We start from the raw sequence: 72089 nt of genomic DNA on the forward strand, positions 1-72089 counted from the left end.
CGTACCTTACTTAGACAACTCAGCAAGCTTCGTTGTCTAAACACGGTACTCGACTGAAAAGCTCTCTATTATATCACGATTGTATAAAATACTATATTATTATAAATAAAATCTCTTGTTAGTGGTAAAAATAATAACTTTTATTATTTGTATGTCTTTCCCATCACGGAACAATGGTGTTCCGGACCTTTGGGAGGCGTGCGCGGAGCCGAAGCCAACACGTAGAGGCCCTTTTGACACTTTAATGAAATGTAAGGGGTACACCGAGCGGAGGCTGCCCTTGCCCGTGTCATGGGACGCACGCAGAGGCAGCACCCGCCAGGGTGTAAGGACTATTGAGAGTTGATGGAATCTAAAATGAACTAGGTTATTGGGTGAAAGCGATGGACTAAGAACTGAGCTATGGGGTAAAAAACCGGACGCCTGCCTAATAAAACGGTATGCAATTTTATTTCCGGCAGACGGTGACTCGCCCTCACAAGATGGGCCCCCACAAAAAGCGACATCTAGGATGGCTCAAGGGCAACACCGGTGTGAGCGGCTCAGGGGTGTCGAGAGGTGTGCGCCGCTTTCTACAAAGTGGCTGTTAACAGCCACTGTGCCAACTCGCGTCTTATGCATATTTCACTTCCACCCCTGGAGCTTATAGCTCTAACGACTCCACTCTGGCCGGCCGGCTAAGGCAAGCCAGAGGCAGATAATCCTGTCCCACCCACCCTCCTTGCGGGTAACAGAACTCGCGTCGAGGTCGCTAATCCCCAACAGCTCGCCACAAGCTGCCCTGCGTTGACTGATTGCACTGGTAAAACCAGCGGGCGATGGGGTCGTCAATTTATTATTATAATTAAAGTAAGTAAACAGTAAACAAATCAAATTTGGCTGTTTTACTAATCTTAACAAATTCTAAGAATATTAATTTATAACATTAATTAACATTTTATTTAACTGGTTTACATTATATTTTCCTCTTTCTATCTTTAATATATATAATATATTCTGCTTGTGTTTTTTTTCACAACATATACCGGGTGTGGTCTGTAACATGAGCAAAAAATTAAACTGTGGACTGTACTCCTCATACTGACCAACATTTGTTCAGCGACTTTAAAAAATAACTTGTGGTTTGATTTTTAATACACTTTAAAGTTTATTCTAAGACGCAATGTATTGCGAATTTTGTTATGTTTAAGGCGTGACAAGCAATTCCATTACAATGATATGGCGTGGCGATGGCGTCCATTGAAGATAATATTTATTTTGTATGAAAAATAGATAGTCTAAATACTTCATAATTTTTTAAAGTTGTTGAACAAAAGTGTCACGGTTTGAGGAGTACAATCTATATTTTAATTCTTTGCTCGTGTTACAGGCCACACCCGGTATATGTTTTTAATTAATTATTAAGTTTCACTTATCCTCTCCCATATAACCATTCCGGTCGCAGAATCATCAAAGTGCATGGTAACTAAATGTCAGATGTGTTGTAACAGAGTGCACACAATGTGTCTAGAATTGTTCCGTAACTAAGTGCCGTCGCCGTGTGTACACTTTTCCGTAACAAGGTGTCGACACATTGTGTGCACTTTGCGTGCGGTTTGTGACCAAATCTGACAGCAAATTTGTGACAGCAAATGTCAATATAAAATCCCTCTTGAAAACCAAGGTTTGTCAAACTACTACTACTACTATTAGTGTCTCGTGTGCTTGGAATTCTAGTAAGTCATCATGGGCGATGCAAATGATAATAATCGACCAAAACCATATAAACACCCAACACCCGCCAACCTTTTAGAGAAAATTTTTTAAAGAAATGCAATACGCTACTTACTTAGGTCAGGCAACGAATGCTCAAAAAAGTTGTAGAGGGAAATGTTCGGAACACAATTTTTGACTCCGTAACTTGAATAGTTTTTGAGATATCCGCTCTTGAAAGTTTATTTAGGGCTCTCAATTTTATCTTGATATATCTGCATCAGTGAAGGTGCTAGTTAGGCCGTGTTTGGTATCGTTTTCGTATAAATCTGGGGTGCTGAATCCATTTATGGTATCACATTGACACCATTCCACAAAATTAACAAAAAAAATCTTTTTAGGGTTCCGTACCTCAAAAGGAAAAAACGGAACCCTTATAGGATCACTCGTGCGTCTGTATGTCTGTTCGTCTGTCACAGCCTATGTTCTCGGAAACTACTGGACCAATTAAGTTGAAATTTGGTACATATATGTAAATTAGAGACCCAAAGACGGCCATGTAACGTGAACAAATTAATTTTATACCCAAAAAATTACCATTCCCCCCCCCCCCATCCCTTATCTCCGAACCTACTAGGTCTTAAATTTTGACAAAAATACACAAAATAGTTCTTTACCTATAGATGACAGGAAAACCTATTAGAAATGTGCAGTCAAGCGCGAGTCGGACTTAATGTACGGAACCCTTAATACGCGAGTCCGACTCGCACTTGGCCGGTTTTTTTTAACTCCTCTTGACGCTTAACCGCTGAACCGATTTCGTTGAAATTTGGTATAGAAATAGTTTGCGTCCCGGAACAGGACATAGGATAGTTCTTATAACCAAAATCATCAGGTGTGAAAAGTGGCGTGGAAATTTGTACTCGAAATCAATAACCGCTGAACCGATTTATATGAAATTTGGGATGGTCTACATCTTTGATTTAGTTGAAAATGATAAAAAACATGGCTTCAAACCTAAACTTAAACAGTATTAACTTCAAAAATACAATTCTCAATTCCCCCCTACACCACATTTCACACCTTTAAATGATGATTTTTGAGATAACTTATTATGTCCTGTCTCGGGACTCAAAATATGTGTACCAAATTTAAATTAAATCTGTTCAGCAGTTTAAGCGTGAAGAGGGAGGAGAGGAGAAGAAGGGTTTAAAAGAAAGTATTTTAATAAGTTTATATGTTTTTACTTCGGAATGGTGTCAATGTGATACCATAACTAAATTTGGTACTGCGATATTATACGAAAACGATACCAAACATGGCCCCGTAGCTTTACTGATGTAGAAGTCAAGATAAAATTGAGAGCCCAAAATTCTTATTACTTGGCCAAACTTGTGTAGAAGGACAAGGAAAAATAAAAGTCTTCGGCAGGAATATAAGACACATAATTTTTATTGAGTTACTATTTCAATCATCAAACATAAACATACCTTGATTATATTATTCTAGTGAGATCCTCATAGATAAACAAAAACATTTAAAAAATTACAAGGTCGAAATGTCACGGAACTTGTGAGAGTTATATGTGAAAAATAAAAACTTTTATGACAAAAAAATCTGGACACAATTTAAGAATCACCCAATTGCGTCGAGGAATCATCTGTATTTTTGCTTGTTTCATTACCTCCTTGCTTCTTTTTTGTCCTTTGTATTCTGTAGCAATTGGTTAGATCTGAAAATAAAGATAACTTGCGTCGTCACGGATGTCGATTTATAGGTTTTAGGGAGTGCAGAATTCGAAAATGTTGACCATTTTATAATCCAAGATGGCGGCTACGCATTTTGTCATAAAAGTCGTCATGAATATCGTTTTATAGGTTTTAGGAAGTGCCGATTTCGAAAATGATGACCAGTTTGGAATTCAAGATGTCTGCCGTGCACTTTGTCATAAAAGTCGTCATGGATATCGTTTTATAAATCGAGATCCATGACGACTTTTATGACAAAGTGTACGGTAGACATCTTGATTTCCAAAATGGTCATCATTTTCGAATTCTACCCACCCTAAAACCTATAAAACGACATCCATGTCGACTTTTATGACAAAGGGTTTGGCTACCATCTGCACGCAAGACATTTCTATTATTTTTACGTACAAAAATGACCCCCTGTCAACTTTCAATCGAGATTTAATCGATAATTTATGAGACTATCTGAAAACGAATGAACACAAGGAGCCATTTTGCAAATCCAGTAACTTTGTTACTACTTTTGACAGCGCGTGTCATGTGTCTACACAGAGTCTACACAAAGTCGAAACATTGCGACTACTTTGTGACTGGAATATTTCTCAGCCTTAAACCATATTTTTACATCATAATTAACAAGTTTAGTAGTATGTAAAGCGTTATTTCTGTTATTTAAGTATAGTATACGCATCGAAGTACTAAAAATGCATCAAATAATATAGTTATGAACATCACAGGCACTGAGAAGTAAACAATTCATTGCCGGCTAAACTAAAACAATGTGGTGGCGCGTTGCTTATATTACACTTAGTTTATCAAATCACTCGAGCAGTTTAATTCCCCATAGTAATTTAAGTCCTATTGTAATATAAATGCAAACAATAAATACTTACGTTTTGTAATCCGTTTTAGAGATGGCGTATTAATGTCACTTATTTTTATTTAAGTATTTTTCCATCTGACAGTTTCCATTTAACAGGAACAAAATGAACGAATGATTTTGGGATAAAGTAGTCGCAAACGGCGACTGAAAATGGTTGTATTGGCTATAACTTCCCTTTTATGATAGCATTGATAACGAGCTAAATGTATTGTATTGAATTTTCCTTTCAATTTATTAGTTTTAGGATCTATCAATATATAAACATTTTGGTACGGAACTGCAGCTACCACATATGGTCCCGCATATAATTTCCCAAACTTCTTTGTTAACTTCCGATTGGCATCTGATTTATGGATTTGTCTAACTTTAACGCAGTCTCCTATAAGAAATTGAATCAATCTGTATTTCTGGTTAAATGTCTCTTGCCTATATTTAGCTGCTTTAATCAAATTTTTCCTAACTTCTTCCCGTACTGAGTCTACCTCCAATGTTATATTTACATTCAGCTCTTTATTAAATGTAAGTTATTCTGACTGACCATACATTATCTCACTAGGACTATACTATGCACCTGCACTATTGTGATAGGTATTATTATATAGTTTCTCTAATTTTGGTAAAATTGTTACCTAACCTTTATGATTCGTACTACAATATAATCTAAATAGGCTGTTAAGTTCCCTATTAGTCCGTTCACAAAAATTTGGTCTTGGATTTCTCACAGTTGTATAAATCAGTCTAACTCCTTCTTTAATCATGATATCCTTCCATTTTCCTATATGTAATTAAATGCCCATAATTTTAATGAACGATGACAGAGGGCATCCGTCTCGTTTCAATACTTAATTAAAACTACGCATACATGATATGACAATAAGTAAAATGACCAAACCTGTTGAAGAAGTACGTTCTTTTCTAAGCAAAACTATTTTTGTGATCGAGTCTTGAAATTTGGTAAGTATGTATGTTAATAAAAGGCCCTGTTTTCATGTCCAAACCATGTCTGGGCACCTCGAGAAACCGCCGCCATCTTGAAAAATGTGTTTCATCCTTTAGAAATTCGCTTTTTACTCTAAATCTACGCACTCTATGAAAATATGGTCTAAAACAACATTAAAGCTCATTAAATTCTACGCAAAAAAAACGTTTATGGAAAAAATAAACCTTAATAGAGAAAACACTTAATTAAGGGAGAGTTTTCGTAAATCCCTTTCCAGGGCAGATTCTCTGGGTGTCCTGGAGTAGGATACTTGACATTTTTAACAACTTCTCTCATTAAAATTGGCAACATTCGATCTGGCCATCTGGCATGGACAGCTCCACAAACTTAAATTAATTGTCGACGTCGCTAAACCTCGGCCTTCAAAAAGCCCCGTCAAAATACTCTATATGTCACGGTCTATGTTATAGCAGTTTTTTTTAATCGTAAATTCGCATGAATTATTTGTAACAAAAAAATGTTATACATTAGAACTTTGATAACTATGAACTACTACTTATAGGGGATATTCAGGGGCGTGGTTCGGCGAACGGCACTCCTTTTCAGCCTGGCAACATCAGGTTTCTTGAAACATGGGAGACCTACTACAAGGATCAGATAGAAGTTCACCAAGACAAATGAATATGGCACCATTTCCTGAACTCGGTGAAGGACGACCACTGCAGATCCAAAAGAAAATATTTTTTTGTGTAGTACATACAAATATTTACAAGGGAAACATTAAAAATACCCATAAATAAAATCTTACCGAAAACACGCATTACCTACGGTTGACAAATTCAAACAAAAGGTGACTTTAATAAACTTCATGCTGTAGAGTGAGTTATTTATATGTACAACTGATATTATACCTATATCTACAAAGCTTATTATATAAACAAACTGTACACAACTACACGCAAGAAGGGCTTTATTCAAGATTTTCACATATGTACCTACCTTTTTATAAAGGTACGAGTAGGAATGTTTCGATAGTCGAAATTAAATCACTTTCCGTGCATTGTGTTTAGTCTTTTAATTGATATACCTATTGTAAAAAAATTAAACCAACACCTAATAGTTTCGTAGAATACAGCGACATCTATCTGAAGCGAATTGAACTATTTGTAGAGCTTTCCCACAATCTGCCTTTCATCGACGCCGAGAGAGCAGAATACTGGAAAACCAACTTTATTTTACCGTTACCTATTACGCTAGCGCCTACGCGAAATGTTTCAGAATGAAGGTTCGCCCATTAGTTTGCTATTTTGCCACCGGTTACACATATATTGGTGTTGAGATTTGGATTTCAGAAGTGTTACTTCAGTCCGCGCTCGTCCGCGCTTTCGTGAAAACGTGTAAGAAAACTGTTGACGCTTTGAACAATATATAAAATAGATTATAACAATAAAAAAAATCATGATACATAAGTTTCTACTTCTGACAGTTATGTGCTGATAAGCTAGGTTTTAGGAGCTTTAGCTAACCGAAAGTATATTGTTTTTATCGTAAGCAAGGAACTCATTAAACAGCATAAACAAGTGAAGAGATCATGACCGGTGTAATTTAAAAATTATGGACACCACGGCAAAAATATGTGCAACTTCAAAGAGGTAAAAAAATAAGTTTATTATTTTTCAAGTAGTAACTTAAGTGGTTTTCGTAATATTTTTTTTTTTTATATATTAACCTGTTTTTTTATTATGTATAATTATAAATATTTGCATGACCGAAGAATTTTTGTTAGTAGTTTACATATTTTTGTGTTTTACTTCAAGGAAAACACTGGCTGCCATGCGAACTACCTATTTATTTATAGTAAAAAAAATATTTTGTAATATACCCACATTTAATTATAATGTGAATAGGCAAATACTGAAGAACGTGCAATGCGAAATTAGAAATTGCACCTAGTCTATATATTTATTTGTCAATAACTATTGTGTAGGTCTGTAGGTATTGTGTAAAGTTTTAGGAATCATTCAACACTTTGTGATAAGTCATACTAAGAATTATAAATATTATGACTGTTTTTACAAAACACCAAGTGAAGAGCTTAAAAGCGCAGTAAGATCTTTATTTTTATTACAAACTTTTATTTAACCTGCCCTGTTTGTATATATGTAGCTACATATGTTATTTTGTTAGTGTGGGTCAACTCTTGGAAGCTAAATTTGACCCACTTCGCGATTGAGCTGAAATTTTGCATACGTATGTAAATTGGATGACAATGCAATCTTATGATGACATGGAGCTGATCTGATGCTGGAGACAGGAGGCTGCCAAGGGAACCCTGTGATGAAACAACGCAAACTAATTATTTGGGGTTGTTAGAATTGTTTCGATCAGTATTAATTGCATGTGAAAAGAAAAGTACGGTCACCGATAAAAAAAAGCTTGTAAGTACCTACCAAAAATATTTTTTTTTCAAAAACCTAGGTACCTACCTTTACTTACAATACTTTCTTGTAAGAACGCCAGGAACACGTAGTTGCAAAAAAATACACTGTGAAATGAAAACGCATTACTTTGTATAGTATTTTCAAAGTGACCCATTTTCATTGTCGAGTGCATGAGCGAGAAGTGCGGCAAATAAAACGTATACAGGTAATATAATGATATTTGTTCGCTGCGTGTTAAGATTTGAACAACATTATAAAAAGCTACTGCGTTGGCAAGAATTGCGAGTGGGCCAACCTGGCAAGGTATCGGTAGTGTTACCTATATATTGGACTCTTTCCCCTCAGGTCACATTAATTTTTTAGCTCGAATTTGTGAAATCAGAAAAGCGCAGTAGGTACTAAAAAATTTACAAAGTCGAACGTATAAGAATTAGTGATGTACCGACTATTGATTTGGCCGACTAGCCGACTAATCGGCGCTCGAATGGCCGATTAGTCGGCTAGTCGGCCAGATCAATAGTCGGTACATCACTAGTTCCTATACGTTCGACTTTGTAAATTTTTCATTATATTAGCTTGGCTAAAAGATGCTCTCTACAGGTTCAAACCCCTATCACAAGAATCCTCGTTAAATTTTTGTCTTTCTTTTATTTTGCGATCCTGAGCAGACCGTCAGTACAGCTTGTACGAGGTATTTCCAAGGCTCTATTTCCCGTACGTTGTCGCCAGTTAAGAACCTATCCTCTGTGGTTAGCGTCTTTACGAGCAATGTGCCCTGTCTAAGTCTCTCAATTTTGCAATAACATTAATAGTTCCCCATGGCTCCACCATTAAAACAAACCAAAAACTTAATAATAATAAAATTATTTTACTATCGATATTGCCCATGAAATTACACGAGAATCAGTTGAGATCGACCTGTAGAGGAAAACACTAGCCCACCAACAGACGATAACGATCAAATGGTCAATAATTTGAACAAAGTTTTAATTTGCATCCTGAATAGGTATTTTAGTAAAAAAGACATAAAACATATGGTAAATATTGACAGTTGATTTCTTTTTCTGTTTTTCTGTCAATAATAAAGTGCCGACTAATCGGCCATTTTTGCCGACTAGTCGCCGACTAATGGCCGACTACAAATGTGGCCGGATAGTCGGCTTTCCCGACTAGTCGGCGACTAGTCGGTACATCCCTAATAGGAATCGAATCAAAATATATAGGAAAAATTTTAAAAAGCCGTATATAGCCGAATATTTTATCTACAACAGAAAAAAAAATCTGATATTGCTGTTGCCCCCACTATTTTATATCTTTGTGTAGGTATTTGCAATTTTATTTAACCATTGAGTCGATCGTTGTCAATGGATACTTCGCCGCGAACATTATTGACCCATTTAGGCCCTACAACCAATTTTTTGGAACATTGTCAAAGTGTTATCTTCATGTTTGCCCGGTATTCTTGATAGGCCCCTCCGGGCAATTCGGCCAACTTCATCAATATAACTTCATCACTTCTTCAACTATAGTGCAGGTATCACTTTGACAAATCGGACGCTTTTTCCATCTGCAATGTTCTGCCGCCAGAGTGCAGCACTAAGCTAGCTAGTAAACCATAGAGTAACTTGTACATACTGTGCCTTAAACAGTGATTTAACAAGTTTTCACAGACAATAAAATATGACATTGATGCATCAAGGCGGTTTGTTAACAAGAGCCTACCGGGAATAGCGAAAATTTAAATTTAGTTATCTGCCTCTTTATCGCTCGAATATGCAATAATGATAGAGAGGTTAGATAACGAAATTTCGATTTTCTTGTTTCGCGGTAGACCCCCAGATTGTGATGGATTGTGGCAGTAGCGCCCCCTACGCAGAGTTTCGCGTGTTTATTCCCTATTCTGAGGCAGGCTGCGTACCAGGTAATAATTTAGGCCGAATTAAAAAAGGTAGATTATACCTACTGATGAATGAGTTTTCCAACTTAACTTACTTTCTTAGTGAAAATATCAGCTGGTTTTGTGGAAGGGTGATTAATCAGTTGAACCCTATAGACTTTAGTCCGCTATTTAAAATCCATAACACGTATGTGTAACCCAACTTTTCGGCTGTTCGATGGCTTATTATTAAAAGACAACCTTTTCCTGTAATTTTTAAATAAGTACACATTGTAAACAGCAGAACGAGTAATATTGTAAAAATAATATCCATTTACAAACTTTTATTTAACTTGCCCTATTAGTATGTATACGTATGTAGGTACGTACCTATTTACTTTCAAAATTTGCGTTTCAAATAACTGACTTAATATAACTAGTCAATGTTTTATACAAAGAGAAATCTGTCTTAACAAAGGCCTGTCGACGTCGACTCGCGAATATTAGATGTTATTAATATCATTGTCCCTAATATAATTAATTACGTACATTTCTCATTATATTCTAAAACAAGAATCTTATTGAGTGATTTTATTCTACGTTTACCGGAAACCTTTAAGAAGTAAACACGGTTGACCTGTGTTTACTTTTCTATTTACAAATAATTATTATGAACCTTCTCTAAAACTTTCTCAATTTTCAATTACATGTGTGTGTGGTGTAAAATGAACATTTTATTAACATTTTATTTTAGACGAAATAATAGTATTACAAGCTCAACCAGTCCCTATGCGAAGCAATTAACTATCAGTGTTGCCAGTGACGAATATCGGCGTTACAGTACTTATTCCTACAGTTCTGATATCTATAGTATACATATTTGACTCATCTAAAATCGGGTAAATTCTTGAATTCCTTCAATAATTCCACAGGCTTGGACATTTCAAATAAAGGGTATCAAAGCAAAGATAACTCTGTAAGTCTTTAAATCCCCACAGATGATCGAAAACAATTTAAAGATGAGAAGCCATCGTGCGGGATTAGATAGACGAAGGACCTAACTTAAAACATCTGTTGCCCCATTCTATTCGCACTTAAATCGTGCCTATAAAAGTACAAAACGACGCCCCAGGGACCATCTCGCAAATTGTTCCGGCGATCTCTTGTCCGACCCAAAAGGATTTACTTCTGATGGCCAAGTGAACCTTAATTATATAATTCGTAGTTTCGTTTACTTTTTCCTTGTTTCTGTTTTTGTTCTGTAGCTTTGTCTGTGATTACCTACTGTGTTTCATCATTATTGTTCGTTATGGTTATTTAGTTTATCTTTATTTTTCGCTACTTTCAACATTGGGTTTACTTAGAAAAAAGTAAAAAAGATTCATAAATATAATGTCAAAAGTCTTGGTTTGGACTTTAGACATAATCGCTAATAAATTGAATAATGTCGTAGTTATAATTAGGCCCCATGAATGATTCAAAGTTTTGTTATTTTAACAAGACAAATTTAATATTTAAAAAATCGGTCATGTGCGTGAATGTCGGCACACATTCTTTTGACAAAATTTATTTCGTTTCATAAAATTGCTTGACCTTTCTGACCTTTTCGGAAAGAAATATTCGTTTCGCCTTTTAAACCGACTTCAAAAGAGGAGGCGGTTATCAATTCGACCTTCGGCCGCCATTTTTTTTGTTGTATGTACGTTAGAATTCCATCTGAAACGATATGGATGTTTGTTTGAAAGTATATTAGTTCCAAGTTGGTCATATTTTTGTCAAAATTATCAGCACTGGCTGATGATGGTATTCATGAAGATTTGAGGGAATTCCTCAAAATTAGCATACATATAGCCATTTTTGTATTTTCTGGAATTGCTGATGAAGACCAGAGCGGAACTCTTCAAAGACGCTTGGCGATAAAAATACATATGTCTTTTTCGGTAAGTTTCTTAAGCAAGCAAAGTTTTTAAAGATTTGTTTTGTCAAGGTTCGGTTCTATTGATGGGTGTCACGAGGAATAGAGGGAACACCTCAAATCGTGATGGATTTATATCCAGACCTTGAAACTTAAAACATATTACCCGAAGCACGAAAGTTTGTAAGTAGTATTGAATGAAAACAATTTTTTTTATAAACATAAAGAAATGTTCTTACAAAATTTATATTCTGACAATCCAAAAAATTTTCGCGTCAAAACATTTTTTCTTCTACTTTTTCCTAATCAGAACACGATACCAAATATGCCCTTAAGCGGATCCCCACTATTTTTGTTACAGCCAATAGATCTTTATTAAGGATACAGAGTAGGTACTCAGAAGGCCTAGTGTGTTTAAATTCCTGAGTGAGGTATACGATAGTATTTATGATGCTATTAAAATGAGTACAAAAAGGCATTGCGAGCCTTTTCACGTCGTTATCCATTCCTCGAAGCCGAACAGAAAAATGGCGAACTATTGTATTTTTCGAATGCCACTACGAAACAAGCAGTACATTGTCTGAAACTCCTCAGTTAGCATACAAATGTTTGTCTTACGATCAAATGGTATGTCCCTAAACAAAGATCTACGCCAAACTAGAAAGACTACTGAATGTTTTCAAACTCTTACAAGTCTTACAACACTGATTTTGTTTGAAAGGTATCGCTTAAAATAAACATATGTACCTAACTGATGCGCTTTGAAAACGAGCTCCATGAGTGCCATCGTTTGTACGTACCTTTCAACCGATAAACTATCGTCTTATTTTGATATTTTGACCAGTCTCATATCATATTTATCCAGTTCACTATTTGAAATTAAGGATGACTCACGCTAGATCGCGCCGGGGCCGGACCGGAGCTTCCGGCGCTTCGTTTTTTATGTAAACTATCACGTGATCACCGATCAGTCGTCATAGACAATGATAGTAGGACGCCTCGGTTCCGGCACAGCCCGATCTAGTGTGAGTCATCCTTTAAGCGATAAGTAATAATAATAAGTACATGGAGTTTTTTTGTGCCAAAATAAAATAATGTAAATTTCTTAAATATTACTTTTTATATTTGTTATATAAATTATTTTATTGATAAAAACAAAGAAAGAAATAATACTAAATAAATAAATGACATTATAAATAAAATAATATCCTAATTATTAGTATTAGTTTAGTTTCTTAACAGCAGCATCTCAATATATTTACGAGTGTATTGTTTATGCTCTAAAGCACATAGATTCGTTTAAGAAAATGAGTAGTTCTAGACATAAGCATAAAATTGCAATGCACAAGTTTCGTGTGCGTAAAATATATAAATCTTTTTTGGGGCAATGTATATTATTCTATAACAAATTGCCCAAAGAGGTGCTTAATTTGCCAATGCTCACTTTAAAAAAATATTTAAAAACCTCCTTAATGAAAAAAGGATACTACAGTGTCGAAGAGTACCTTAACGATAAAACTGCTTGGCCTAAATTGAACCAAAATAAGAACGACTGCATGAGGCTTAGTAATTAATTATTTTTATAGAAATTAGATCTTTAAATAACTGTTTAATGTTATGTACCTAAACTTCTTCTCTTGTTTGTTTTGGAAATTATTGAAAATTGTTATTATATGTTAGATTTTTTTTTGATTATTGCGCTTATAATTTTGTTTTTGACGATGCAAAATGCTGATTCAGCCATTATACAACTAGGTAGGTATAATTTATAATTTGTATATATTTTGATGTTGCATGAAATTAAATTATTGTAAATACACAATGACATAACTACCATTAGGTAATCGCACTTTTGCATGTTTTAATTTTTAGTTTAGTATTAAGTAGGTACTTTCCTTTCATAATTTCCAAATTGTAATGTATTTATTCTTATTTGCGATTTTCTTGACATTCCTTTTAATTAAATTTATTGTAACTGTGCATGTTTAACATAAAATGTAGACATTGACGATGCAAAAGCGATCCAACAGATCCTACTTGAATAAACTGATTTTTATCTTTATCTTTATCTGTTTTATTAATCTCATATACGGGCACTTTCACTTAAAAGTGTACCAATTCCTTTTTTCGTAAATCCATCAACTTTTGGGTTATTTCTACTCAGGATCACGGCACTATCGATTTAAAAAGAAAAAAAAATGTGGTCCAAAAAATGACAGTTTTGTAATGCATTTTCACTTACATTTTGTATAGACCGTTTAACTGGCACCCAAAATTTGTATGAAAAACTGGGGACACTTTTTTCTTTGTCTCATTTAATAGTACTCGTGATTCTGAGTCATACAAACTCAAAATTTTATGGTTTTTTCCCCCATACATAAATTCACATGATTTAAATATATCTACATTTTTGCTTACATTACTATTTGTATGACTCACTTTAGACCGGGCCGTGTCCGGGCCGGAGCTTCCAGCGCATCGTTTTCAATGGAAAGCATCACGTGATCGCCTGTCATGTCATAGAAAAGTAACCGCCGGAAGCTCCGGCCCGGACACGGCCCGGTCTAACGTGAGTCATCCTTTAGTCTGCTATGTGAGGTTTCGTTTTGCAAATTATGTTTGCCTCGCCTTCCTACTTTTACTCTTTTTGAGCCAGTTCGGCATTTCTAGTAACTTTTAATCAAGCTGTGCTGTATTGCTACCCAATAGCCTGCCCTGCTATTCTATTCCGCGACACTGCGATGCCTCGAGGGCTAACGATGAATAAATTTTCCATTATCCCACGTTTCCCTTAAACTTTTTCTTTAGCAGGTCGTTCAACCGGCTTAGCATTTTTTTAAATATTTATAATTGTTACAATTTTGTACAACAATTTATATTGCCCAACGCGTCACATTTCGGTAAAAGTGGAATATTTAAAAACTAGTTGAATTTTTTTTTTTTTTTATCTATGGCTTAGCTTATCCCACACTTAGCAACATAAATTAATTTATGGACTCGTCTGACATACTGGCGTAATGAAGTGAACGGGCCGGGGCCAAGTTTATAATTAAGATTCTAAACCAGGTGTGACTATTCAATTCGATTTTTTAAGGTTTACCCAGAAGCGTAAAGTCGTTTACGTAGTGGAATTTCAACAAGCACGGTTCGGTTTGAAAGTTGATTCAGGAAAATTTGAAACAATCTCGAAAGAGGAAAGTTATAACGAGTTGTAAATACAATTTTTCTATTGCACCCCGCGGCTGTTTTACTCTGGTCCAAGGTAAAGAAAAACGACACTGTATATAGAAAAAATAAAATTTTAAATAGTTTTTAGCTTGAATTTAAAGAATATACACTATATGTATATGAGCGCAACGTTTGAAATACAATACTTTATATACTATTTCACTTTTGTATATATGTCCAGTGTTTGTGGTAAGCGAGCCCCATTAAAACTTGCATACATGAAGTGAAAGCTTGCGAGTGAAATAAACAAGTTTTAAGGAACCTTCAGATGTTGAACTTCCAAATTTTATGCTGGACAATTTACTTGCAGACTTCAGTTGCGATGGTGAACGTATTCTATGTATTTTTTCATTCAAACAGCCATGACAACTATCTTTTTAAGTGGTTCTCATACAATTATTTTTTTTTAGAAAAGACAGTAAAAAGGCAAATAAATAACTTATGAACTAAATATATCTAAGAATAAAACTAAATTAAAACCAACAACCCTAAATATATCTAAATTAAAACAAGGAATATAAAAACTACTGGAAGAGGCCTTCCCGCGCTACACCCGGTGCAAAGGTGCCCATCACACTCGCTGCGTTACCGCGTTGAATAACAATAACATTTGTTGTTCCACTTAATTATATTTACATGACACTTAAAACAAAAAAATCGTACGATTATATGTGGAAGTTATTAAAATCAAGAATTGCCGCTTTTCGTCAATCAAGTTCACCATGGTATTTGAACTCCCAGCCAATAAATCAATACGTGAGAACTTTTCGAAAACTAAAATAAATAGTAGATACATTGTTGACGAGGGCTGGAAATAAAGGCATTTTCTGACGAGGTACCTAGATGCCGCAAAAGACCCGAGTCAGAAAATGCCTATTTCCAACATAGTGATTTTCTCAAACATATGAGAAAATAAAATAATAATAAAGTATTATATAACGAATGTCGCATAGGTACGCTACGTACACGTTCCTTCCACGATGCTACTACCTACGCATTGTCGACGACGGGATAAAAATGGGCACTTTGCGTCTTTGACTTACGAACAACGTGCGACCATTGCCGAGCATGTTTGAGAAAAGGTTATTTATTCCACTTTTATAAAAATATTCGGAAAAAAGGAAAAGCTCTTAGACGGCTAAATTCGAAGTTCACAAGAAAATTTGTCACAAAAAGTGTCAGTTTGGCTACTCTCCTGAAGTTTGCAAGACAACAGTCCACCTACCCTACCTATGTAGGTACCTCTTGGGACCGTGCACGACGACATCGCCATATACTTAGCGGTTGCAACTATAGGCATATTTTGTTACAACTTTACTGTCAAGCGAGAAGTAAAAATCGTAATACAGAATTTCAATGAAATCTCATGATCATGATAGGTAGTACCTATTATACTATCTTCGGTAATTCACAACATTGTTGTTTTTAGTTAAAAATGAACTTGCTTGTTCGTTTTTCTTCTTACGGATATTATCCACTTATTTCGTTGTAAGTACTTGTTTCTACCATACTTTTGTGGTGGTGTAGAATTTGCAGTCACTATTCATGTTTATGTTTTTACAATTCGCAACAACACATCTTGTTAGGACCATATTAATCTTAAAAACAATCAATGTTTACTCAAAACTTATGAGTTATGACATCTGACAGCTTATGCCAGAAGCTCTACCGTGTAAACTAAATAGGTACATGGATATATACCTAAATCATGCATTGCGACAGAACGGTAAAATAAAAACTATACTTACAAAAATATTTTTAGGGTACTTCCCGTACAATAGTACATTATTGTCGAGGCTCGGAAGTAGCTACTTGCAGGCTGAGGATTCGTTTTAAACGGACGACCTTGGGAGTCCGTTTAATTGAATCCGAAGCCAGCAAGTAGCCTTCCAGCCGAGTCATATATAGTGCTTTTCTCAAAAATGGTGCAAGAAATATAAATATCATAGAAATATTTTACAAAAGCAACGTTCTTACGTATATATTTTCACAGAAAAAAGTAGAAACAATTGAAAAAAATAGCTTTGCCGCCTTTTTATTTTTTTAATAAAAAAATAGAAGTGTATTTTTCTGCCGAAAATACGCCAACCTATTTGAGACAGCTAAATAATCGCGGTACTAATCATCTGTTTGGCTGTTTAATGGGCCTGTGCCTTCATTTGATATGGCCATTTCAACTTTTAAAAAGTTTGGAACTCGACAAATAATGGAATTTGTATGCAACATTGCAGTCCCAAAATCGAGACTGCAATGTTTTTAACTTTTTAATTTTTGACTGACCATAAACTACGCGCTTCGCGACCTATTTTTTAAACGGCAAAGTCGAGTTTGCCGTCCATTTTTGAGAAAAATGTTTTTTTTTATTTGCCCCAGGAGTGTGGGGTATCGTTGGATAGGAAGGTATTTAAAAACGATTACGGGTCTCCAAAAAACAAATGTTGATAGGTAATGTTAATATTTTTTGAAATACTCGGTTTTTGAGTTAATTGCAAAAATCTTCTCTTCTTAGTAAAAAGATGTACAAAGCGCTGTAAAGGTACTCCTTTATGCTTGTAAGTAATGATACTTACTAATAGCTCCCGTTTGGCCTATTTTGAATTTTTGACAGAATGGTAATACGAAACCCTACTCTGCATGGCCCGACATGCTCTTGGTCTATTTTTTGAAGTGAAAACTTCTTTAGCGGCGCTGTGCACTTTTTGTGATGGGGAAAAAATGTTAAACTCGCGACAGGTCACGTGACCGTAAGATTCGTAAGACGTAAGACGGACACGTGACCTGATCGAAATACTGTTACAATGTCATTGAGTTTTCACTTCTGCCTTCACTCCCGGAGTGCAACCCGTTGTTTTTTTTATCTACCTCTACGCCGCGCCGGTCAACGGCTCTGCGGAGTCCATTCGGTAGACCAATTTTATGTTATTCCAAAATGTCGCTTTAAAATGAGACCGTTACTTCGATTGTATGGCGGCGGCTAGGTTCGTGTGACTCTTAAATATTATATAATATTGATTAACTAGACCATTTGGTAGGTGTGCTACTCTGCAGCGGCGCCACCATAATGAATACCAATGAATTATATGGTGAAATGATGTACCTAAAAGGTACATCATGTACCTATAATGTTTATGGCTGTACCTGTTATAGGAAACGAAATAATCGGCATTGAAAGTAGCATACTCCCCAGCGGCGCCACAAAGTACTCATAGATAGAAATGATATTAGCTATTTTTTCTTATGTAAATTGATGTACTAATGCTGTTTATTACGTACCTACTGAAAAAAAGAATTATTTTGCATTGATTAGTGATTTTATTTACATTTTAATTCCGCGTTCTGCCTAAACGGTATGAGTTGTAAGAGAGACGTGCGGGTGAGCGAGATGGAGATAGAAATTCTTCCCGCGGACCGCGCTCCCGCGGCCCGCTCCGATTTTCAATAATAAATATTTTTGTTGCATTGTATATATATAATAGTAGTATTAGTGTAGTAGTAGTATTTTAGGTTGTGTTAGCTATAAGAATTTTGTCTTTAGGGTAATGAGAAATAGGGCCGTATTTTTCCGGCCGACTCAGATAACCATGTTAAAAAAAAATTGTTATGTTTCTGTGTCTGTACTTCTGTATCAAAAGGAAATAGTTATCTACGATACAAGTGCGGAAAAGAGGAAATTCGAAACGAGTAGCGATAAATTAAATTACCTATTCGCACGTGTATCGTACAACGTTTTACAGCACATCCTCCTCCTTGCTTCGTTCTCAGTGCTGAGGGTCGTGACCTAAGTGGAGCACATGATTCCGGATTGCAGATTTCCAGCCTGTCCGATCCCTTGCGACTTCTAAGGCATCATGGACCTTCATGGATAGCGATTTGCTAACCTGGTCGGACCATCGCGTTGGACTGCGGCCCCTTCTCTTTCCTTCCACATATGGTAATCCAACAGTACATATGGCCCTTTAAACTTTTGACATACGCACGAAAAGTGCTATTATACGTGCTAGTGCGGGAAAATAGGACCATATGTACTGTAATAGTTATTATTTGTTTTACAAGGGGGTAACTGAGCAAGCGAAAGATGCCAATATTGAACCACGAGCGTAGCGAGTGGTTCGAAAACTGGAATCTTGAGCGTTGCGAGGGTTTCAAAGCACGAGGGTTAAACAAAATTTGCCCCCGAGTGAAACATAAAATTTTTCACCACACCAACCCGAAGCAAATATTAAATAAAAAATATCAAACAAAATCAAATCCAAATCAATGTTGTTAAATATTTATCATCCAAAATCATCATTTAAAAGTCAATTCTACCAGCAAACATATGAAAACAACTCAAAATTTGCATTTGATTAGTTTGCCTCATATGTGAATAAAATGCAACTTTGCTATCAGTTTTTGAAGTGCAAAGTAAGCCTTTCCGAGCTGGTGTGGTGAAAATTATATTAAGTACGTTGTATTTTTTTACATTTAAAAGTAGGTATATAATTAAATAACATTTTCTGTATGATAGTTTCAGATAAGAATTCCATCTTGTTTCTTTGCGATTTTCAATAGTCGGGTTTTAGTTTTTGAACTTACCTATTTTTATCAATAATATTTTCGTGTTGGCTTTCGTTATGTTTATGTGTCTATAAAAAGAAAAATATATATGGTCAAGCAAATCTTGTCAGTAGAAAAAGGCGCGAAATTCAAATTTTCTATGAGACGATATCCCTTCGCGCCTACATTTTTCAAATTCGTCTCCTTTTTCTACTGACAAGATCTGATTGACCAACTTTAGTTATTTGTTTTACGAGGGCCCAAAGTTGTTGTTTAACCTCTCGTGCTAATATTGATACCCGAGCAAGCGAAAGATTCCAAAATTATATAAAAAAAGCGAATTATTGGTTCGAATAATGGAATCTTGAACATTGCGAGGGTTTTCCCGACACAACATTTTTCACCACACCAACCTGACGAAAATACTAACTGTAAAATATCAAACAAATTAATAAATAAATATCATAGGACATTTTTACACAAATAGACTAAGCCCCACGGTAAGCTCTAGAAGGCTTGTATTGTGGGTACTCAGACCACGAAATATATAATATATAAATACTTAAATACATAGAAAACATCCATGACTCAGGAACAAATATCTGTGCTCATCACACAAATAAACGCCCTTACTAGGATTCGAACCCAGGACCGTCGGCTTCACAGACAGGGTCACTACTAGGCCAGACCGGTCGTCAAAATCAAACCAAATCAAATATGTATAAATGAATTTTATTAAAATATATTTATCGTTCATTATCATCATTAAAAGTAAATTCTACCAGCCAGCATAAGTTAACAAGTTTAATAGAGTTAGACCAAGAAAAGTCTGCAGCGATTTTGATAGCCCACGCAGTGCAAGTGTTATTTATACGTCATAATTTCATAGAAGTTTGACGTTTAAAATACCACTTTCACTGCTTGGGCTATCAATATCGCTACAGACTTTTTTGGTCTAACTTTATACGTGATATGATCCGTTTTAATAGTTTTATTTCATGAGTAACAATCGCGGTAACCGAAGACAATACATATTATAATATGTAACGTGTAAGTTAACAACTCAAAATTTTGCATTAGGTAATTTAATTTTCACCACTCCAGCTCGGAAAGGGCTACTTTGCACTTCAAAAACTGATAGCAAAGTTGCATTTTATTCACATGCGAGGCAAAGTAATCAAATGCAAATTTTGAGTGTTTTCTTATGACTTTTAAATGATGATTTTGATGGTAAATATTTGATAACATTAATTTGGATTTGATTTGGTTTGATTTTGTTTGACATTCTTACAGTTAATATTTTCTTCGGGTTGGTGTCGTGAAAAATTTTGTGTTGCACTCGGGGGCAAATTTTGTTTAACCCTCGTGCTTTGAAACCCTCGCAACGCTCAAGATTCCATTTATCACTCGCTACGCTCGTGGTTCAGTTTTGGAATCTTTCGCTTGCTCGGGTATCAATATTAGCACGAGAGGTTAAACAACAACTTTGCCCCCTTGTAAAACAAATAACTATTTTTCTTTTTACAGAAAACATAACGAAAGCCAAAATAAAAAAATGTATTATTGATAAAAATAAGTTCAAAAACTAAATCCCGACTACTGAAAATCGCAATGAAACAATATAGAATTCTTATCTGAAACTATCATACAGAAAATGTTATTTAATTATATACTTTGAAATTAAAAAAAAAATACAACGTACACTACTTAATATAATTTTCCTTTTGATACAGAAGTACAGACACAGAAACATAACGAAAGCAAAAATAAAAATATTTATTATTGAAAATCGGAGCGGGCCGCGGGAGCGCGGTCCGCGGGAAGAATTTCTATCTCCATTTCGCTCACCCGCACGTCTCTCTTATAACTCATACCGTTTAGGCGGAATGCGGAATTAAAATGTAAATAAAATCTACTAATCAATGCAAAATAATTCTTTTTCTCAATAGGTAAGTAATAAACAGCATTAGTACATCAATTTACATAAGAAAAAAATAGCTTATATCATTTCCATCTATGAGTACTGTGTGGCGCCACTTTCAATGCCGATTATTTCGTTTCCTATAACAGGTACAGCCATAAACATTATAGGTACATGATGTACCTTTTAGGTACATGATTTCAACATATAATTCATTGGTATTCATTATGGTGGCGCCGCTGCAGAGTAGCACACTTTGGTAGTATATTTCTATTTGCAAACACAATCATTAAAAATAAAAACTAAGAAATAAATTACCGTTAACCTTAACTATAAATACAACTAAACCTAAACATACCCATAAAAACTAATCAAACAACCCACCCCGCATAGACCATTACCCTGGACCAGTGTTTTTCAAACTGTGGGTCGCGACCCCCAGGGGGGTCACGGCACTTGTCCAAGGGGGTCGCGAAGCTCAGCTTTGAAAGAAACTTATGGAAAGCAGATTTAATTTTATTTTACTTACAAATAATCCAATCCTTTAAAATTTAATGGTCGTTAACGTACAGTCAGCTGCGGAGAAAAGGTATCACCCCTGCATACAAACTTCTATGTAGCGATGGTACCTTTTCTCTGCAGCTGACTGTACATATCAATAAAACAAATCATTATTAGATATGTAAACTGTATTTATTAGACAGTTAAATAAGTTAAGATCTGTTAGGCCAGTCAAATTAGATTTTTTCCAGGAATTAATTCCCAGCAAGCTGGAAATCGTCTTAATACCTTCATTTGGTTCTAAATTATTGTAATCCGAGTTTGCTCTATTCCAGGAATTGTGAAAAAATGTTTGCTCTTTTTCAGTTTTTTGCTTGTAGTTCAAAAACGGTACATTCGACAGATAATTTGCTCTGATCATAATAAAAATTGTTACCGTAAAACGGGGTGAAAAGACACGATTTTCAACTTCAAGGACGATTTTCGCCAATAATCCAAATGATAATAGTAATAATTTTGATATCATTTATTGAGTCTTGTTTAGTTCTTCAATTTTGCATTTATGAAAATATTTTTACCTACCCTTTTCAGAGAAAATCAAAGAAAACTACCTGTTTTCTCCATATCCTTAAAACGGGGTCGATAGACACAAGAAAGGGGTGAATAGAAATATTAAGTTTTAGCTGTCATAGGCATCGAATTTGGTCATTATTATGTGGATACTCTATTGGCAAATGGTATATATATCTGTTAAACAGCTATTTAACACAAAATTATTTTTTCGTGTCTTTTAACCCCCAAGGCGTGTCTTTACACCCCTTTGTTGTATCTAATCACCCCCTATGGCGCAACTGTTCACCCCATATGCGTGTCTACTGACCCCTTTATCACGTAAATTTGCTTGTTATTGTTATTTTTTTGCAAAAAAATGCTTTATTATAGAGAAAATTTGTGATATTATTTATTATTTAGGTACTACAGATACTATATTAGCTAACTTTTACTTAGTTAATGTCAAAACATTTACCGCTAGAACAAAGTTCAGACAGGCTTCATTTCTTACCTCGGCGAGACCTTACTTTAGAGTCAAAAAAATCTAACTTTTAGGCAGTTTGATTAAGTTCTTTTGGTATCAATGTAGAGAATAAATAGTCTACTTTATACGCATTCCAAAAAATCTAATTTTAGAGATGTACGTTTTTAAATATAACAACTTGAAAAAAAAAGTTCAAAATTTCTCTATTCACCCCGCGATTTCTGTTCACCCCGTTTTACGGTATCTGAGGATCCGAAAAGTACCTTAATACGAATTAGTAGTCAAACATTAAAAAAAATGGCCACCACTTTGAATTTGTTTTTTTTGTTTGGTAAAATCGTGTTAAAATCCGATTTTTTTTTACCAGATCCACAACAACCTTGCTGGTAGTGACATTAATTTTGACGAAGGGTTCCTTCTACATTGAGTGGTTTTGTCAATCCAAGGTGAAATGTATCTCCCAAGGCTTCTAAAATTTATCCACGCCTCCTGGGATGGATGGAGCAAACTCAGAGTATTCGCATTTAGGATAGGGTCGTGAGAAAAATTTAGTGGTCATAAAGGGCCGTGACACCATAAAGTTTGAAAAACACTGCCCTAGACTATTTTACAATCACGAGCGATCCATCAATCCTAATAGGAGAAAAAAAAGTGACCTAGTATTTCTTAAACTTTTTCACACCGTCCATTCGGTTTCCGTCATACAAAGTCTGTGAAAAATGCTAAAAATAAGTGTACATTATCTACTAACCTCAAATTAACTAGTTAACTGGTGAAATAGTAGGTCAATCCGACCCTTTTAGGTCGAGGTTATTTCATCTGACCCTTCCCAGGACAGTTCATCCTGAATCTAAATGACCGTAGCGACGACAAAAAAGAATACAAAGACGTCTATCGTCCATTTTCTTAACAAACGAAGCAATTTACGAGACATAAACGTGGCATCAATTTGAAATGAGAATAAAAAGGAAAAAATACTACGTAGATATACAATTATTATTTTTTTACTTTTAAAGTACGTAGGTATACAGACCTACTAACGGTCACTGTGCTAAGTTGCAGGATGACGAAACTAATAAGAGTTCCTAGTTGACTATAGACTAGTTGAACTCTGAATTTAAATACTTCATGACTATAGCCACACATATAGGTATATATAAAACTAAACGTAAGTACCCATAGAAAATAATAGTGTAAAAGATGACGAGTACCTAAAGTGTCGCTATGGATCCCCATACAGTATCTTTTGTCAGAAGAAACTGTATTTGGTAATTTTATTAATTAAAGGTGGACTGTCATAAGCGTTATAATATATCGCAAACTCCTTTTAAATTTGTATCCACTCTAAAAGGCACATATTTTCGTCAATTGGAGGGATCACCCTTCATAGGTACAAATTGTTTTCGGAGCTCTGCATTATGGTTACGGCGGGTTAACTAGTAGGACTTTGGGTTTCAGATTATTTCTTTTCTATTACGACACTGCTAGAAGATACAAGTAAATTACTAGTACTTATGCCAAAAAATGATTTCTACAATACCTGCAAATAGCTAACTTTGTATTCAATCTTTGTCTTCATAAAATTTCTCCTGACTTCAGGATACAAAAGTAGGCTCTCAATTTAGTTAAAACTTGTGTTGCTTCATTAAGGTTCCGTGCCTCGAAACGAAACTCTTATAGGATTACTCGTGTGTCCCTTCCGACTGTTTGTAACATCCAGTTTGCTCTGAAACTACTAGACCGAATGAGTTGGAATTTGATACACACTACACATATTAAAGTCGGAATTAATTTTAAGTACAATTAGAAAATTTCAAAATCGAGAAACCAGTCTAGGTATATGTAGGTACTTTTTAATAAGAATATCCGAAGAAGCCAAACATAAGTCAATCGCCAAAACTTGTAAAAAATATTGTAATGTACAGTCGAGTTCATAAACATGTAAACGTTTTTCTTCTATTTACAATGGATTGAGGTGAAGAAATGGTACATATTTATGTACTCGACTGTAACTGTCTCACTTGGCTGTGTTTTTAATATTTGTTTCCTCAGAACCGATTTAGAAAGTTATTTTATCAACAAATCCAGCATTTGTATTAAAAATGCTACTAGTATTTGATGATGGAACCAGACGAGAACGGAACCTCACAATAACTGGCACGGTCTTATTTGTCGCTACAAATAACAATAAGAGCGTGTCACATATTTTTGCGCCCTTCGTTGTGTTCGTTGTGTTATGATTGCCGAAAACCGATACTGATTTCAATTTCTGTTATGAAACTCCATATGAGTCGCTTAACTTCGAACTCGGGTAAATCCATCTGTCAGATTATGCGATTTTGGTATTAAGAAAAGGTAATAGGGTAGATATTTGCTGAGAGGGTCGAATGAATTTACCCGAGTTTGAAGTTAAGCGACACATATTATGGATTTGGCCTGTCAGCTGTCAATAGTGACATTTCTGGTCTAGGCTCCTGGGCTCCAGATGACTGTACCTATGAATTTTGTGTTAATCGATTTGTCTTCTTCGTTAAGCTTGCTAAGCAAGTACGCGGTTACCATACAAGGTTGCTTATGTAATTGTTATCACATAATATGTATATAATATTGTTATCTCATATTATGAGACGATCCTAAGGGTCGTTAATAATTTTAATGGCATTAGGTAGGTATTAAGTATAATGAGAGAGACTTAATCCCGGGAGATTCGCTCTGTTAGGAGTTAACATATACACACATAGTCATAATAGGCCAATCGAAATAGATATTTTAGAAGAATTTGGTTCTACATGCGTGTAATCTGAGTTTACTCTATCCCAGGAGGTGTGCATAAATTTTTGCTTTTTCATTTTTTTGCTTGTAGATAAAAAACGGTACGTCCGACGGAAAATTTGTTAAAATCATAATGAAAATAGATATATGTATAATGATATAGCTTAATATTAACTCGTAGTCAAAGTTTTTTTTTGTAGCGTCCTAAAAATCCGAAAAATATTTTTCACTGGTGTCTGATCCACAAAACTTTGCCATTGTAATTGATGGTGGGTTCCTTCTACCTACATCGAGTGGTTTCGCTATCCAAGGAAAAAATGATCTCCTGAGGCTCCCAAAATTTATGCACAATTTCTTGCATGGAGCAAACTCGGATTATATGCATTTAGGACCAAATGAAAGCATTTAAACCATTTCTGACTTGCTGGGAATTAATTCCCCAAAACGCTATTATTGGAACTAATTTGATTGGCGTATAAAGTTAACATTAACATGGCTGACGCAATGTTCATTATTAGCTCATGAACTTGTAATGCAGTTATCACACCGATGCAGACTCCGCAGTGCGAGCGGGAATCACTATAGATATTCATAGACTTGCCTCGTTCGAATGCCGTGCCGTGTGATAACCGCTTTACCTGTAAAAAAGCTGTAGAATATAATATTAAACTAATTAATTATGTAAAAAATAATATTTTTCATTACTTTTGCTTCAGATGCAGAGCCACAATATACAAAATAGTGAAAATACCTCGCCAGAAGAATATACAGTCGCAGATGATTACCTGACTAATTACTTATGACTTAAAAATAATACATTACAATTTACTTCAGAGTGACATGGACATATGTCTCAAAACTTTTAAGAAAAGGATGCTAAAAAGAAATTACAATTGTAATTTAGCTCGAAAATCCTTAAATTTGTATTGTATCACCCTCATACTTTGTCTGTCACTGAATTCTGTTAATTCCAACACAACATATGTCAGTCGTCATTTAAGCGAAAAGAGCAGCGTAAGCAGAGAATTTAACTTCAGTGACAGTGCACGTGACAGTCACGGCTCACACGACGACTACGAGGAACGTGATACCGAGCATTCCGAACAAGAGTATACTAAAGTCAATTTCGAACAAAATCCATTTTACGATAGTGATAAATATGTACATATAAATAAAAAAAATTACCCTAACGAGCCCAATACTTACAGCAACTACGAAGACTACAAACATTTTTATTTAAGCCCTTCTAATCCATTACCAAATACGAATGTAAAATTTAAAATAAGTAGTAGGATAGTTCAGACTAAATATGGTAAACTGCAGGGCATAATCTTGGGCATGGATGAACATAAATATTTAAGACCACTAGAAGTATTCTTAGGCGTTCCGTATGCCACTCCGCCAGTAGGATCAAACAGGTAAAATCGATAATTATCCTATTATTTAAATTATACGGTCAGATTTTGGTTACTATTTAGACCTGAGGAATAATTATATTTATGTTACGGGTAATTTTAGAAGGTTAATCAAACTCAAGTTTGATAAAAATACTCAATTATGTTTCTTGTGGAATGCTTAGGAAAACTGTTCTGTTATTCTTTGTTATTTTTTACAACATATACATTTTTCAACCAACTTTTAATCACGCATTTTCATAACATGAAATAATTTTTTTGCAGTTTTGTAAGTCCGTAAATCCGCAGACTACAAAAAAAAAGTATTACCGTTCCTTGGCAGAATAAGCTAAAATAAATGAATATTTATACCTATATTATAAGTACCTAAATGTAACATTGGTCGCTGTTGTACAGGTTTAGTCCTACAAGAGCACCATCACCGTGGGATGGTGTGCGTGTCTCTGATCGCCCAGGCCCTGCGTGCCCTCAAAAGTTGCCCGACCTCCACGATGAAAGGACCATGTTAGACACTATGCCAAAAGGCAGACTGGAATACCTGAAAAGACTGATGCCTTATCTTAAAAACCAGAGTGAAGATTGTCTCTACTTAAACATATTTGCGCCCTTGCAAAGTAAGTTATGTAGAAGGTATCAAATTTATTATTTTAATTGATAATAATGGTACAGTCACCTGCAATAATATGTTACTCTTCGAAGGCCGCAAAAATATGTGACACGCTCTTATGGCTCTACAGATAAGATCGTGTCAGATATTTTTGCGGCCTTCGTTGTGTAACATAATATTGCAGGTGACTGTACCACGTGTAGATTAAATTATCATTTTCTCACCCATTTGGTTCGATTATATTCTCGTAGATTTGCTTAAGATAACACTAAAACCAAAAAATAAATATTTTAGGCATTATACCACGAGTCAGAAACGGGTCAGGCCGCGTAGCCAACATGCCAATCGCTTACGGTCCGTAGCGATCGAAACCAAAACTGTCACTGTCACACTAATGTGGAAGAGTAATAGAGAGACACAAAGCGTTTCATTGTCGTAGCGATAGCGATTGTCACCTTGGCTAGGCCGGCAGTATGAGAAATTTGAAACTATAAGAAGAGGTCAATTTGTATGAACGGTTTCGATTAACATTTAATAAAAACTGTACCTAGTAAAAAAAAACAAAAATCTTTACAGAATCCGGAAACCAAATTGTACCAGGGAAGTGGTTTTTATCTCGAAAATAGATGTTTTTCAGTGCTTTATTCTTGTCAATAAAGTCTGCATTATATTTCTATTAAACAAATCGATCTTTATCTTAAGTTTATATCAGACGGTTCATTTTGTGTCCGTTCATGTTGTAGCACTAACTGCAGACAGTCGTACGGAAATTAGTCTTCATTATCAACTACATACATACATATTGTTGTTGGCTGAGCCCACAAATAAAATCGTATAAAATTATGATACCAACAGTTGCTCGGGTCAAAGGAATTAAATATACCTAAACGTATTTATAAGTATGCCCCGAGATTTAGTAGTACTAAGTACTTTCATAAATTAAGTGTCTATTGTTATTATGTGACCTCTAAGGGGCTCATTATAACATCATTCAGTGTTACTATGTGTTTCAAAATAAAAGTCGTCTAATATAATTTCTTTTTCAGTGGATGAACTCAAATCGGCCATTCCAGTGATGGTTTATATACACGGGGAAAGCTTTTCGTGGAGCTCGGGAAATCCATACGATGGAGCTGTTCTGGCCAGTTACGATGATTTGATAATTGTCACCTTAAATTTTAGACTTGGTATTTTAGGTAAGTTAACCCGATATATATTATTATAACAATTTAATAAGTTCAATTACGCTATTACTTATTTCATCTAAATTAGAAGAATAGCTAGTTTGTTAGTGCACGACACCTTGCACTTTGTGACTATGCGCTGAAACTTGGCACAGTTGATTCTTAGCTGGTCATGAGCAGATACAGACCGGGAGACCTCGAGAGCCACGTCTCATTTAGTGGGGGGGGGGAGGGGGAAGTTCGACGCCGCCGCGCTTCACTTGGAGCAACATTTCTCTAAAACTGTACCTATTAGGGCATGTGATATATCATTTTCGGATAAATTAAGGATGAGGAATTTATTTTTGGAACCAAAACAATGCACTTTCTAACAAAAAAAAAAAAAACATAAAGTAGAAAAGACAAAAAAACGTATCTTGGATTTTTTCGTAATTACCTATTTTTTTTTAAAGTGTAGTAGGAATCTGAAAACCAAAAATATAGTTGTAAATCTACACTTATTACGTTTAAGAAGATATATAGTTTATTATACAAAACTGTTGTTACATGGGAGATAAAAAATAATATTAAGCGTGTGTCAGAGTGATCTCAATACAAAATATTATTAATGTGGGAAAGTTACTTATAATTTGTTCTACAATCGTTTATTTTTTTAGTTTTTCGTAAATAACTCGTAAACGGTAGCCCACATCAAAAAAATTTCTTTTACGTAAATAATCCGTTTCAGATTTCTTATAAAATAAGTGCTACTTTTTTCGCTAAGATCAATATTAAAAAAAATATTGAAGGCAGAAAATAAATACTAAGGTCCCCTTTTTAGGGTTCCGTACCCAAAGGGTAAAACGGGACCCTATTACTAAGACTTCGCTGTCCGTCCGTCCGTCTGTCACCAGGCTGTATCTCACGAACCGTGATAGCTAGACAGTTGAAATTTTCACAGATGATGTATTTCTGTTGCCGCTATAACAATAAATACTAAAAACAGAATAAATTAAAGATTTAAATGGGGCTCCCATACAACAAACGTGAGTTTTGACCAAAGTTAAGCAACGTCGGGAGTGGTCAGTACTTGGATGGGTGACCGTTTTTTTTTTTTTTGCTTTTTTTTTTGTTTTTTTTTTATATGGTACGGAACCTTCGTGCGCGAGTCCGACTCGCACTTGCCCGATTTTTTTTTAGTCATTCTTAAATAACTCGTAAAGGATGGCCAATTGCAAAAAATATTTTAATACATGAATAATAAGCATAAAATTTCCTACAAAAAAGGTTATTCAAACTTTCTCGCTAGGATCAATATTTAAAAAGGGGACCTTAGAATTTATTTTCTCTCTTTAATATCGTTTTTAATATTGATCCTAGCGAAAAAGTTTGAATGACCTTTTTTGTAGGAAATTTTATGTAAATTATTCATGTACTAAAAATTTATTTGCGGTTAGCCATCGTTTACGAGTTATTTACGAATGACTAAAAAAGGGGACCTAAGTATTTATTTTCTCCCTTCAATATTTTTTTTAATATTGATGGTAGCGAAAAAAAGTAGCACTTATTTTATAAGAAATCTGCAACAGATTATTTACGTAAAAGATATTTTTTTGCTGTGGGCTACCGTTTACGAGTTATTTACGAAAAACAAGAAAAATAAACGATTGTAGAACAAATTATAAGTAACTTTCCCACATTCATAATATTTTGTATTGAGATCACTCTGACCCACGCTTAATATTATTTTTTATCTCCCATTTATCAACAGTTTTGTATAATAAACTATATATTTTCTTAAACGTAATAAGTGTAGCTTTACGACTGTATTTTTTGTTTTCAGATTCCTGCTACACTTTAAAAAAAATGGTAATTATGAAAAAATCAAAAATACGTTTTTTAGTCTTCTCTACTTTATTTTTATTTATTTATTTAAACTTTATTGCACAAAAGAAAACTTATCGTACAAAAGGCGGACTTAATGCCAAAAGCATTCTCTACCAGTCAACCTTAAGGCAAAGCAGAGAGATTGTGGGCGGTGCAACTGCTACTACTACTAACAAAATTTAATATAAGGACGCAACGCTAATTTAAAGAATTTTAACATACATACGCAAGTACATCAAAATATACACGATACATATAATATAAATATACATATAATAAAAATATAAATATACATATATATGCTTTTTTTTTGTTAGAAAGTGCATTGTTTTGTTCCGAAACTAGATTCCTCGTCCTTAATTTATCCGAAAATGATATATTACATGCTCTAATATGTATAATTTTAGAGAAATGTTGCTCCAAGTGAAGCGCGGCAGCGTCGAACTTTCCCCCCTCCCCCCCCCCACTAAATGAGAGGTGGCTCTCGACGTCTACCGGTCTGTTTCTGCTCAAGACCAGCTAACAATCAACTGTGCCAAGTTTCAGCGCATAGTCTCAAAGTGCAAGGTCCCCATACAACGGTGTGCAGTAACAAACCAGCTAAGAAATGTAATTGTAGTTATCGCGGAACAAACTATCAAAAATTGAAAAATTCGAAAAGACGGGACGTGGCCCTAGCCAGGAGTGTTACAAGTTGAAACTAAGAACTTTGGTTCGCCTTGCTCGCTCTTTCGATTAAATTACTCGCTACGTTTGATTGTTAATCAAAAATAATATAATATCAAAAATAACGTGAGTGTGTCACGCAATCACTAACCTACTTATGCCCGTAATGACTCACGCTAGACTGCCCGTGCCCGGTCCAAAGCGTCCGATATGCCATTTTCTATGACGGCTGATCGGTGGTGCTTTCGGTCTAGCGTGTGTTATCCTTTATTCGTACAATTTTACTATACTCAATTAGTTAATGTATTCTTTATCTAATAAATAATTAAGTCAGAATGACAGATGAAGATAAACGAGGAATAGTTAATTGTGGCTGTAGCGCGTTATGAATAACGCCAATTAATTCGTAGGCGGGAACGATAGCTACCATACAATGCGCTCGACATTTAGCGAGATTTGGAATAAATAGAGCTTCAAAATGGGACTTCATTTGAATTTAATGAAGTCCCATTACGATACATTTTCCTTCCAATTTTTTACAGGAATAAGGTGTACGTACCTAAATTAAAATACAATTCGCCATTTTGTCCGGTCACAGAATATCTTCATTAAAGTAAAAAATTAAATACTTAACGTTTTATAAGAATGAAGATTATCCGTGGCAGATTCGGCAATTATATAATATATCTTATCCGTTCAATACTTTTAACAAAAACTTGTTTTAATTACAACATTTAGTTAAGTCAAAAATTTTAGAAGAGGTAGTGTGAGAGAGAGTGTGTGTGTGTGTGCAAGTGAAAAAACCAAGACCCCAAAGGCCCCGGACCTTTGTTATCAGTACAAAATCAGTCGAAACTCTGAAAGGGACTCGGAAACAGTGGTAGTACTTACCCCTAGAAACTTTTGTTCAGGACTCTGAAAAATCTATAACTTATCAAAATCTCAAGATATTTAACTGAAACCACATTTTCCATACTTTAGGTCCGGGGTCCTTTGATTTTGATTTGAATCTGTTTTATGGTTACTTTATTGTCAAACGTTGATTTTTGACAACTTGAACTATCTTATATACTTCAGCTGTCAAACTCGGGGCATGACTTTTTATACTTAGTAAGGTCAGGTGGGGTAAGAGGAATTCAGTGGGGGGAGTCGAATACTTGTAGGGACAATAAACAGTCAGAGATACTTAAATATATTAAAAACTAAATTAAACGAATAATACTAAAAATAAAGCTAATTCACAAATAAAAATAACTTAAAATATTTACGTACAAGGACTTTTCTTATACGGTTTCTCTTACCCCGAGAAAAATAAAGTATGTTTCCCTCACGATCGTCTACGAGTTCTAACCTAACCTTACCTCTTTTACTATATTTATAAGTCTTGGTGTAACAATAGCAGCTGTTGTAATTAATTATTTAACAGGGTTCCTTAATGCAAATCCGACGCCACATTTAAAAGCCCGGGTAGCGAATTATGGTTTAATGGATCAAATAGCTGCGTTGCACTGGGTTCAACAGAACATTGTGTTATTCGGAGGTGATCCAACAAACATCACACTAATGGGACACGGCTCAGGGGCCGCCTGCATTAATTTTCTCATGATATCACCCACGGTCATGCCAGGTAGGTAAACAAATTTACCCTCTTCTTACAAGCTTTTATTTAACTTGCAATGTTTATTCGATCTTGCAAGCTAAATTAGACCCGCTTCCCATTGTTGGATTGAGCTGATAGCATAGGAACTCTGTGATAAAACAACGCAACCTCGACACAGTCTCGATGAGTATAAGTTGCATGTTTGTTTTGTTGTTTAGAAACTAACTAGTTATCGCAACTCTTTCGTGTAAAATGAGCGATCAATAATCGCTCGGTCAATCAGTGTATAATGAGCGAGTGATATTTCGAAGACGCTACCTGTACAGCTACCATCAGTTTGGCACTGTCATAAACGCTAGTGTGAACGGAACTTACTTTCTATGCCTCTCGCTCGTACTGGCATATTACAACTAGGTATCGACTAATTACAAATATTCTTCTGCCAAACCACATAATGTTTTGTTGGCAGACGAGTTAGTGCGAGCGAGATGTGTAGAAAGTAAATTAAGTAGACGTTAGCGTATATGTCAGTGTTGACACTGTCCGTGGTACGGCTACTGTAATCCGCGACAGAACAACGCAGCAAAATGCCGTTCGTATCATGCTGTGTCTGAACACTCTGAACACATCATAGAGAGCTTAAATGTGTAGATGAAGCAGTGTATGTAAGTTATTCATAATTAGGCATTAAAGCTTTATGTAGCAGTCACATAAAGTACCATATACAAGATTAATTAATGTATAAGTATTTTTCAGGTTTATTCCACAGAGCAATACTTCTCTCCGGTTCGGCGCTAAGTTCATGGGCTATTGTGGACGATCCAGTTTTTTACACACTAAAATTAGCAAAGCATATGAACTGTGCCATCCCAGACGACATGGCGAAGGATCATGAAATTATAGTTGACTGTCTCAGAGGTGCCACCACGGAACAATTGTTATCAATAGACATATCTCCTCCAAATTTTATGACAGCGTTTGGCCCGTCTGTCGACGGAGTTGTTATAAAGACAGATTTTGCAAAAGACTTTTTAACCACGTTTCCGACAGGAGATTTTCCTAGTTTCGGACCGTTGAACAATATGAATCAAAATAGCAACATACATTCCAAGAGAAGTGATAGTGGAAGAAGACGTTTTCAAAATAAGTACGACTTGATGTTTGGAGTTGTAACTAGTGAAGCTTTGTGGAAGTTTTCAGCTCATGACATTCAAAATGGCATCGATCCAGACAAAAGAGATCGCATGTTAAGGCAAGACATAAATATAAAATATATTGACATTAATTCTAATTTATAACATATTTTCACTATCTGTAACAATAAAACAATGTTTCACTTTGTTTTCAGGACGTATGTGAGAAATTCGTACATGTACCATTTAAATGAAATATTTTACACCATAATCAACGAATATACAGACTGGGAAAAAACGGTACAAATTTGTTTATATAATGATGCAATTTTTGTTTCTAATAAAAATTTTGGAACTCAAGCAATTATAAACAGCTTGGCTAAGCAAAAAAGCAATACAAGTTAGGAATAACCTTTCCACGCGTTTATCACATGTTTTACAATACACAATGCGAGCAATTAAAATACCAGCAAATTATTTTAATGTATTGGTATATTACGAATAACTCTATTAAATGGGCATTATTAATGTGGAGCGATCATTATGAATAATGACCAAGCACGTCAAACGAATTGATAAACGAATTACTTTGACCGTGATATAATGACACTACCACAAAATAAATAGTCAGCAGTCTGAAAAATATTACTTTGGTACATATTTACTCACTTTTCAGATAGATGAAGTATTTATTATGTAAAGCTTACCAATAATTGTCAAAAACACATAATATTGCTGTCATATAAATTGCAAAATAACACAGGGCATACCAAAAAACGGCGCACACCACACAACCTTTTACGTCACAAGACAACACTCGTTTAAAATTAATGTGTAAAGTTGAATAATAGCATAATTTTTAAAAGATATTGCCGTCAATATATTTAAAAAATTATAAAATAAAATATTCCCACTAATATCTTTTAAAAATTATACAAATTTTTCACTTACTTTACACATTCTTCGCGCTCTGTGTTATTTTGACAATTTATATCGATATTTTATCGATGTACTTCACCTACTTGTGGCATAAAAACGTTGTTTGTGTTGTGTATGACTGGCCACAGGAGCCTTAATTATTTTGATAGCCCGTACATTATTTCGCTACAGCCATTATAAGAATCTATATATATTTCTTAATTCGAAGCAAAACAATTTTTGACAAAATAATGGTTAGGTGCCTAACACAGTATATAAATAATATATGCTATACCTATTTAATGAACAACAATTTTTCGTTTTAGAATTTGATCAATACAAGAGATTCGACTGTAGCAGCGTTTTCAGATGCTCAATATGTGGCACCATTAGTCCAAAGCGGAGATTTGCTCAGCGGAGGACCTAAACCAGCACCAAGTGACGAGGACGGGCCGCGTCGACCAACTAAGACATTTTTTTACGTGTTTGACTATCAGACGAAAGACGGTTTTTATCCACCGGTAAGTGTAAATTAAGTATTTAGTGCATATGAAATTTCGGTATCTTGGCTGAAATAAATATCATAATGAGCATTTTGGGATTAAACAAAACATGGTCATAATTTATTATTTCGACAGATAATTATTTCCTGGAATACCTAACCAATTTAAATTAAAAAAAAATATGACCATTAATCTTTGAATATTTCCAAAACCAATCCAATGAACACGTTAGTACTTATACTTACTTGCAGTGAAATTATATCGACCTCATGAAAATTTATTTTTTATATACATCATAATCATGTACATTGTACAGTCAAGGGCAAAAATATCTGTACGTTTCCAAAGCGGCAAAAATATCTGTACAGTTGAGAGGCCAGAAAAATCTGTTCAATAATTCGGTCAGAAATTTAAAGGTTCAACAAGATGTAGACGTTCACATGACCATAAATGAATGTACAGTGTCAGTCAAATATATGTAGGCAAATAAGAGGGCATAAAAATCTATACACGCAACCATTACATACATAAACTATTATAGTTTTACACATCAAAATACATTTTTAAAAGAAAAGAATATTTAAATTCATGAATACCTATTTTTAATTATATTAATATAGCGAAGCGTCTCAATGATGCTACGGGTGACCAGAGGGCTGGGTACTTCCTTGCCCAGCGGATTGGCATTGCCATCCAGCGCGGCAATGCCACCAGCCTTCTGGGCACCCTACCATCTGGCGCGGAGCTAGCTCCCATTTTTTATTTGTAAATATGTGTATATAGTTGTTAGAGTTTAGTTTTAATTTTAATGGTTAGTTTAATTATTTTGTTAATACTTTTGTTTTTTTTTAATAAATATAAATTTTATTAATATAGAATAAAATAGAAATAGAAAATATTTATTTGGCGTAAAAACAAAACGGCTTATGCTGTAGCAAATTAAATAAGTAAAGAAACGTACACCACATAGGATGAAAGAATATAGGCTCTATATTAATTTTAATTTTTTTAGCAATAAACTGAACGCACGGAGATGCTTGGCAGAATATAAAAACAAAAAACTATTGTACCATAGAGGTTGATGCAGAGCGCAGTAAGGATGTATGGCCGGAAAAAGTTTTGCATTATATTTTTTGTGTTGTCAATAGTGTCATTTATAATATGGAAAAGCACAAATATCTCAAATTTCGGATTTCTTTCAGCGATGTCTTCTAAAAATAGAAAATGGCAGACATGAACTGTAAGATCTTGTGTTTTGTGGTCGTTTTATTACTAACAGTGAGCCACGTGTCAAATCTAGCGTTATTGAAGTCCGTACAATAATGTTTTAAAATTCGGTAATGAAGGCGTGTAACTCCAGAAATGATTTATGGTCAGCCAATGTTCAATCACGATTGCTATCAGTAAATGATTTACCAGCAGCACAAGCCATTTATCACCAGGCATACAGCGTACATTTTCGAAAAGGTGACCCAGTCCCAAAGAAGTACGTTGGTCCCCAAGATACATTACCTAGCAAGTCTCTTGGATGACTTGCAGACAAAGAAAAACATTACGCTTTTTAAGACGTAAGTATGTAGTTGGTTTCAAGAAAATAATGAGACTGTTTCTGTCCAGCAGCTGGTGACTAAAATGAAAAACTTCCTGCCAGTTGATAATGAACCATATACTATTGTGAGAATGCTGCAAAAGCTTAAAGAATTTTTTTCTGGTAACATTATCGTTTCCAATGATGATGGAATGGCTAATATGCTAACTTTAGGTCAAACAATATCTAATATTCTCTTAGATTACCAAAAACAGAAACAATTAGAAGACCCTGAATTAGAAAAATATCGTGTAATTGAAGCAGCCGCAAAACTAATCTTAACAGAAATAAAAGTAATGTCAACTTCAATGGAGTACTATCCCTCGGCATCAGATATTGTGTCAAAACATGAAAATAAAAAGTTCTTACCATCTGTTTTGCAACATTTTTTGGATATCATCATTGGTTACTAAAGAATGTGATTTTTATCATCAATCATCAATCATCAAAATATACTTTATTCATATAGGCCTAGCAACAAGCTCTTATGAATCGTAATTAATCTTAATCTAATTATCAGAGCAATTTATTGATGTTAATATTATTCCATAATAAAATTGGTTTATTATACATATCAAATTTAACACTAAAAATTTCACAAAAGGATCGTCAAACATTAAAAAGATTGTATAAAAAAATACTAGTCTAGAATTTCTAGAATAAAATCTAAATGTCAAAAAACAAAAGCATAAGTAACAGAAGAAGTAGATAGTATTACATCGGAATTTCCTCATCAATAATCAAATATACCTAATAAATAAATAATCATTTCGAATAACAATTAATCCCACGTTGTAATATCATTCATGTAGTCTTGTGTGGTATAATAAGCTTTAGAAATAAGTTTACGCTTTACATAATTCTTAAATTTATTAATAGATAATTTATATATAAATTTTATAAATAGATTTAAAGAAGATATCCATTGGACAGGCTTTCGTGCAAGCTGCACGACCCAAATCACTTATAAGTCCAATCCTCCTTGGTTTTGGTGTGCAGCTTCATCGAGACTTCGGTTCTCGTTTAATTGTAGATGAGCTCCACAGACTTGGGTTTTCCGTGTCATATGATGAAGCAAAAAAGTATTTGCACTCTGCAATAATGGACAATTGGACAGGTCATCACAATCTCAAGTTCCACCGGGTCATTTCTGTCAGTGGATAGCCGATAATGTGGACCACAACATTGCTACGACTGATGGTCACAACGCTTTCCATGGAATGGGAATTATAATGTGCAAATCCGGACCACTTGGTGAAGAGACGAATGTATTATGAGATAGGAAAGTTTAAACGTTTCATTTTCATGTCTGACATTTTCTACTTTTATAAGATATCGCTGAAAGAAATCACCGAAAACTGATGATATTTGTGCTTTTCCATATAATAAATGACACTATTGACAATACAAAAAAAAAAATGCAAAACTTTTTCCCGCCATACATCTTTACTGCGCTCTGCATCAACCTCTATGGTACAATAGTTTTTTGTTTTAATATTCTGCCAAGCACCTCCTTTGAGGTGCGTTCAGTTTATTGATAAAACTTTTTAAATTAATATTGAACCTTTATTTTTTTATATTAAGTATATTAATATCATTAAAAATAGGTATTCATGAATTACAAAACTTATTTGTTATAAGCGATTAGTTGCGTAAATTTGTATCTATATTTTTGAGTCTCATTTTGTTCACATACATATGATAATTGCGTGTATAGAAATTTTTGACACTCTCTTTGTTCTCATGTATATGATATAGCGAGTATAGATATCTTTGGCACGCGTTTTGTTCTCATGTATGTGATGGTTGTGTGTATAGATATTTATGCCCTCCTATTTGCCTACATATATTTGACTGACATTGTACATTTATTTATGGCCATGTGAACGTCTAGATCTTTTTGACCCTTTAAATGCTCACATATTTCTGACCGAATTATCGATCAGAATTTTCTGGCCTTTCAACTGTACAGATCTTTTACCGCTTTGGAAACGTACATATATTTTTACCCTTGACTATACCTACCTAATCTGAATAATTACAACTTATTTTTAAACAGGCTAATTAGATTAATTTCGATGCTCTTACGTACCTCTATATAGGTACTTATTAAACAAGTAGGTAGGTCGTTGCTTATTGTACTACCTACTGTAAGATCACCTTGTTCAGCTAGACTTGTCTTTTTTTTTAAAGAAAATGGGCGCCGTCCACGGTGAAGAACTGCCATATATTTTCGGAGCTCCAGTCGTGGAAGGGTTTGGTCATTTCCCACAGAATTACACGAAGTCTGAGGTTGCATTGTCCGAATCCATGATGCTCTTTGTATCTAACTTTGTGAGAACTGGGTAAGTGATTACTTAGTAAATTACTCTAGTAATCTGTAAATTAACTAAATTTGCTTTATACCTACCGCAGGGCCTGAAATTGGCGTTAAATAGGTATAGTTTCGAAGTTTAGTTTCCTTCCAACAATATAAATTTATCAAGAAATAACTAATATTATTTCATTCAACGGATTTTCATGCGGTTCACCTATAACACAGTTAAACAGATTGATTAAAGTATCATCTCATAAGTGTTTGCTTGTTATAGAAATCCAAACGACAATACCAGACAGGAGGTTTTGTTGCCAGCGTCGAGGGAGCGTAATAAATTTCGAGGCATAAATTGGGAAGAGTACGACTCCACGCACCAAAAGTACTTAGAAATAGGTCAGTGATACGCGTAGTGATATACCTACGGCCAATATAGGGAAAGGATATGTAGCGAGACTTGATGAGTATCTCTTTTCAACTAACTATGAAAAGAGAAGGCTGCCCGCCCTGTTTGTAACTTCGTTTGTCTCTTTAAAACTCTTCTAGGGTTTTGTGAAACCCCGTGTTTTACATGGATTTCACAGGCAGAGAAAAATATTATAATACCTAGATATCAGATTTGTTAATTATGTAGTTGTTTTTCAGTGATCGAGTTATAGTTTAATATTCGGCATCAATTTAAATTTCTAGGACATTTTTTTCACGTTATGGATGGTTCGATATTTATAAACATTTGCTTTGACGATTCTACAAAAATGAATGTTGACACTTGTTGGATTTTATTACATTAGGTACATTATTTGTTTTTAAGGGGGCAAAGTTATTGTTTAACCCCTCCTTCTTATATTAAGTAATAACCGTGAAAGATGCCAAAATTGATCCACGACAAGCGTAGCCAGGGGTTGAAAAATTGGAATTTTGAGCGTTACGAGATCTCCAAAGCAAGGATACAAATTTTGTTACCGAGTGAAAAACAATTTGTTTTCACTACACCAACTTGAGGAAAATACTAAACATTATACAAATCGAATCCAAAGGACTGCTATTGGATATTTATAAAAAAATATGGTTGCCTGTAAAGTCGGTTTACGGACGATAATTTTGCGTGATAAACGTCATAAGAAAACATTACCATTACATTACGTAACGTTACCATGGAGATCTGTCCACAACGTTACCATGGAGATCCATCCACAACGTGACACTTTTTCGTGCATGCTACCGGTGTTCATCGACTTATAACTCTTATAAGACGTTATCACGTCAATAAAAATCATCAGTGCAAGTCATCTTACCAACTTGATGACACATACAATTATTTTAAACGGGTTACGCACGTATTATTACTTAAGTCGAATATACGCTTGCCATGTTTATATCCAGTTCCAAAAGAGGGTAGATCCTAGGTAGATCCGTCAACGCAACGGTGACACGCTTCGAGCAGCCGTGGATCAGAATATGTCGAGCGTTTATTCGACTCAATACCACGTGAGTAACCCGTTTAAAATAATTGTAATATGTCTCACGGGAGTCTTATAATTATAATTAAGAAGTTGTTATAATAACGATATATAATTAAGTTGTTATAATTAAAATTATTATTTATATTTGCGATAGGTATTAAGTCTTACTTTATTGTTTAGGTATGAAGGCGCGTCTGAAGAACCACTTTAGAGCCCATCAACTTTCTGTGTGGCTGAGGCTAGTCCCCGAGTTGCACAGAGCGGGAATGGAGGATATCGCTACTCGACATAACCTGTTTAAAAATCATAATGAGCAAGAACTATACGAAGGCATCGTCAGGCCTGACCCTTTGGCGAGAAATATCAACGACAACGATCAATTGAAACGAGTAAATGGATCGGTTTACGCTGACGCGGCTTTGACTACCGTCGATACTATTCTGGCGACATGCGTTACGCTATTACCGAATAGTAGGGACGTACAAACGTTGAATGCCACAGAAAACACTTTAGCTAATTTGGAGGCAGCAGGGTACGCCGCCTATTCAACGGCATTAAGCGTTACCATAGCTATAGGTTGCTCACTATTGATTTTAAATGTTCTGATATTCGCTGGAGTATACTATCAGCGAGATAAATCTAGGTCGCGGGGAAAACAACAACGCTTTAATGAAAAACACTTTGAGACTATCTCTGGAAAACATTCACATTACCACATAGATCCGACGCATACTCCTAGCTTAGTAGTAGATGTGGAAAGACACAATCGGAAGAAGCATCAAATGGGTAGTGATTCTCACTTGGCTAACCTGAACTTTAAAGGTCCGCTGAACGTACCGAAATCGCCACCGAGTCCGTCACTTAGTATAGAAAATATGATGATACCCACCAAAATTGGAAGTAGAAACAGTAGTTTTAGATTGCCCAACGTGAGTTATACTCATATGGGTGGATACGGCACGATGTCAAAGAATTTGAACCAGTTTAATAACTCGCCGCCCTCACAGGAGTTGAGACAGCAGAAATTCCTGCCTCCGAACGGTTCGGCTTCGCAGGGCTCCCCCTTAGGGCGGGAGGACGCAGCGAGAGGGGGGCCTCATGCCACTCTCCGGCGCGGAAAGAGCCCCCACCACGCCTCGAGTCTGCCACAAGCAGCTATTGACGAAATGAGAGTGTGACAGTTAATTATGTTTGACTCTACTTAAAAACTCTGTAAATATTTCAACATGTGACTTGAATATATTTTGAAATAAAACTATGTACATATTGGCTGAATTTCGTTTGTTAACATGAACTCGTATTTCTCAATTACTTGAGTATTATAAAATTATATGTAATTATATTGTGTTTCATTAATATTTGCTTACAATGAATTCAAATACGTCGGCTTTTTTAAGATTGTTTGTCACTTGTATTATATGGTGTGTATATTTTTTGTAATTTGGCTTCTTAGCTAGTTGATACGTAACTGACGTTTACGTTTAAGTTTACCATAAATACTTATTAGCCGTACAAAAGAATATTATTAGAAGAAGAAGATGAGTTATGCCACGTGGTCGTTCTGAAGTAAACCCCGTAATGTAAAATTTCTGGGCTTCCCTAAATGATCCATTTGAGGTGACATTGTAGGTACACAATGGAATCAAAAAGAGGTACCTTAAAACGATCACTTTGCTGCGAACGTCTTGCGGTCGACGATAAACAAGGTCATAAAAGGGTCTTTGTTTGGTTCCCGGGCGGGTATGGCAGCCGCATACGTAATTAGAATTGGAGAAAGACCAGTGGTGTAGACGGTATTTACCACATTTCTCTTATTTTGATACTTAAACAGTAACAATTTAACAATAAAGAGCACTTCATTTGAATCATAATATTTTATTTATATTTTATTGTAATTTTTTCACAGAGGATGATGCGATATCTGGCGAAACGGGATATTACATTAGGTACCTACAAACTATATAAAGCAAAATAGTTTATCGATTAATAGGTACTTATAAATTTCTTTCACAGTCTCGACTTCATAACCACCTGAAGACTAGGTATATTAATGACAGACTGCGCTCCAAATTTCACATAATATATTTTTCGTTTCTTACCTTGTAACCTACCGACCGAACCAGTCCTAGCTCAATCCGGCCCTAAGTTTAACTAACCAACGCGCATCAATCTACATATGTAGCTACAAATCCAAGGGTGGATCTGACGAAATGTATGAGGTCTACCGGCCCAGTTCCACTTCAGCCTAGCAGTCTTCTCGCCAACGTCAGCAATGCACCCGCATTTTAGGCAGTATGGTGTTCCGAATACGATCGGTAAGTAAACATATAACAAAAAGAAATATTTAATTTCTACTCTTCTTCTTCCTTATCCCGGCATTTTGCCACAGCTCATGGGAGCCTAAGGTCCGCTTGACAACTAATCCCAAGACGTAGGCACTAGTTTTTACGAAAGCGACTGCCATCTGACCTTCCAACCCAGAGGGGAAACTAGGCCTTATTGTGATTAGTCCGGTTTCCTCACGATGTTTTTCTACACCGAAAAGGAACTGGTAAATATCAAAATGATATTTCGTACATAAGTTCTGAAAAACTCATTGGTACGAACCGGGGTTTGAATCCGCGACCTCCGGATTGAAAGTCGCATGCTAAAACCGCTAGGCCACCAGTAGGTATTTAATTTCTACTAGGGGAAGAATAAAATAAAATATACTTAAACAAATTTGAGAAACTCACTTTTTTTTGTCCGTTTCACATAAAACGCCTCTAATATCGTTTGTCTATGTCTGACAATTAATAACTACATTGAAAATTAAAGTTAAAAATGATATAATAACCTTAAATAGAAAAAAAACTGAGTTATCAAAACAGTTAAAATGCCATTTAATTATTTACAGCCATAGTACATCTTATAAAGCGGGACTATTATCTACCTACTTTCAATCAATTTTTTTTTGAAAATGGGTCGAGAAATGACGGAGTTATGGAGTAACAAACATTACAAAAAAAACAACCTAAATGAGAACCTCCTCCTTTTGAAATCTTGAAGTCGGTTAAAAATAGGTAGAGTTTATCAAAATTTTCCTCCCAAACGATATTGCCTAAAAATGGCCAATAAGAAGGCGTGCGCTTCTCCTAAGGGTTGGCAGTATTCAGCAACTTTATGGTTTCATTTCTTCAGGCCCTTCATCAAAAAACTATTTCGATACCTTTGGGTTCAATTGGCGTAAAGGACAAAATGCTACTTTTCAGGAGACGCGAAAAACTGCGATTTTTTTTTAAATGGTGATATATTTTTATTATTTATCGAGCTATATTTTTGATGTGTATTAGAAAAGTACTCAAATTGTTAGTCTCTTTAACCTAAATTAGCAATCATATCTATAAATTAAATACGAAAGAAGTTAATGTCCTTTAAAATTGGTCAAAAACAGTATCAAGATCCTTTACCCCCATGAAAATTTTGTAAATTTAGTGAATCTTGTTTAGTAAGGAGTCGTACGTGACGTTCTCAGACTATTTTATTCCAAATTTGGGGTGTATTAGTTACCAGCCATGGTACACATGTTAACTGTTTTCAGCATAGTTTACTGTTACGACGCTTAAAAATGTATCAAACGGTAGTTAAATATGCTAGGTATATCCCGATCACAGTTGTAATTAATATTTTTCTGATAATATCTCTGATAATAATAAACAAAACACAATATTTTTAACCAATTATATAATTCAAAATAATTGAATGCTAGAAAAGTAGCTAATATTCGGGAATGAAAGTAAAGTAAATGTCCCAGTGCTTAACACTAGCTGCCTTATATTATAACAATCATAACATAACTGCTTTTAATCATAACAAGGGAAGTATTAGATCGGCTAAATATGATTAGAATTAGCATATCCAGCATTTGGACGTTTACTTAGTGAATAAAAGACCAAAGACTATAATTCAATACAGTAAGTTATAATAGTTAGGTAATAATACTGTTTCAATATTTCAATTTATTTCAAAATACGATACATCAAGATATTAAGTCGAAAAACACTATGAATTCCTATTCAAGTTATTCAAGTAGTGATTTCTGTGTTATTTAGTCCCCGTTACCTATAGCCGCAACAATAATCTGATTTCAAATACTTAAAAATATATTTTGTTAAAACGATTATGAAACAATTAAGTAAACGAATTAATTAAAACCGATTCGGGTATTAAGTATTAATTAACACTTCGTTCAGATACGTTTCAAACTTTCTAAAGTGCTTGAAACGATTTTTTTTCATCGAATTATTGTATTCGAGCTCAAGCAATAACACAAATAATTAAATTACGCACAAACAACCACTTCCACCGCTCAGGGACGGATAATAAACAGTCATAACATAACCCTGCGCTGGTCAAGCTGCATGCCCAATGAGAATCGGGTTAGCGAGGCGATGAGCAGTCGCTGATACACCTGTCTCGTTCTCCTAATCAACAAGAAATGCTAGTCGGAAAGGTACAGTGTATTATGCACAGGTTAGTACGTTGTCGCAGGACTATAAGAAATTCCACTGCGAGTAAAACAATGATAGTTGCGGGAAAAACACTGAGCTGAGGTTTCTAATTTGAAGGGCAAACATGACATTTTAGTAGTAAAGGACCCATAAAACGATTTATTTATTTGGATAGACCTTTACGCCCATGAACAAAGATAATAGCGGAAAAAAGTCTTAGCGTAAATGCTTTTAAATTTAAGGGCAAACATTACATTATAGTAATAAAGGTCCCAGAAAACGATTTATTTGATATTATTCACCGCTACGTCCATGTTACTTGTTTTAAATTTAGAGTTTAGAAACTAATTTGAGGTAGTAAAAGACACAAGTATTAGAAAAATCCTTTACAACCTTGCTCGCTTCTTATACTTATTAAAAAATATTTTTAGAGCGGGTCGTAAAGGGCAAGTAGCAAGTACAATAATATCATTAGTAAAATATGTCCTTTACGACCATCTTGTCTTGACCATACGATATGAAAAATCATTAATACAAGTGAAGAGCTTAAAGGACGACAAAAGACATATAAGTCACTCACAACAATATTTATATTTAGCGGTAACCTTTACGATAATATTTTTGAACATCTAATTCGTAACTGGTCATTTACGCAATTTGAGCTAAGCTGTTTTTGCAAGCTCATATTTCAAAAATTGGGCCGAAAAGGCCACTTTTTAAGAGATATCGAAATTTTAATATCTATCTATCTATACAGAACGATAGCGCTTGGAATTCTGAACAAAACTGTATATATAACTCATTTTCGCCAAAATGTCCTTTACGCCAATTGAACCCAAAGGTATCGTATGTACCTATAATCAAGAATCGGCAGAAAATTTGTTAGTGGCTATAAATATACAAGCATGCCTCCGAAAATGTAAGTGCACATAATTCAGTTTAATAGGTACTATACTTAGCGTACATTTCGAGTATAGTTCGTTAACTTGGTTGTGATGAAATTTAGCAATGAGCTTCTTTTTTTCAGCCGATGACTGCGTAACAAAAACGGATTTTATGCGAATACATGGCGTGCCATCGCTTATTCGCCAATGGCGAATACAGCGGGTCTCGGGGCGGCTAGGTATGAAGCCCAGTGGGTCGCACTAGCCCAAGAATTACATCAGTATGAGCCTAACAAGTTGGTGAAAGCCTGGAAAGGTGGTAAGTAATTACGGTGTAATTTATTATATTAATAGGGGGAAGTCCCCCAGTGGCGGACGCCTAAGACTTTTTGAAGAAAATGGAAAGAAGTATTCGCCTAGAAAGAATACAAAATGTTTTCTTGAGAGCACTTTGTTACAGGACCGGTACGCCTCTGGAATCATCAGCCAAGTCAGCCAAACATTTCAATATGATTTCCCTTTGTAATAGAAGACTCTTTTTAGACACACTTTTTTTCTTCAAAATCCTCAAAAATGAAATCAATTGCCCAAATTTGCTACAAAATATTATGTTTAATGTACCGCATCGCTCCTTACGTTCTCGTAATTTGTTTTATGTGAGTTTCGCACGAACTAATTATTCTAGACATACTTTTTTCAAACGAGTATCAAGAAACTATAATGAGTATTTCTGTGACATCGATCCATTTATGCACTCTCTTGCAGCTTTAAAAGAACATACGAGATCCAAACTGCTGTTGATAAAATAAATTATCACTATAATTAGTAGTAGTTAATAGTAGGTAGTTATCAGTTATGTTTTACTTATTTTCTCATCGCAAAACGCTTTTGTATCTTTTGATGTTTACATGTTTACATTATGAACCTCCAGGTCTGTTTTTATATATTTTTGTAAGTTATATCTATATTTTTATGTATGACTGTATGTGTTCTGAACAATAAATAAAAAAAAAAAAAAGTATTTGAAAAAATATATCGTTATTTATGAATTACTTTAATCAACAAACTTTAGAATCGAAATAAAATAACACAAACGCAACTTCTATATAAACGAATAGTAAACTTTTGCGTAGTAAAACTCAGTCTATGCAATTGGCACCTAGATCTCTTGCTATGGACAGTTTAAAAACGTTGACACCGCTTACAAAATATATAGGCTTCTGAACACCCTGAAATGTTAAGCACAGGCTTCGTATGGTACCCATGGCAAATGGAGTACTGCATCCAGTCTTTGTCAGTCTCAACATACCACGAGAAGTTTAAGCCATTGGTTAAAACCAATGACTGCTGTTTTCCCTCCTTTCTTAACTTCGCTCTTCGTTTGTTTAACGGAAGCTGTCGCTGGCTGTCGTGATCTACCAGAGTGAAAAGCCATTGAGAGTTAAATTACGTTTGTGTTCATCACAGATTTGTCTTTATTAAGAATTACCCATTATCACAGGTGTGCAGACAGGCTAAGGTTTAAATATTAGCATATTTTTTATGTGGAACATGGCGCGACGTAACGCGAAAAGCCCGGCGGACTAACAATGCGGCCGCGAACCGTGCTCGGGGAAGGACGGACAATGTCGTGGAAGTACCAGCGGTCTGCGAAGATGACCAGCTGGTACTTTCTGCGATCGGGACACCAAGATCGGAGGGAGTGGGCCCTGAAGAAACACGAATCGGGGATGTGAGTAATTGAGTATAATATCTAGGTTTGGTAAAGGATACCTGCAATAACAAAAGAGAATGCAGTAGTAACATACAAGGTGTTATAAAAATTAAAAAGTAAACAATAAACTTTTTCCTAACCACAAAACAAGACGTTCACGGATCCCTACTGTTTTTGTTACTCCTTGTATAGTTTGGCAAGAGCCGCTTGTCAGTGCAGCAGATTAGGCATAGTGAATCATTCGATACCTAGGTTCAATTGGCGTAAAGGACAAAATGCTTCTTTTCAGGAGACGCGAAAAACTGCGATTTTTTTAAATGTTGATATTGAGTGACTGATGTTGCGAAAGTATCAATACTGTTTATGACGGTCGCGTTGTTTCAAATCGTTACCGGCCTCTATAGGTAATACAATAACATACATTTGCCTTTTTTGAGTTTTAGGAAACAGATTTGTATTTTGGATTTTTTTAAACAGACAAATTGTAAAATTAATTTCAAATAAACTTGTCTGGGTGTCTGGCGACTTTAGAGCGGGCGAATATTTCGCTCAGCGGCCAAGGCTGGCAATCCAGCGGGGAAACCTAAAGTTGCCTGGGGACGATGCCCTAGGCAACTTTAGGTTTTTAATGTTTGCTTGTCATTATCTTGTAAATTTACTTTCAATTTAATTAAAAATTACTTTTCACAAGTCAAAAAAAAACACTTCAATAACATCACTAGACGAAGAACTCCTAAAACGAGTTGAGTTAAATGATCAAGATGTATCAATATAAACGATCGAGCTCGGCGAATTCACCGTATTATGACCGCATAAATTTTATAGCCGTGCGACCTATAAAAATTGCGAATTATCAAACTGGGTCGGAATTACCCACATAAATTATTACGGTTTTGAGGGGTTAGTGAGAAGTTTAAGGCCGTTACGACAACGACGTTACGACTACGTTAGTACAATTCATTCATTCATGAATGTGTATTTCAGCGTTTATTTCATAAAGAAACGATAACGGATCTTTTGTCCGCATGTCGTATGAAACTAAAAAACTTATTTTTATTTTAGTTATAGTTCCTACATTGTTTGAACATGTGATTTATAAGTTATAACGTAGAAAAACATTTTTGTTTCTGTCTTTTAGTTATATTTTTTTCAGTCCCAACCAAAAGTCAAAGTTGGTCAAGACTTCGAGTCACAGTGTAAAGACAATTACTAAAATAAAATCCGAAAATTATTAATTTTATTTTTTTGGGTTTTATACATAATTAAAAATTTTAAGACGTTGAGCATCCTTATCTTCCGTATTATCTTACCGTACCTAGTTGAGACAAAATTACGAAACTTGGCGTAACTATTTTATCAAAATAGTTGGTGTAACAAAATAATAACAAAACAGTTTGAATTTTTCCCATATAAACGGGAACCACCCATCCTATTGAACACCTGAGCAAGTGATGGTACCGTGCCTTGGCACGTGGACTAGGATCGTGTATGTGACCGCTCTTGAGCGGTCACATACACGATCCTAGTTATCGAAACAATCGACTCAGCTAATCCAACATTTAAAATCGGGATAGGACAAAGGTCCTGAAAGGTCTCGAAAACTGGTCCTGAATTTTGGTATGTTAAGTAGAGGTCCATTTTTCATGTGTACAGAATATATAATATATACAGACCACTGACGTTTGGGGACCTCGAGGACATCTTGAATAATGTGTTTTATCCTGGAAAAATTCGTATACTACTCTGAATCTACACACTCTATATAAATACGGATTAGGGCTACGTATAAAAATTTAAAGCTTACGAGTAGGTATTAAATTTTACACAAAGTTTTTCGAAAAAACGACCCATCTTAGAGAAAAAACTTCATAATCTATCCAGAGGAGGTTTTCTTCTTATGAAACTTCTACTTTGTCCCAAAATATCTAAAACTCCAGTTAACTTGATATTATAGTTTAGGAATTTCCCGAGAGCAAAATCTCAGTAGGTACTCCTGCTCTAATACTCATGTCACGGCAACTGAGAACTAAATTACCAGCTACTATTTTACACTATTTTAAAGCATAAGTTGTGAACTTTAAGGATTATTCAGAACATGAGAAAGTAAACTTAGGCAAAACTAGATATTACCATAATCAGTATGCCTTTGCATTAACAATAATAGATAATAATCTTGCTTATTTACCCTATTAACCCTAAAAATGACAGTGATCAAAATACATTATCCGCTACTCCTCACGAAATAAGAGATAGGTATGGCAGAGAAAACGTTGCCTGAGAAAGCCAAGAAACTTCAAAACACAAATTAGGTACTTTCAATGTTATGCAATGGCAAACGAAAAAACGCATTTCTTCTTTCTCAGCAAATGTGTTACTGGCATATTTTCACGAAATGAGTACAATATTTTCCCCTCGACATTGTGGACAAAACATTCTATACTTAAATCAAATTTGAAAAAAAAACGTAGGTATTGAAATATAGCAAGCTACACAATTTCTAAAGAAAAAGTCTGATGGATACAAAACCAAAAAATCAAAAACATTTTCACCATCGGAAATACAACAATTTCTCAACGAATCACCTGATTTTATTATAAATACTATTAATACTCTAACATGCAATCGCTTGTTGGTTTCGGGCAGCAGTCATGTTCGGCGTAATGTTTGCTGTTTGAAAATACCAAAAACCTACATAGAGGACTTTTAGTTAATGTATTGAATACAAATTAATGTATTGAATACCAAAAAAAAGACAGAACTTTTACAAACACTGGTAAATATACAACATAATCAAGAAATACATTGATCTGAGGCCAGCCGGTTGCAGAAATGATCATTTTTTCATAAATAATTATAATGGCAAATGCACAACTAGAACATTGGGATCAATACATTTGAAAAGAAAACAGGGGCATGGTCACTGTCTCTGGAGAACCTCTACCATTTAAAACCAGAAATGACACAGAAACGCCCAAAATGGCGTAAAAGGAAGGAAGGAAGCCAACCCCAAGAGACATGGGATAGAAGTTACCGACTCTGTAATAGTTCACAATAGATTAAGGAATAAGTATGTACAAAAATTCAAGGTTTCAGGAGGTCTAAATTACGTAAACCCGCGCTGCGTTAAGAAAAAATATTTGTGTGTTTGGTATATTAACTTATTAAGTTATTACAAATGAATACGATATTTCAATAAATATGACTTTTTGGACAAGGCCGTGAACTTTAAAAAAATTAAGGCATGAACGTGATTATTTCTAATGATTTTTTGAAGTAATATTAGTATATATGTATTATATCATATATAAGGTATTATATATTTTAAATATATATAGCTGTTTGCATGTTTGTTATATTTCATATCCCATACTTTGTTTATACATAATTATAGTAGGATATAGGTTTACCTATCTTGTAGGATATTAAATATTTTATCTTTATGCCGTTTAGTACAGCTTTTATGTCTACCGTTCTCCAATTCTCCCTCAATTGCTCAAGGGTTAACTGGAAGAGATCCCTGAAAGGGATAAGTTCGCCTTTGTACTAATGATGTGTGTTCTTTCATGTTTTATGTTTCTTTTTGTACAATAAAGTATTTTACTACTACTTACTACTTACTACTACTACCATTTAAATATCGCCATAAATATATTATTTACAGAAAATCAAAATTAGAACATTCAGCTTCAAATTCGAGTGACGAAGAAATATTAATGGAAACACCGCCCTGACTACAGGCTGTAGGTAGCAAAATTAGTCATGGATAACTTATTAACTCCAAAGTATGTCGTGAAATATGTTAACTAAAGTTATGCGGATGACATGGTTCTCGTCAGTCCATCGATCAGTGCCTTACGTTAGCTTTTAGCCAGAAAATACAGATTAATACAATGACAAATAGGATTGGGCTAAAGTTAGACAAATTCACAAATCAGTTGCAAATCTTTAAACAAAGAAATGTTGGGAAATCACATGCAAGACCGTATGTGGTGGCCGCGGTTCCTCATCAAAATGTTTATATATTAATAGATCCTAAAACTAATTAAATTAATGTAACAAATATAAGAGCCTCGGTAGAGAGTACCATTTTGTACCATTTGGAGTTGAAACTCTAGGTCCATGGGGTCCCAGCGCGCATAAGTTGTTCGCAGAAATCGCGAAGCGTCTGGTTGACGTAACTGGTGACCGAAGAGCTGGCGGCTACCTCGCACAACGTATCAGCATTGCGATACAGCGAGGAAATGCCGCCAGCATCCTTGGTACAATGTCTCAAGGGCCTATTTTAGATTTAAGCTAGTTATTAATTTCGTTTAGTAGTACCACTGTATATATATTATATGTAAATAAATAATTTAAAAAAATTAAATTAAGGGAAAGTACAATACGATACATTTAGCTCGTTATCATATTAGAAAAAGTGTTGAAGAAAATGTGGGGAATACTTAACAGTTGAACTAGAAATATGTATAGTAAGAAAAACATTACCACAGTTTTTAAATCTTTATCTACTTACTACATATCAATAAATTAGTAAATGTTGCCAGAGTTGTCAGACTAGAATTAAGCCTTCGCGACAAGATCCGACTTGACTATGTTTATTATTGAATTCAATAAGTACAATATACAGTAAACTAATTTTCAATCTACCAAGGTAATAAATAGGTATGTAGGTATAAGGATATAAAGCAAGTACCTATTACAAGTAGGTACCTATTATAGTGTTCCAGAAGGAGGCGCAGATAACTAAATTAGATTAATACTTTATTTTGTAATAGGTACCTACCTTTTTTTGTCTCGTGTATAGAGGGGTAAAGGATCTCCGCAATGTTTAACGATTGGGGAAGGAAAAACGTTCATCTCATTTGTTTTTTACGTCATATCCATTGTGGATATCAATTCCGGGTCCACACCTGCACGTGGTCCCCTCTGGTAAATGGTTGGAGTATATAGTACCTTCTACTTATATCAGGCAAACGTGGCAGGAAGAAAACTCGCCAAGACGCACAAGTTTTAAGGCTAAATAACCCTCTTCGCATGACAAGAACAAGAGTCAATCGGAATGGAACAAGCTGCAACAGCCTGCCTTCTTCGTTTTATTATAAACCGACAATTCAGGTAATAGAAGAAACTACATCAAATAATCAACATTCAACATTTCAAATACACGAACTACTGAACTTTTTATTTATTTTAACTACTGAAAATATTCAACGAACTAATATTTCAGTGTCAGGTAAAATATTTCAAATTGTCCAAATATTAAGTACTTACCAATGTTTCTCTTAATATCAAAATTAAAACTACAAATTACAAAAAACATGCTAATCCACGAATTGCCAATTCCCGGCCTCTTCAAATAATACCTCTATTGTTATTATCAGAACCGATCAGTTAGGTAAAATCATTTCTCATTTAGCAGAAATGTTATTAGAAGATGGCTCACTCGACATGCAATTTGTCAAAGAGCAATTGATATAAATAAGTAGGTACGGTTTAGTACAACAATCTTCGCAATATCCCGTAACCATTATTCCCTCTTCCCTCCTCCTTGAGTGAGGTCATGGTGTAATTTGCAAGTTTTTTTAAAAACATTTCCACTATTCGGAGATCGCAGGCAATATAGCGATAACGCATATTTTCAATCTAAAACATAGGAAAACCTACATTATATCATAAAACCTTCTTCTTTATTCGATATCGGTAAAAAACCGGACAAGTGCGAGTCGGACTCGCCCACCGAGGGTTCCGTACTTTTTAGTATTTGTTGTTATAGCGGCAACAAAAATACATCATCTGTGAAAATTTCAACTGCCTAGCTATCACGGTTCATGAGATACAGCCTGGTGACAGACAGACGGACGGACGGACAGCGGAGTCTTAGTAATAGGGTCCCGTTTTTACCCTTTGGGTACGGAACCCTAAAAATGTCGCTATATGTACATAGGTACCTCTTTATCCTTGACTTCGACTGTGAAAAGAGAATATTCGCAAGATTACTTGAGCGGAGCCCCCAAATTACAGTAGGTACGTACCGAATGTTCGTCAAAGGTTTGATTAGCTTAATTGGTACAGTAATATTGTATAAATGTTTTCGTACGGGAGCCGGGAGCAATTACATGCAGAGAGGGTATGTAGTAAACGTTGCGTAGGGCAGAAATTGGTCGGTTAACGAGAGGGAGTTGTAACTGGTAGAAATAAAATATCCCCAGTAATAGTGTGGGGGCCGTAATGACATTTCTACTGCTATATCATTCAATCCTGATGCTGAAAGGGCAGAAAGTTGAAAGTAAATTGTATGCTTACTTAGTACTTAGTAGTGTATTCATTTCTAGTAAGTAATGTTGGTTATTTCTCTTCTTAAACTAAGTTTTATTTTTGATTAACAATAATAATTGTTAGGGACTTTTTATAATTCATGTTAAAAGCAAACATCGCAAATTTGTAGCAATTTGGTGAAGTATTGATGTGTTTAAGGGATCTGTATAATTTGATAATTTTTATAACTAATAATCTAATATCTAATCATCTAATCATCTACTTATATAAGTACCTAATATTGTCATGCCTAATAATCTGTACAGATTTTTTTAAATCCTTTTAAAGCCTGCAGTCGGAATCTCCACACGAGTAGCCTGTGAGTTAGGTTAGGTTACGCGGTTACGCAAAAATACCTCCAAGTCACGTAATTAGTCCCTCACGGGTCCTGTGAACCCAGAAGTCAGAAATTTCACATTTACAAACGGTCGTCATCTCTAATGTCCGTCACTCGCGAACGCGCGCTCCAACTGACAGACACAACGACAAGTCAACGCGACGAACTTTGACATAAAGGTAGTTATGACTGTTTGTTTCTGAATAAATAATAATAAAAATAAAAAAAGTTACTAAGGACAACATCGTTGAGCGATACATAACGAACTAGTTAGTGTTCATAATAAAACCACTGGGTCCTGCAGAGCCATCAGCGAGCTGATATGTAACAGGTTGTAAGTACTAAAGTTGTATTGTACTTTGTACGGAATCGTCAAGCAGCGGATGTTTAGCGATACCAATCTTTCGAACACACTTTCATCGCGAAACCGTTCTGTCGTGCAACCGTTTAACGCGATAACGATCTTACGAACAAACGTTCATAGCAAACCCATTACGGCAAGCAACAGTTTATTGCGATTCTGATCTTTCGAAGATATCTAAGTTTGTCGCGGCACCATTCTGTCGAGTGTCGACCAACAATTTATCGCACGTTTGTAATTCGAAGTTTAATTTTCATAATGTATATAACTAGCCTATGCCTACATAGCTACGTCACTTCTTCTTCCTCGATTCCTCACTGACTGAGGGTCGCGACCACATGAGGTCGTTATTGTGTGCACCAAGGCTCTCCATTCTGCACGATTTTCCGCCTTCCTAATAATAGGCGCTTGTGTAGATCCCTGGCAGGCCTTTTTTACAGTGTCCACCCAGCGGGTTGGTGGATGTCCACTACCCCATCTTCCATCCACCATGCCAACCATAATGCGCTTTTCAAAGTTGTCCGGCTCCCGTCTGGCCACGTGTCCAAAGTAATTAAGGATCCGCTGGAGGCAAATGGCTGATAAACGGCACTGGATTTTCAATTCCGTCAGGATTGACGCATTAGTGCGGCGCGCCGTCCATGGAATACCCAACATCTTGCGCCAACACCACATCTCGAATGCGTCAATTCTACTCAGAGTACCTACTGGCTTTCAGGGTCCAGGTTTCCGAACCATACAGGAATATAGAGAAGACCAGGATGCGCATTAACTTGGTTTTGGTTGCTTTGCTGATTCCTCTGTTCCTCCAGATCTTCTCTAACCACTTAACTGCGGATTTAGCGATCTGAGCTCTTCTGATCACCTCTCGCTCACGATCGCCGTCCGCGGTGATCAGTGAACCGAGGTAGATGAAATCCTGTACGGTGTCCAGGTCTGACAGTTCTCCAGTTCGGATTAACGGGCCTGTCCTTTGCACAAACATCAGCTTCGTCATCAGCTACGTCACTACCACAATATATACTCACAAAGCCCTTTCATTTGATACCCCACATAGTCTGTTTTCAGTAAAAAAAATAGCATTTTAGTAGTTTCCTATAACAGAAAATTATACTGTTAAGGTAAGGTGGGTAAGACTATCTACAAGTGATAGTGGAATCCTCATACTGTTTTTCTTGCCCCGAGCAAAATAAACTATGTTAGTTTTATCCCAACATACCTTATTCAAATTGATGTACTTCTCTTATTTTTTATATAGGTATATGATTAATTATTTTTACACATTATCCACAGTTATTTGGTATAAAATATGGAATAATCCATTAAGTCGTTTTCAATTAAGAGCAGTTCGAAGTCAACTCTGGATTGACAAAATTTAGAACGTTTTCTAATATTTTTTTAGAACAAGTAGTGAAAATGTTATAGTATGTTACATGTATTTATTATAATCTACTCACAAAACCCTAAAGCATTGGATACCCCACATGGTATGTTTAAAAGAAGAAGAAAAAAAAAAATCTGACGATCACAATACCTATCTAGATTCTTATAAATTAACATTAGTGTAATTTGTACTGTGATCAATGATCATATGTTTTAAAATAAATAAATATAATCTAATATTTGTACCGCCGACTTTATAACGTCACCACCCGGGTAGGAACCACCACCATTTATATTGTATTTGGACATCATACTGAATGCACTGATACCAAATATACTCGTATCCGAGATGACTTGAGCGAAAATCGATTTCTAGGAGACTTTAGACAAAATACTTATAAAATGATTCACTTTTGAGAGATGCAGCTACTTCTGTCAGTGACGATTCGGTCCAGATTTGGGTGATAAGAAGTAGGCATTTATTTTCTTCTGTAATTTCATGTTTTAGATCAGAATCGCTGTCTCCACCACTCATGTTTCAATTATATATTTTCGTGCTAGTTTTGTTCGATACAAATGAACGCTGACACTGTTGATATTTCATATATTAAAATGTTGGTAAAGCTATAACACTTTCGTTTATATAGCTACTTAGTCTCTCCGGCCAAAGCACATTACCAAAGAGTTCTTATAATATTAAGTAATATGGTAATATGAGTTTCATGCAGCGGATATTGATATTGTAATGAAGACCATCAGGGTTGGCATTCTCATTTACGGTGTGTTGACGCTTTTAAGATTTGGCTTGGCACCGACTTCAAACGTTGCTAGCGTATATAAAACGGGATTATATTTTCTTTTTTTTCTTTTTGAAGTTGGTTTTACTTTTTATTCTCTCTGGTTGACCCAGGTATGTACACATACCTACAGGTACTCGTCTACATTTATTATTCTAGTGAGTTTGCACTTACGCATAATTGTCAATTTTTTGGAGTTATACATATTTGTTGTACACTATATAGAAAAACATCGTACGGTGTACGTGCGCATGCGCGAGTATCATTCGTACACAATTACGCACTTGCATCAAATGTTTTCTGTAAACAAAAAAATCTAACATTACTAAGCGTGCCAGGGTCGTTAATACATAGCTGCTGCTAATATGAGGTCGCTCAGAGCTGGCATGTCGCCAGTAGCTGCCGATATAATGCCTACGGTATACATGGAGCAACGGAATCCTGGTTTAACGAAACATTAAAACACGATCTAGGGTGAGATTGTATAAGTATACAAACCTTATTGAAATGTAAGTATTTGACCACCGCCCCCTTTAGTGACATTATATTACTTGCTAAGCATTAGACGATAATCTTTAATAATATAATTTACTAAAAGACATAAACAGGAATATAAAACTAAAACTAACTACAATTAAAATAAGTAAAACTAAAAATTAAATATACAAAATTTGGTGCTCTCGGGAGGGTGCCCAACACGCAGGCAGCGTTCCAGCGCTGGAGTGCGATTGAAAAGCATTAGACGGTTTTTCATTGAGTAGGTATGTATGTAATATATAAAATTATTATGTTACCGGAAACCCGTTTTTGGTTAAAACGTGTTTTCCCTTGTTAAAACTAGTTTTCCGTAAGGCCTAGGTAAAAACTAGTTTAAGACGAAACAGGAGCTGAGTTTTAAATATTTTAGGTAAATATACCCGTCTCGCTAACGGAAGCGGCACCTAAAAGTAGTGCGATAAGGACAAGGCGAAAAATCGAGGTTTCGCACTCCTCTGTTTCCTCCTCCAAAACTTAACCAATCGTAACCAAATTTGGAAATCTAAATGATTATGAAATTATCTGTGTCGGACCGTTTTGCTTTTTTGGCTAATTGATATCAGTTTTGAATGCCACGCCTCTCATTGCGGCATAGTCAATTAGGCCATTTTGGCCATTTTTGAAGGGCTCTAGCGCCTTAAAAAACAATAATATAAAAAAAAAGCAAAACGGTCCGACACAGATATTGACAATATTAATCTGTGATGAAAAAATCATTGCTCTAGCTTCAAAAACCACGGAGGAAAACGAGGAGTACGTTTGTATGGAGAAATGACCACTCCCGTTGGCTCTTAATCTGGGAATTTTTATAGTCAATATGCTTATTGTACCACGTGCACAACTCCGACAAATTGCGGCGAAGGCTCCGGATTGTCGTGTCTTCGCAGCGTTTAAATCTTTCTAGCCACATATTACCCACATAACATGACTGATATTTTCAAGTACGTGCATGCTGTAAACAAGCGCCCCTGACGCTTATGTCGCGTTGAGTGGGTAGTTGTTGCCTGCGGCAACGCAACCGCCCGCTTAGCTCGGCTCATTCATGTTAAACATGCTGAGGTTTAGGGATATTCTGCTAGCAGGTACTGCGAGTGCGGTTGATTTAGTTAACTTATACTATCATCGAATTAATGTTTGGTACATTTATATGGAAAGCAAGTACTTATGGAAATAACTAACCTCACCTAGCAACAGATTTTATGACTAAGTTCTTCCGAGGCGATAACTCATAAAGTGGTGTATAAAGAAGCCTTGTAAAAGTCAGCTATCGCTTCATCACTATGTAATGGTGGCTACCATTACACAGATAAATAAAGTATATAAGATAAATAAAGTAATGAGCTTAGAGAGCTCACTCCATATACATAGGAATAATATATCTTCGCTACGCTTGTAAAATCCAACATGTGGTTTTTTCAAATGGTTTTTGACGTATTTTAATACAACTTTTTAAGGCGCATATTATTAAAATCCATTTTTCTCTATATTAACTGGTTCACATAAAGTTAAAATCAGCTATGTAAAATAAGCCAAGTTAGCAGCGCAAAATGCGCAAAATGTTAAAAAACACATAGGGGATTTAACAAACTACGTATATAACTAAATAAGTGCTTAATCAAAATGATATCGATACCTTTGGGTTCAATTGGCGTAAAGGACAAAATGCTACTTTTCAGGAGACGCGAAAAACTGCGATTTTTTTTTTAATTTTGATATATTTTTGTTGTTTATCGAGCTATATTTTTGATGTGTATTAGAAAAGTACTCAAAATGTTAGTCTCTTTAACGAAAATTAGCAATCATATCTATAAATTAAATAGGAAAGAAGTTAATGTCCTTTAAAATTGGTCAAAAACAGTATCAATGTCCTTTGCGCCCATGCAAAAATATATTTTGTTAGAAGGATTATGAAATAATTAAGTAAATGAATTAATTAAAACCGATTCGGTTATTAAGTATTAATTACCACTTAGTTCAGATAAGTACGTTACAAACTTTCTGAAGTGCTTGAAACGATATTTTTTCAACAAGTTATTGTAGCCGAGCTCAAGCAATGACACAAATAATTAAATTACGCACAAACAACCACTTCCACCGCTCAGGGACGGATAATAAACAGTCATAACATAACCCTGCGCTGGTCAAGCTGCATGCCCAATGAGAATCGGGATAGTGAGGCGATGGGCAGTCGCTTATACACCTGTCTCGTTCTCCTAATCAACAAGAAATGCGAGTCGGAAAGGTACAGAGTGTATTATGCACAGGCTAACACGTTGTCGCAGGACTATAAGAGATTCCAATGCGAGTAAAACAATTATAGTTGCGGAAAAAACACTAAGCTGAGGTTTCATTACATTACATTTCAGTAGTAAAGGACCCATAAAACGATTTATTTATTTGGTATTATTGACCTTTACGCCCATGAACAAAGATAACAGCGGAAAAAACTCTTAGCGTAAATGCTTTCAAATTTAAGGGCAAACATTGCAGTATAGTAATAAAGGTCCCAGAAAACGATTTATTTGATATTATTCACCGCTACGTCCATGTTATTTGTTTTAAATTTAGAGTTTAGAAACTACTTTGAGGTAGTAAATGACACAAGTATTACAAAAGTCCTTTACAACCTTGTTCGCTTCTTATACTTGTTAAAAAATATTTTTAGAGCGGGTCGTAAAGGGCAAGTACAATAACATCAATAGTAAAATATGTCCATTACGACCATCTTGACCATATGATATGAAAAATCATTAAGACAAATGAAGGGCTTAAAGGACGACAAAAGACTGTAAGTCATTTACAACAATATTTATATTTAGCGGTAACCTTTACGATAATATCTTTGAAAATCAAATTGGTCTGGTCATTTACGCCCTTTGAGCTAAGCTGTTTTTGCAAAATCATAGTAAAAAATTGGGTCGTAAAGGACACTTTTTAAGAGATATCGTAATTTTAACTATACAGAACGATAGCGCTTGGAATTCTGAACAAAACTGTATATATAACTCATTTTCCCCAAAATGTCCTTTACGCCAATTGAACCCAAAGGTATCGATATTCTATAAAAAATAACCCGATATGTGTGTCAGAAAGTACTTTCATATCGGTTTTTGCAACTCAATAAAATTCTGCTATGTGCCAAAAATGTTAATAAAAAAAGCTCCTAAAATAAGAAGTTAAAATTTCCAAATCTTTCATCATTTAATGTCCCATTGAACACTTTAATTGAAAAATAAACATGTTTTTTGTGTCTCCTGTACAGTTGGGTTTTTTAACATAGAGGATTTTACAAGCGCAGCGATGATATTCAATCTAGCTTTGTAAAAACTTATGTATAGTAAGAATTAACCATAATAAATATTTGATTTTAAGCGAACTTCAACGTTAAGTTTTACTATATATTCCGTACCTACAACTTATTTAGGTTATACCCCCGATTTCGTTCACGTAAAATTGGAATGTGAAAAAGGTACCTATATCGATACTATACGTGTGAACTATTTAGTGCGTTATTCTGTAAAACCAACCCTCGACGTCTATGTTTACCGTATCGGTCGCTTCTAATAAATCCACTTATCAGTTCAATAAATCCACAAAGACCATTTTATTGTGGCCCCTTTTTGCAAATAATTCACCGGCTTAACCTAATTTTAGGCCAATTTGGGCTATTTCGATTAGCCATCTCTACCTTATGGCTACCTACTTGAATTTAAACTAGCTACAAAAATTATAGGTACGTACCTAAAAATCATGATAAAAAAACCGGGCAAGTACGAGTCGGACTCGCGCACGAAGGGTTCCGTACCATAATGCAAAAAACGGCAAAAAAAAAACGGTCACCCATCCAAGTACCGACCCCGCCCGACGTTGCTTAACTTCGGTCAAAAATCACGTTTGTTGTATGGGAGCCCCACTTAAATCTTTATTTTATTCTGTTTTTAGTATTTGTTGTTATAGCGGCAACAGAAATACATCATCTGTGAAAATTTCAACTGTTTAGCTATCACGGTTCGTGAGATACAGCCTGGTGACAGACGGACGGACGGACGGACAGACGGACGGACGGACGGACAGCGGAGTCTTAGTAATAGGGTCCCGTTTTACCCTTTGGGTACGGAACCCTAAAAACAAAAGGTTTCGAAAACATAGAGAAAAAGCCCACAAAGGTTGGCGCAAACAGTTCGGTCGAGACTACTTTGAGTGTCTGAAGGCAGACTGAATTAAACAAGTCTGTGACCGCTCCTGGTTGCAGAAATGTTCCAACAGGGTAATAAGTCAAAGCAGGTAGAGACAGCGAGTATATATTTGCAAAAGCATTGACTATTTTTAAATTTTGAAAGTAATTTTGTAATTGACCGGAGCGTAGCGAAGGTCTACGTTTCGACTGGAGCATTTTGCTTTTGTATGTCCGGATGTTCTCCTCTACAGGTCGCAATTCTTAACCGAATCTCGTGAAATTTTGTGACTGGATTCTATGTCTAAATAAAAATTTTTTGTCCGTCCGGTTTTTTGAATTTTTTTAAAATGGCGGAGTCGTGATAGCTCGCGCCTAAACAAATAGTGGTATCGGTACCATACGAGTGTTTTCTTTTTGAGATATGTTTATAGATGAAATGGCCAAAAATTCAGAAAATTTATTTCGCTGGTTTCGGAGGTATTGAGATATTTAATTTTAACTAATTTTAATTTGAGAAGGAGTAGCTAAATTTCGTCAACCCATCTAAGAACTATTTGGCTCAGTTTGTAAACGTTCGCTTTTTCTGTTTGCACAGAGGGTCTGGGTTCGATCCCCAGTAATTGTATGCTGGGATATTATAACTTTTTGTATTTTTTTACACATAAATTTTGTATTGTTTTTTTTTTAATTTACTATATTTAAAGCTCTTAGCACCATGTTATTTCAAGCACTGCTCGCGAGGTCTACAGCTCACAGAGCCACTAGTAATAAAACGTTTTTGCTTAACTAATAATGAAACAGAGCTATTGTGTTTAACTGTTTATAAAAATGAATAACTTAAACAGAAAATACTATAAATGTTTTGAACATGCGCAATAAAATCGCACAGTTTAAACAAGACATACAGACCTTTTATTCAGTCCTTTCACAATCTACCCACTTGACACCCGATTATTATGCTGTTCCTGAGAGATCTCGGAGCAATAAAGATATCGGCCGGGATATTATGAGCATCACTGGAAGCCACAAAGACGAAATTCCTTGTCCCGTTCTGGGTGAAATTACGATGTTTCTCGTGTGGTGAAGACGTTCCCTTGAGAGGACTGTGGGATCTAGAGATGGGTCGCGGGTATTTACCCAATTTACCCACCCAGGTAAATACCCATCTACCCGGTATTTACCCGTATCTACCCAAATGGACGGGTAGATTCATTTCTTGTTGCACATGTCGATTTGTGTTAAAATGGAGATATAAACCGAGTTAATGGTTGTAATTTTTGTGTGTCATTTAAAATGAAATGGTTTAGTGAAATCTGCAGTTGTAACTAAGGATTTTTTTGTATAATTTTGATCAATAATAAAAAAGGCCGTCATTAGTATTTTTTTAAAGATTTGAGTAAATTATCGAACTTATACGTTGATAATACACATTCGAACTTCGGTCGCGGAGGGTGCGTTGGGGGGGAGGGGGTAAAAGTGAAGTTTTTCATATTTCTTGGAATCTGTCATTAATATCGAAAAGTGTTGTATGTATAAACTAAAGTAGACAGAATTTCCTACAAAAAGGTTATATATTTTTGTCCTAAAACTAATATATATAATAGTATTTGACTTATGAGCTTCCCAAGTTGGGATACCGCACAATTTTTTTTTATTACCATTCATAAGTAGTATTTATTTTCATCTTTCTAATGTATATTAAAAGCGTTTTAAAACATTTTCGGAAGCCAGGGTATGTTTTTAAACGATTTTCATAATTGGACTGATATGTTAAAATCGAACTTCACCGCATAGCAACCCTTTTGTAATTAGTTTGAACATACAATTTATGTAACATTATAAAAGTATTTTGTGTATTTGGCTGAATGGGAAAGTGAAATATTGTGTGTTAAGTTTACAAGTTATATAACATTTCATTTATATAAATATATTTAATTTGTGAAATAAAGTTTTTATACGTAATGTAATAAATTAAAAATTGAGAAATAAAATTATACAAAGTTTTGAACATCCCTTTGGCGTGGACGTACGTATTACTATCCGAAATAAATAATAAAAATTTGGAAAAGTAAAAATCACATGCGAGACAGCTACGTAAAGTTCCAATCTTTTGAGCATAAATATAAAAAACAGGGCGATAAGACGCCAGCCGCTCCCGCTATCTCTTATTATTTAACAGTTATATATAGTCGCCCACTTGGGTCTTTTGTGAGCCCCCATTGTTTGCACAGGCCGTCTTTAAGGACCTGCTTTACAACCTAACTAGGAACTTGAATAGAGACTTACGAATGTTACGATCCAACGCTATAATGGAATATTAAAATGTTCATCAGCACGAACCTCAAAGAAACATTAGTCAATAATTTAACACAAAATAACAAAACATGAAAGATTAAGTAGTGTAGCGTTGATTGAGAGTAGACGAGCGCATTCGTTGATTGCACCTCGAAATACCAATCGTACAAACCCACTTTTTCATGATCTTTAACACTACAACTCACTAGGTACCTTGTAGGAGTTTTGGCAATACCTATCTAATAATGGATAATGTTAAGAATCATTTCAAAAGTTTATCTTCTGAAATATATTTCATTAACTTCATATTTCTTTAAATCTCTTGTTTTAAAGTTAAGTCGAGGCGTCCTGCCTTTTATAGATTTTCTGTATATTTCTGAACATATTTTTTTTTAATAATAGCTCTTCAGAATCGTCGTACACTAAGAGCTATCATATACCTCGGATATAGGTATAGATATATAAATCAATGTTGCAGACGTATACCTAGTAGTAAAGTGGGGATGATAATAAGGTTTGTTAGTTAGTTAGTTTCAAAACGAATGGGGATTTTCAAAAACCATATTATACTGAAGTAATAGAGTAAGAGTAGACACTATGCGACCACACTTTTGATACTGTTCCACGCGTGTTGAATAATTTAAAATCTTGTCTCAACGATAAATAACCTTCTATAAAGAGCGTTGTAGATTATGACGTAATAATATGTAAATTAGCCTTCCTTGACGTCTTCCCTCCTCGAGTTATAAGCGGTAAGCATAAACAGAATATTTATTTTGTGTGGGTAAAGGAAAATAGCTCTCCTAATCCCATCTTAATGAATAACATTGGCGTAAAGGGAACATATCCTACTAAGATCATTTTAGCAATATGGTACCAAATTACCACCGTGGGATACAAATACCTACTTTTTTCTATGTTTTGTAGAGAATGGTCTATCTAAATCAAAAGGTAGCAGTCGCCTGCAATACGGAACAAGACCGTGATGATTCATATGAATATGCCGCAGCAGAAGAAAAACACGGAACACTTTATGGTCTCCGTACCAAGGCAAGGCTACGAATACCACTATTACACCTCATTGGCGTCACACCAGAAATACGGGAACAGTATTATAGCTGCTATAATTTATAGGCTATAAATTATAGCATATGTTTCGTAAAGTTAGTATTTATTTACCTAAAAGTTAACTTTATGTTATTCAAAGCGATTACACGCATAATGACATATCTCCGCTGATTGACACATACGCCAATGCCATAAACTCCATATTCCACATACGCGAAATGACACTTTGGTGAAATACCATAAACTCCATATTCCACATACGCGATATGCCACATCGGTCAATTCGCTTACGCGATATGCCACATGGGTGAACTTCGCTTACGCAATATGCCACATTTCTTATAGGTATAGTATTACTGTCAAAAAATGATTCCCGCGGAAAAAAGGACCAAACTGAAATAAATCCTAATTCTTTTTGAGTGTTATTGAAGTTAAAATTTCAATAATATGATAATCTCAATAAAACGATGTTTTGTGCAAAAAAAAAATATTTATTCTTAAAGCATCATAAACTTCATAAAAAAATAAAATGTCCGAATCTCTTCGAACAAAATAATAATTATTATTATTGCTTATCAAAACGTGTGCATCTTACGAGTAATATAAACTAAAATAAATGTAAGATTCCTACTCAGTCTCTCTTGCCAAAGATCTTCAATTTATAAAATATAAATTTTCGCAGAAACTGCACACCAGTAATCCGTTTTGATTCTAAATTTTGCAATAGATTTGAATACTTTTTGCCGAAAAAGATATCTGCAGGCTTTCTATTGCGTCGTGGCTGTGAGAATATAAAACTCAATTTTATTCGGTAATCATGGAAACCAGCTTCTGCCCGTAGTTTTTGTATGAATATGTACAATCCGGGATGCTTTGTCATTATGCCGTTGATTCGGTGGTGCCAACCTTCGAGTGTATTGTTGGTGCGATGGGCATAGTAAGCGCAACTTATTTGGTCTTGGTTAAATATTGTGAGCCATTCTCTCTCAAAATATTTTTTAAATGTTTTCATATAATCGGTCATCGGCGATAAGTTCAAAACTGATTGCCAGTTTTCCCGAATTAAGGCACCTGGGAGCAAAGGCAGATTAGCAATGAGCCTTATGGCTTTACGACCATGTCTAGTTTTGTTCAATTTAATCTTTCTAGCTTGTCGCTTAACAGCCCGCGAAAAATGAAACTGGCAACCTGATATAATGACTTTGGGGTATATACAGCGATTGCATTAACGACTGCTATCTCGTAATCACATTTAAAATTGTTTATTTGCAATCGTAACACATCCCGTAGGTACCGAAAAAATCAGGTGTATGTCACCTGAGTCTTGTTTGGAAGAAGGGCAAAAATGATTGGAGCCACATTGGTCGAGTCAGTCGTTGATCCCATGTCAACGTGTATGCTATATAGCTGAGAAAAAACTGACGGAACACTGTAATGAGTTCCATCCCCAAATAACTGTGCATCATTTGGCACAAAAAACTTTACATAATTACGTGCTGTTGTTGTCATAAATATCAACATTTTGTCATCTAATCCGTCGTCCCATAACAAGAAATCTTTTGCGAGTATTTCCGGTACTTTAACCTTATTCAGTTTGTTATGTTTCAAACACTCCGTATTTAAAAATGTTTTCCTTGCCCTATACAGAGAATCCTGTATTTCTTTTGTTGTAGGCACGTAGCCTAGGTAATCAGAGGATTCCTTTAAATTGCTGAACTTTTTCTCTACAATCGCCTGTATTGGTGACAAATCCTTGCATACGTCTGTTTTACATTCAGCTTGTAGTAGAAAAATTGTATGAACCTTCGAATCAGCTTCACATCTGTGTTCACTTTTTCCAATGACCTTTTATTTATGACTTTTTCGTATGATTTCGGTTTTAGATTGATTTAATGTAACAGAAGCGTGACAGTAACGGCGATGCACACATCTCCATACCGTGGTTTTATTTTTGTTCTCTCTTGCATTTTATTATACCTGTATCCTTCGTGTAAAAGGGTTTCGTATCCTTTTTGATTTACAGAAAAAAGTAAATCATCCATTTTATCGTAGGCTATTAATTAAATTATGGTGACAACGCAAAGTTGACAGAAAATGAATAACCTTCATAAAGACACATATGAATTGAAGTGGCCAGTTTGCGATAACACTTAAGAAGTATTTATCGAGATATTAATCGAACGAGCGAGCGAAGCGAACGAAATTCTTACATTCAACTTTGAACACGCGGCTGGCTAGCGGCACGTCCCGGCATTCCGATGTTTTTAAGCTGAACTGTCAGAAGATAGTTTGATACTCAATAACTAAAGTAAATTTGTTCTAATTTAAATGAAATTGGGTAAAGGTCGAGGGCATTATATTTTAGTCGTTAAATTACGAGCGGGCTCGATTAATAGGTTATTGAGCTAGAAGAGCTTAGAAGGCCAAAAAGCTGTTTGTGCAAGCTTGCTATTCTGATCATTTTATTTGCAAGAAAGTATGGTCGAGTTTGGTATCAAATGAAAGTGCTCGGCTGACACTTTTATAATATCGTTTTTAAATTTACCATTTTGAAATAATTAGCAAGATAAAAATAAACATAGATAAAAATAAAATAAATATAGGTATTTGACATTTGACAGGAAACATTTCGGCTTACCACAGATACAGTTTATTTTAATCTATGTGGTGACTTAAAGCCAGATCAGTTTATTTGACCCTCGCCATTTTGCGGATTTTCAATGGTACTAATTTCTTTTACTGGCAACAAGTACTCTTTGACAACGAACGTTGGATGTCATCGAATGTCACCGATGTAAACAAACGGAAAATATCTACGAATATATTCAAATATAAACGGTTTTATTACAATTATGCCAAAAAAAATTACCAAAGATGCGAAAAAAATTGTAGTGAATGCAATCAAATACTTACAGCTTAAAAAAGACGAAGGATTACATAGCATTCCAATAAACAATGTTTTAAAGTTGGTTGTTGACATGACCGGTATTGACATTTTATAGTGCGGTTTTATTGAACTGGTTAGTTGTTTGGTTTAAAGTTTAATATTTCATTTAAGGTTTATGTAGATCGACGATAAAAATCCTATAATCGAATTGGAGACTGGACGTTTTATAATCGAGGTTGGTGGTCCTGAAAGCGACACAACATCTGATGAAAATCAGACTTCGTCAGAGTCAGAAAACAAAGAATATATAAATATTGAATATTTAGAATCAGATTTTGACGAATAGGTAAATTGAAAGAACCGAATTCTCTGTAAGCAATGACATTATACGAGTATCAACATGAAGCCAATGCCCACTATCCCGACATCCCGACTATACATGACGTACGCACATTATTGCCATACGTAAGCTGTTTGCAGCGACACTATCTCAGGGTTAAATAAACTGTTGTCAGGCTTTAAATCTATCAGTTAAGGGCTCCACAGACCTTGCAATAAATCCACGCGATTTTTGACCCAATGCCGCCTATAGTGCGACATAAAATAGTAGAAATTAAATAAAATGGAATTCAAAAATGTCCATACAAAATTGCCCATTGTCCATGTGACAATTACGTAGAAAGTGGCGCCCTCATTTATTAACCGACTTCCAAATCTCAAACGGAGGAGGCTGGAGGAGGTTATCAATTTGATTGTGTGTTTTTAGGGTTCCGTACCTCAAAAGGAAAAAACGGAACCCTTATAGGATCACACAATTTTAATCATGGAGGCCACTTTTGGGGGGGGTAAATAAGTAAATTAAAAAATGTTTTTTAAACTATATCGTGTTACATGTCAAATGAAAGAGCTAATTTTAAGAATGCCAAATATATATTTTATGTATTTTAAAATAAATAGTTTAGAAGGTATTTAAGAAAATAGCCAAAAAATTACCATTCCCCCCCCCCCTTTATCTCCGAAACTACTGGGTCTAAAATTTTGAAAAAAAATTATACAAAATAGTTCTTTATCTATACATGACAGGAAAACCTATTAGAAATGTGCAGTCAAGCGTGAGTCGGACTAATTACTTAGTTCTTGATCTGACCCCTACGGGGGGTAAAGGCAATTCACTCGCGTTTTACATATAAAAAATTCATTGTTAAAAATTGGGTAATGTACGGAACCCTTGGAACGCGAGTCCGACTCGCACTTGACCGGTTTTTTTTTAATGTTTGTTACTCCATATCTCCGTCATTACGGGACCGATTTTGAAAATTCTTTTTTTGATTGTATGTATATACATACAGATTGGTCCCGTTTTTGTCAAAACCCAGTTCTGATGATGGGATCCATAAGGAATCGAGGGAACTCCTCAAATCTTAAAGGCATACATATAGTGATTTATTTGGACCTCTATACGTACTGGTTGGAAGCGACCCGCATCCAGCGTCTTCCGGCGACCTTAACAAGGTCGTCTGTCCATCTTGTGGGTGAACGTCCTACGCTGCGCTTGCTAGTCCGTGGTCTCCACTCGACTACTTTTCGACCCCATCGGCCACCTTCTCTGCGTGCAATGTGGCCTGCCCATTGCCACTTCAGCTTGCTAATCCGGTGGGCTATGTCGGTGACTTTAGTTCGTATGCGGATCTCCTCATTTCTGATTCGATCACGTAGAGAAACTCCGAGCATAGCCCTCTCCATAGCTCGTTGAGCGACTTTGAGTTCTGAGATGAGGCCGATAGTGAAAGACCACGTTTCGGAGCCGTAAGTCATCACTGGTAACACACATTGATTAAAGACTTTCGTCTTGAGGCACTGAGGTATGTCGGACGAAAAGACGTTACGTAGTTTCCCGAACGCTGCCCAACCGATGCTGCCTTATAAAGTATAATGATGCCAAACTTACTAGCCCCTCCCGCTCAAACCTCCGTACACCGCACCGCACGCGCCGTTAAGTGGGTTAGGTAGGTTTGAACTGCGATCCTCACAGAACCGAACAAATGTGGGTTAGGTTAGGTTAGAACTGCGAGCCTTACAGAAACGAAATGCTACTAGAAAAGTGGGTTTGGTTAGGTTCGAACTGCAATCCTCACAGAACCGACTGCTATGACAGAAGTGGGTTCGTTAGGCTAAAACTGCGACCCTTACAGAAACGAAATGCTGCCTACTATAAAAGTTGGTGGTTTTACCTCCTTAGAAGCCGGTTTATTTTTCTTAAATAATATTTTCTACTATTTTATGTCGCACTATACGAGTAAGTAGGTGCAACAAAATCGCTCTATATAATTTTTGCCAAACCGCGAGTTCTCAGTTCAGGGCGAGCTACTAGTTATATTAGGGCCCGGCCACATGTCAGCGGTGCGACGCCGCCGCCCGCCGCCGAGCGGCGCCGCCAACCGCTCTGCGGCGTCGCCCGCCGCACCGCAAAATTTAGCGGTGCCGCGCTGCGGCGTCGCGTGGGATGTGGCGCTGCATAGTAATAGCAGATTGTTAACCAAGGGATGAAAGTAGCGCTGGGTCGTTTCGAGTTTTCCGTGAAACGAAACGTAACCGTTTTTTAAAATCACGTAACTGTTTTCAAAAACAGTTTCTAAAATAACTGGATGCTGTGTGTCGAACGAAATGAAACGAAATCGCATTGAAGTAATAAAACGTACAATACGCAATTCACATTTCAAAAAAACCTAATTTGCATCGTCTCACATATGTCGAATATAACTTGAGCCCTAACTTCAGTACTTTATAAAGAGAAATCGATAGGTCACACATAAAATGGCCCCTCAATTTGTGATGCTAGCGAGTGTTCGTTAAGCGTCGTGAATCATTTGTAACGTTGTTCAATTGACGCTACTTGCTTTAATTTTACGCATTAAAAGATTATTTAATTTAAACCCTAATGCTTAGAAAATAGAGCACTTATTTGTCTAACGAACATTGAAGTTTTTGAATATAATGGCCTGGTAAAAAGCGCGCCTAGCGTCTACCTGAACAAAGCTCAATCCGTTTCGTTTCGTTTTTATCTCTATCTCGCTCTTTCGTTAGCCGATAACCTATATCTGTCCCTGCTCATCGGAAAACGAATAAAACAGTTTTGGAGCTGCGTTTTGCTTTGCGATAGTTGCGTCCGTTATGCGCGACTATGTTATCGTATGTCGCCGCCTCTTTGTCATCGTTTTTATAAAAACAGTTTGTCGTTCCTACCACAAACTGTTATTTCGTTACAGCACAAGAAAGTGTTTTTAAATACACTCACGAAAAAAAACGCTCAGCTTTAGATGAAAGTCACTCATTTCTGCCGAGGTAGTTTCGAACGCAGTGAGAGCGCCTATAGTCCGAGGCTGAAATGATGCCTTTCACCCGAGTTAAACACTCTACTTTTAATTTCGAATACGAGGAAAGTAAAATGCATGTGTTTTTTTAAAACATGACTAAGTATACATTTTTATAGTATTTTTTGAGGGCACTTTCAATTAAAAATTTTGGCATAAGTATCGTTATTTATGAAAGGCTTATTATTAACCGGGCAACTAAAATATTAAACAGGAACTATCACTGGGCATATAATAATATAATTTGGCTATGCATTAATATTTTAGCGCCAATAAAATAAATTAAGCATCATATTATTAAAAAACTGGCAGCAAAAACAAGCCACCCGAAAAATTTATAGGGAACGGGAATTCATAGGTTGGCATCTAAAATAATAAGTTGGCAACTAATATTGTAAAGCGATCATAAAATTTGGTTGTTTATATATATGTACATATACAGAATACCTAAGATACCTATATACATAAGCTTTAAATAGTCCATTTTTAAAGGGAAAATTTATTCAATAAAAGTCAATACAACAATACAAATACAAAAGACTATAACAACTTAAGACTAGCTCAAGCCTAAATAATTTGAATATCATTGCATACCTAGTTCTTTGAATTGACAAATTTCCTAATCCACAAAACACCACTAATTTATTTACCAATGGTCAGTACCTATACTTATAGTCGAAATTCCTAATCATGAAACACCTAATGGCCATTATACCATTAGGTCTTT

At 35.4% G+C, this 72089-nt stretch overlaps 1 protein-coding gene across 1 annotated transcript; it reads left to right on the forward strand.

Annotated features, from left to right (window-relative positions):
* The first annotated feature begins 6391 nt into the window (after positions 1–6391).
* On the forward strand, positions 6392–42086 carry LOC134804913 (neuroligin-4, Y-linked-like). The gene is made up of 11 exons (XM_063778234.1): positions 6392–6915; positions 26206–26907; positions 27301–27518; positions 28558–28707; positions 32654–32854; positions 33584–34079; positions 34176–34260; positions 35205–35399; positions 39163–39314; positions 39561–39679; positions 40927–42086. Exons 2-11 carry the CDS (start codon positions 26330–26332, stop codon positions 41922–41924), a joined length of 3192 nt encoding a protein of 1063 aa, XP_063634304.1. The 5' UTR covers positions 6392–6915; positions 26206–26329; the 3' UTR covers positions 41925–42086.
* Positions 42087–72089: the final 30003 nt, after the last annotated feature.

This window comes from Cydia splendana, chromosome Z (assembly GCF_910591565.1).
Source record: "Cydia splendana chromosome Z, ilCydSple1.2, whole genome shotgun sequence".
NCBI classification, from domain to species: domain Eukaryota; kingdom Metazoa; phylum Arthropoda; class Insecta; order Lepidoptera; family Tortricidae; genus Cydia; species Cydia splendana.

Coding starts and splice junctions, on each gene's coding strand:
- LOC134804913 (XM_063778234.1), top strand. CDS start 26,330: ATGGACATATGTCTCAAAACTTTTAAGAAAAGGATGCTAAAAAGAAAT. Junction 27,519..28,557: donor CATATTTGCGCCCTTGCAAA/GTAAGTTATGTA, acceptor TTTCTTTTTCAG/TGGATGAACTCAAATCGGCC. Junction 39,680..40,926: donor CCAAAAGTACTTAGAAATAG/GTCAGTGATACG, acceptor TTTATTGTTTAG/GTATGAAGGCGCGTCTGAAG.